At 40.6% G+C, this 72,089-nt stretch overlaps 1 long non-coding RNA gene across 1 annotated transcript; it reads left to right on the top strand.

Annotated features, from left to right (window-relative positions):
• Positions 1 to 32,308: 32,308 nt before the first annotated feature.
• On the top strand, positions 32,309 to 60,728 carry LOC128756241 (uncharacterized). The gene is made up of 3 exons (XR_008414209.1): positions 32,309 to 32,433; positions 33,145 to 33,299; positions 60,605 to 60,728. It is a non-coding gene; the product is annotated as an uncharacterized LOC128756241 (long non-coding RNA).
• The last annotated feature ends 11,361 nt before the right edge of the window (positions 60,729 to 72,089 follow it).

The raw sequence follows: 72,089 nt of genomic DNA, 5'->3' as shown, positions 1-72,089 counted from the left end.
CCTGTGACGTGAACAGCGTCAGCCACTAGTGTCCTGCAGCGCCGTGGATTTGCATAGGGCCTGATTCAGCAGAGATACAGGCCCATCGGCTCCTGAGCAGGTTTATTGAGGCTCTGGCTCTCAGTCAATGGGATGTGTCGTAAATCCAGCTCAGACTGAGGCAGGAAATGATGTGACTCTGGCAATTTATGTCAAATAACTTTTGAGTGGGTGTGAGAGCGGCGATCGGCGGCGGCGGCGGCAGTAACTCTGCAGCAGGCGCAGATTTAATTGAGACATTTCTCTTTATCTGTGGAGAAGCGGCGGAGCTGTGTTGTGTTGTAACAGGAGCTAATGTCTCTTTTTATAGGGGGTCAACATCCAGCATGATCCAAGGTCACGCACCGCTCTGTAGGGGTCCAGTTTGGGGCTGTGGGCTGGTGGTGCTGTGCAGTGGGTCCCTGCATTCGAAGTAAGATGGCTGTCGTTCACAGTCTGTCGCGAAAATGCAGTCGATTAAAGCATTTTATAGCTCTTTTATCCGTGTGTGTGTGTGTGTTTTCTGCTGCAGCAGCTGCATCTCACTTCCTGATGAAATGAACTCACACGCGGCTCATAATTGTGGCTGTAGCTCATTATTCTCCCGCTGGCTGGATGATGTGGATTTTGTTGGGGGAGACCGGTCCTCTGACATCGCTGCCGATTGGTGGGATGAAATATTGCTGGTGAAAATTAAAAGGTCCCAGTGTCAAAATAATTCATGATCTGCGTATCCGCCTGGATGAAGCGGCGGATATCTGCATTAGTTGGATAATAAAAGCCATCAAGCTTCAGTTCAACAGTGGCGGGGGGCGGCGGCGGGGGGGGGGGCTTCTACTTGATGTCACACGATGGAGATTGCAGGTCAGCGTACAACAAGTGTGTGTGTGTGTGTGTGTGTGAGGCCCGGTCCGCTCCCTGTCCCTGTGTAATTGTCCCAAAACGGCTCATCAGTGACCTGCCTGCTGCCATTAGGAGCCGACAATATGCTGTGACATTCAAATTCCCCTCAATGACAGGTTATTAGGAGCCGCCAGGAGCCCCAGTGTAATTAAGCACCAGGACTGACCTGAGAGATGAAGGGATGGATTTGTGAGGTGCTGGAGCACACGGGCAGGAAGAGAAGGCTCCATTCATCTGGGGACCCTGCGCTACGTAAACGCTCTGATTCTCTAGTTTCATGGCCCACTTGCTCAACGCACTGCAGCGTTTCATAAGGTACTGCAACAGTTAAAGCCCTCATGTCAGACCTGGGCAAAGTGTGGCCCGGGGGCCACATGCAGCCCTTTGCCTGTGTTTTTGTGGCCCTCATGAGGTCAGACTAAAACTATACAACTGATAAATCGTCATTTTCTTAAAATCCTGTTTCAGTTTTTGCCAGTACTGGCTCAACAGTACAACACATTCATGACTAAAATTTAGTTTCTTCTTATTCTTTCTCATTTCAGTACCGTCATTTCTGGACTATTTTTTCTCTTGCGGTCTGAACCCTGCAACTTATACAATGGCGCGGCCAATACATGGATTTTTACAGGCTCAAATCAGATGAAATCGGAGGTGATGAAACCGATGAGGGTTTTTAGTTACCATTAAAGCACACAAAATACTCTGTTTTCGCCTGTGTTTCTGCAGCTCAGGCAACAGAGCTGATCTCCTGGAGGTGTCCTGGAGTCAAGAAGAAGCAGCTGAGACCGGCTGTGGTGTCAGAACTTCGGGCACACGGGTGAAAACAGAGCATTTCGAGCGGTTTACTGTGAATAAAAGATGTGAGACGTTCATGATTCAGGTTCAGAACATTAGTTTCATGAGTCAGTCTACATTCTGGACCCTGTTTTCAAAACTAGTTTTGAAAAGCTCTTTTAAGCCGGGTGCTCCACTGACCTTTCTACGGGGCAGACTGCACCACTGCACCCGCTTATAGACCGCTTATGGAGCTCGACATTGCCGACAAAACTGGCGTGACTTTCTTTCAGCAGCTTCAAAACATGACAGGGCTTTCTCCTTTATGAACAAGTGGACGTTGTGATGAGCAAATGGACCCATCTGCTGCGGCGTCTGCTCCTGCTGCTGTTGTGTGAGCTTGTGAGCGGCAGCTGGATCCAAACCCAAATTTCACCTGCAATATCCCCTAATGGTGAGTGAGCAACTGAGTCTTGCCCTAAAACAGAGCTGGACACTCACCGGCCCTGGGATCACATGCCGTTCCACTAAACTAGAAATCACACGCTTGAGGGAGAAACACTCTGGTAATACTTATTAACTAATTGCTTTCATATTCTCATGTCATTTTCTTCCCTCGTCTGCATCTTCACTGTGTAATTACAAAGCTCCCAAGCTGATATTTGGACCCTTATCTGGAGCATTAGATAAGACAATCCACCATTAGACCCACAAGCATCACAGCAAAGGTCACAAATCTGAAGTTTTTTGCATACCAATATATTTAGTTACATAAAATAGTGTAGAGTTGTGCTAGCCATGAAAGATATTAAAGTATTATCCTACAACAGATACATGCTGACAGTCACATTACCCTGGTCACATTATTGTATTATATTATATTATATTATATTATATTATATTTGATATTTAAAAAGTGTATATATATATTTTTTTTTTCTATTTAACTTTAGGACAACAACAACTCCATCAATTTATTTGGCATTATTTGAAGTAGGTTACTATCATGAAAAAACAAGGGAGGAGAGACAAACACGTTTGCCAGGACTCTTAACCAAACTTAAACCCAATCATGACGATTGAAGTCTTCTGAAGTCTTCATCCGCAAGTTGAGGCTTAACTTCGTGTAGAGCGGCAGAAGGACCCCACACAAGGAGGTGGGTTTCCAAGAATTGATCCCCACGAGTACAGTTCGCACCGAGCCACACATTCAGCCACACGCACTAGTGAGCTCGGGCAGCATGGCCTCAGAATCCTGCAGTGTGCGGTCTGACACCACCACCGGTCTGAGCGCGCTCAGAGCCTCTGTCCATGGTGCCAGACAGGGTGGGTGAAATTCAGAAAATCAAGATTAGAACCTCACCAGGTGTGAGAGGTGATGTGTCCACCTCTCCCAGAAAAGCTCTTTGTTGGTGTTGGATTTGAAGCTGTTTGAAGTGTCTTCCAGGCCACTTCATTCTTCTGCTTCTCCATGAATTGATGGTGAAGCCACTGATTCTGGGGCAAAGTGAGTCTTTATGCTAAATGGTTGGCCACAGTTGTGTGTAACGGTGGGTTTGTGGCAGAGTTGTTGAACAGAAGGTCCGCACCCCCCCCTCCCTCCCTCTCTCTCTCTCTCTCCTCTCTGTGAGTCCTCCCTCACCCACCTCCCTTTCATAACTGTGGCAGATGGCTGCAGATGAATCCCTCATAATCATGTCAGGATGGCTCCTCCGATCCCAATTCATCTCTTTAAACACATTTCATCAGACGGAGAATTACACAAAGATAAAGGCGGCCGGCAGACGACAAAAGCACACAAAGATTGTCCTTGCAAACAAGTGTTCCTGGTCTCTAACACCACTTAATCATCGCCGCTCCTGTTACTGCTCCTCGCTGCACGTGCAGTTAAGTTCACAGCCCATTTTCCTCCGGGTCCGGGCTCGTACCCGACTTCATCCTCAGCTACAGCGCTGCCCACCTCTGCCGCATAAATCTGTTTAACAGCCTCCGCTTGTGTTTTAAGAAGAGCTCACAGTTGTGCATGAGGCTCCTCTTTCTTCAAGTCCATTTGGGGTAACAGGGAACACTACAGGTCAACTGTGCACGGAGGTGAATAGACGCTGTTTTAAACCTCTGGTTATTTTGGCTTAAAGGAACACGACAGACACTAGCAGGACAGACTCAATGGATCCATCAGGACGTAAATACAGCAGACGAAAATTATTTTTAATGAACGAATTTGGTTTTCTTCAGCTTGTGCAACATATCGTGACGCAAGTCAGACCAGGATATGCGTCCACATGGACCCGATCCCGGATGTAGAGAATCACGACGCATTTTCTGGTGGTGACCCAAAATAAAGACGGGGTGTGGGACTGGGACTCTGCAAAGTTGAGTGTGAATTGTTTCACACGCCGGCGTAGGTGTTTTTTTTCCCAATATTTTTATCAATTTATGTCAGCCACAATAATGATCATATAAATAAACATACACAATCAAGATCTCAGCTGTGTGAAAAAAAACTATTATTTATATAAACTAGAAAAAAAACAGAGTGGATAAAATGTAGAAAAATAATAGAAAATACAGAATTAAAATAAACTAAAAAACAAAAACAGTAAATAACATGCATTTGTTCACTTAAAGTCCAATGTCGGTGTTGTATATATAGCTGCATATAACAAGCATCAGCTAACATCAGTCCAGATTTCTATGTTATGATATTCAAGAAATGAACCCCAGATCCTTATGAAAACACTTCCCTTCCCTTTGACAATAAAGACATCTTTTCCATGGTGACACAGGAGCTCAGTTCAGTTAACCAGTTTTGAATACTTAGAGCATTTACACATTTCCACTTCAGTGCTATCGTGCGCTTTGCTCCGAAAAACAAAGATCCATACAAATCCGTTGGCATTTGTCATAGTTATTTCCTGCAGGACAAATACCCAATAAACGCAAGCACCTTTTAAAGCAACTTTTGCCCAAATCACACACGTCGAACTCGTGATCCGCCGGCCATATTTGGAAGTGTTTGTATGTGGCCCAGGAGTCCTGCCAACCTTTAGTCTCTCACTTCTATTGCTAAGCAAAACAAAATTTAAATCACCAAAAAGTTGTGTTGGGAAACTCAAGATGCTGATGGATCAAGAAAAAGTGAGTTAAGATGCAAAGTTAGAGGTGAAACCATACTTGTTACAGTAACCACAGGGAAGCGTCACACTAGCACTAGTTTCCACTATTTAAGCTGACATTCGGTTTAACTCCTCTCTTCTGTTCAAGACTGATTTAAGGGGAATCGTCCCCTTACGTTCAACACCCTTGGTCTAAAGGGTTTCTTTAAACAACTTCACACCCTTGTGAACTAGCAACAACAAACACAATAAATAATTCTATTGCACCTCACTATTCATTAGGCTATCACATCAAACACCCTGGCAAATGCATGGCACACAACTGTGTTAAACTGACAACACTTAGACGTCGTCTGCATCTCCGGAAGATCATTTTTCCCTCAAAGTGAACGTCTCCCGCTTCCCATTTGTGGCCCTCCCCTCGCTGTGACCCGGTGTCACCCATCCGCAGGATGCCGTTAATTGTGGATCAGGTGAAGTTTGTCTCACCTCATTTCAGGGCCACGCTCTGCTGGGGCCATTCTCCCCACTCAAAGGCCACATCATTTCACAGACTCCCACTTTTCATTAATCCCTCCTGGGTGGCTGCTCCCCCTTTTTCCACATCGCACATTTGTTTTGCTCTTGTTTTCTGATTCACTGCCCTTCCTTCCTCACCCCGTCCTCCCATTAACATCCCCCACCACCCTCCCCACCCCCCAAGCAAACAACTCCTGGAGGAGCGTCTTCCTCTCCACTCCCCAAATTTCCATGCTCACGTTATCTCTGCAGTCTGTACCTACGAGACAGAAGAGTCTTTGTGAATCGCCGGCCGTCGTGATGCCAGTATCACCTCTCTTTTCCAAAACGCACCAGTGCTGCTTGGAAAAATAAAAAACTGGTCAAAAGCTGATATTTTCAAAATGATGAATATTAAGTGACGAGAACAAGGGAGAGATCTGTCTGCTGTGTGAGTGTGTGTGTGTGTGTCCGTTCCCTGACAAAAACTTTTTTTTGTCAAGTCATAAATTATTCATGAGAGAAAAGCTGAAGCTCTCTCATTAACATAAAATAACAATTTGCTAATTTATGAGAAATCCTAATTGCTCGTCTTATTCACCACGACAAAATGAAATATTCATAAACGTGTGATGATTTCTTTGATTCGGCTGTCAATCGATTTAATCGACTGGCTCGACGCGTGGCGTAAAATCCAACAAAAGTGATCAGGCATTAAGAGCTCAGCTCTGTGTGTGTGAATTTTACTGAAGTTCGGTGAGGATGTCGTGTGCTCGCGATACAGAATAGGATGCTGTGTTAAGAGACAACAGCTCTTCACTTCAGTTGGCTTTTGCTTGACAGTGTTAGCAGTCTGCTCCATCATGATGGTATCTGTTGAAATATATTGTGTCTTTTTTTCATTTGAAGGGTTAGAGTTAGACACTAAGAACCAAAAATCTGCTTCCAAATGAGTACATTGCATTGGGAATGTATTTTAACATGAATTTTACATTTCTGTTTGCATTTATGCAAATATGGTTGACAACACCAGAGGAACAAAGTTAAGTTTGCTACTTTCTCATGAAGAATTTACACATTTAATTTAATTTGACTTCTTTTCAATTTATTTATTTATTTATTTTTGTTTGTTCAAACTCATGAACTGTCAAAAGATTTCCCCATTCATTTCAATCACTTACGGCAGGCCCTAGTTTAAAAAAAGGTATTCTAAATAACCAAAACAAATCAACTTTCAGGTGACTATGGTGGCAAAATTCAGATTAACCAGCAAAGGTTTCTTGATTTATCCTGAGCTACTGCTGCTGGAAGGGTACATTGAAGGAGACTGTTTATGCTACTTCCACATGCTGTTCTACTGAGTACAGCTCAACATCACTTTAAAGTTTCTATTTGCCTTTATACGAATATGAATGACAACACCAAAGAAAAGTCCTCTTCACTTTCTCATGAAGAATTTACACATTTAATAGATTTGGATTTATTTCCAATTTTATGATTTTACTATTTATGGAGTTCCCTCCATAAACTAGGAATTTCATTATTTCAATGCAAACACTTCCTGTCAATGACAAAGTCAGTCATGATCAGCTCAGCTCTGTGTGTAAATTTTTACAAAAAAGTTGATGTGAGTCCAGTGGGGATGTTGTGTGCGTGCGATGCAGAATATGATGCACTTCTCTTGAGTGATATGATATGGAAAAAAATTGGGTTTTGCTTGACAGTGTTACTATCCTGCTCCATCACGATGGTATCTGTTGAAAGATATTGTGTCTTTTTTCCATTTGAAGGGTTAGAGTGAGACACAAAGAACTGAAAATCTGCTTCCAAACCAGAGTCGGGTTTGCACAAAAAAAGTGAATGTTTTCAGTCGTGTGTGGCTTCATTTTCAGCCAAAAAAAATAAAAAGAACACTTTAATGTATTCATTCATTTGGCTGCCTTCCAGAACTAATCACTTCATATCCTGTTCCGCAGACGGGAAATCAACTTTTGCTCTGATTCGGTTTGATTAAGCGAAGAATTGCGAGCGAGAATACAGGCGTCCATGGTCAAATGTTTTCCGCCCGTGTTTGGAGCAAACATTTGTTGGCGCCATCTCGGCCAAGTTTCTGGAAGACGGCGGAGTCTTGGAATCCATCTGGGCGACGGAGAAGCGCTCCCTTGTTGCCGGCACGTCTGCTGCGAGGCTGTGTTTAACCTCAGATATATGACTGTGTTATATCAGAATTAATTACTCAGATTTTGCCCCGAAGTGAGTGACGTTGAGCAAAATGCTAAACGCAGGCAATTTAGCTCTATTTGCGCATTAATTTGGGCCCACCTGTGATGCTTGGTGTGCTAAGTAGGGACATCAGTTCTAATTACGGGCCTCGCAGAGTGGGCTTAGTTAAATTACAGTATTAATTATCACATTTACCGAGTATCACAGTGACAAACGGTTGAGGAGACGCTCGTCCCCGAAACCTCCTGTTCCTCCAGACACTCCTCTCCTTCACGCGACCGTCAAACTGCTCAGACTCGCCTGATTTTTTGCTAAAATCACTCCAGTAAATTTATAGTTAATGGAAGAAACAGCTCCCAGAAGATGTGGGCAGTTCCTCACATCATCAGAAGAATAAGTCACAATTGTACACATCATTACCTCCTTCATTCACTCAGCCACATTCATCTCTTCAAGGATAATAAGATTCATGCTTGGCTGACACGCCGGGGATCCACACGTGAAACTGAAAATGGCAACCTTTGACCCCCGGGGTGATACTGAAGCGTCGCTTAAACATACACTGCTGTTAAATGGAGAGATATGATGGCATAAAAACAAACCTGGGGAGGTTTGAAACCTTTATGGAGGGGAAGCGGTCGGCCACAAAGAGAACAAAAGACTTAGCACTGACAGAGGCTAACGTAGTTCCTCGTTCGCTTTGGCTATGCACCGCTAAGCATTTCAGTGAGTAGTTTCTTCAGTTGTTTCTCAGGCCAAAATATGTTTCAAATTCTCTTCTTTTTCAATATTTCAATGTGTTTATACAAATCAACCTAAAAGAAATGAAATATTCCAAATAGGTTTTTCAGTTGGCACAGTGTTTTAGCTAGATCAGAAATGTTTTGTCTCATATGTTTTTTGCAGCAGAATAGGATAAAAAGAATGAAAAAAAAATCTAAATAATGAAATATAAAAAAATTAATATAGCAAAACATTTGTAATGTAATAATTATACGGAAAAAAAAAAAACTTTGTCTGTTTACAAGCAACATAACCGGAAAATTTATGGACTGATTGTGATGAAATGTTTGACATGTTTAACATGTCATTAATGGCACAAGGACCAAGAGAGCAGGTTTTGGAGCTGATCTGTAGGTTCGTACGGATTCATGAACTGTCAAAAGATTTCCCCATTCATTTCAATCACTTACGGCAGGCCAGAGTAAAAAAAAAACTATTCTAAATAACCAAAACAAACCAACTTTCAGGTGACTTCAGATTTACCAGCAAAGGTTTCTTGATTTATCCATAGCTTCTGCTGCTGGAAGGGTACATTGAAGGAGACTGTTTATGCTACTTTCACATGCTGTTCTACTGAGTACAGCTCAACATCACTTTAAAGTTTGTTTAAATTTTCATTTATACAAATATGAATGACACCACCAAAGAAAAAAGTTTCTCATGAAGAATTTATGCGTTTAATTTATTGTGATTTATTTTCAATTTTATGATTTTACTACTTTATGTATGAAATCATATACATCGCCTGTCTCTCCTGCTGGTGGTGTCTTTTCATTCCATGAGTTCCCTCCATAAACTAGGAATTTCATGACTTCTATTAAAACACTTCCTGTCAATGACAAAGTCAGTCACGATCAAACAGAGAGCGCTCGTCGTCCCTGAAGTCTCGGAGTGAACTCAAACAGGTCCAACATCAGTCGAGACTCTGGTCCAGCTCTTGGCTGCAGCTCACTCCCACCTCACCACCACATTAATCATCATCACCCAACACCATTAGACAATGTCACTCCATTAAAGAAATCACATTATCATACATTTCATTAATTAAAATCAAAGTGAATGACGTTGAGGAGCGTCATCTCCAGACAAAGAGGAGAGAGTGAGGGGGGTCAGCTGGGGTCGCATGTCAGGACACTCAAACCATCCTCAAGTGAAGTTACACCCAGAGATTAGCATTAGCATGTGCTTCAGGAGCGAGGGTCGGAATATGGAGTGAAGAGGAGCTGAGATCCTCACTGGAAGTGGGGGGATAAGTGAGAGATGCAGTGAAAGAGGTTTCCAAGAGCCGGCCAGCTTCTGCCTCTGGGTCATGGGGTGATGGGCTCCAGTCAAACATGTCAAGTAGCTGCGTGGCTGAGACGTGCTTCACCTGCAATTTGCAAAACTCATCCTTGATCTTGATGAGAATTAACTGTCTGCATTTGGATGTTGACTCCACTTTACAGCCAGAATTCGTCTTGACTCTAAGCAGAGCTCTTCATAACTTTCTGACTGGGCTTCTTGGATTGGTTAGGACCCTCAAATGCTCAAAGTACAAAAGTGTGGCCCGAGGGCCACCTGCATCCCTGTGATTTATATGGTCTAAAATTGAGCATTAAAGTGACCCTTTAGAAATATTACTGACAGCCAACGCGCTTCATTATTGTTATAATAATAATAATAATTATTACTATTTAGCAGAATAGTCAATAAACGTGTTTCAGGAAAACAATTGTCCTCCTTATTTTTATAAAAACAAATAAGGAGGAAATCTTATCTTATTTACATCCAAAGTTCTTTCATGATTTAAATCTTCACAATCACTCTTATTTTTTATTACATCACGGCATTATCGTATTTGTTTATTTGGCTTTTATGATTATTATTATTATTTTTTAGAACCATTGTTTCCTCTCTAAAAAATGTCTTCAAACTTTCCCCGTTATATTACAGCTCTTTGTCTTTGTCCCTTATTTATTTCAATTGTCTTGGCTTGACAACTACCTCCAATCACAGTACAATGAGAAAGGATTCGTTCAGACTTGTGCTTGTGCGTTTTGGCTACAGAGGTACGGTGAAGAATAGTTGCTTGTCAAGCTACCAACAGAGGACCACACATTTCATCTGCAAAAAACTCACAGATGGACTGCAGGCCCGAACAAACTCCGGTGAATGGACGGGGGATATTGTCAGGATTCTGTTGAGATACAGTAGAACTTAGAATACTGATAACAACCAGAAATATGTAGCACTAAAAACCTTTGTCTTTCGGAACTATCGTTTACTTACTTATGCATGTTTATGGAGACACTTCCATTACCAAAATGCATGAATATATTTTTTGATGACATCGACTGTAAATGTATGCATAAGCTGCCCCCTTAGTAAATTTAACTATCCATCTAATAGATGCTCCCAGACAATTCTAAATTCTAAATAAACTGCGTCGCTACAGTGCAAGCGTTGGCGACATCCTACGTTGTATTTTTCCCACACAAATAAAGAAATATCTCATTTCCGTTTCTGTCCTCCAGAATCGTGTAACGGCGCTAGCGTCCGTCTCCCGTGGTGTTTACACCGTCATGCGTGGTGACACTCATCGCAGCCAGAGAACTTTCTCATTAAAAAGTGGTCCGTAGATCTCAGTGTCTTGTTGACTTGCGGAGAAACGCAACATAACCCGGCGATGAATTATTCAGCTTAACAAAACAAAGAAAATGATTTCAGAAACAAACTCTGATTTCCTCCGCCTCAGAAGTAAATGAGGTGTCAGCGCTCCAAATTCTTTCTCTTTCACATCCGAGTGCGTGATATTTCTTCCGCGTCTCTCCCTCTGTGATTAGCATGTGTGGCGTGGCGCCGTCGCGCTGTCGTGTTGACCTGCGCTGTCATCTCCCTGATTACCTTCCTGATTCACATTCCTTGTTTAGTAATGTGCAATCAATCATAATCAATTAGCCAAAATGTTGAATCATTAAAACCATTATCATTCATTAAAATAATTATCGCTTTCTGCCGATGCTTCATGAGCAGTGTTGTGCAACGTGTCTGTCGCACACCAGACTTCCTCTGCTTGGGCTTCCTTCAGAAGTCTGCTTGGTCAAAGACGGCTGTGTGGAGAGCATGGCGGCCGCCTGGATGGAGCAAACAGCGCGGTGCTGTATCCAAACTGGTTGCAGGACCGGCCCTCCCACTGGGTAGACTAAGCAGCTGTTTGGGGTCCAGCAGCATTTGTGGCCTCCCTGAACTAATCATCTACCATCTGCTAAATTGACGTGAATGAATACGCGTCAGTAGCCCACGATTTCATAATAAATCCCAGTCACCTTGAATTTGACAGGAAATGTGCACCTTAAGCATTCTTTTCCCTAAAGCCCTAAATTTGACAATAAATAAACAATAAAAGCAGAGCTCTTCATAACTTTCTGACTCGACTTCTTGGGTTGGTTGGGATCCTCAAATACACAAAAAAGTATAGGCGGAGGGCCACATGCATCCCTAAGATCTATGTGGTCTAAAATTGAGAATTAAATTGACCCTGCAGAAATATTACAGACAGCCAACTAATGATTAACTTCTGTACTTCATTATTATTATTATTTAGCTGAACAGTCAATAAATGTGTTTTAGGAAAACAATTTTCCTCCTTATTTTTATAAAAACAAATAATCTTATTATTTGACAAATAATCTTATATCTTATTTAGATTTATGATTTAAATCTGAAAAATAAAACTTTTTTTTCTGAAATACACACTCTTATTTTTTATTACATTACAGAATTATTGCATTTTTTTATTTGGATATTATTTTTTTTTTTTTTAAGCCATTGTTTCATCTTTAATAAAAGTCTTCAAACTGTTCAAAATGTTTGAGTACATCTCATTGTGTGAGGTCAGATTATCTACCGCGTTAATGGCCAAAGAGAGCTGGCATTCATTAAATTGTGTTGAAAATAAATACAGCTTTTATTAAACTTGCATCCCACACGGTCAAATGTGCGTCACTTGAGGCAAACCTCACTCTCTAAATGGTCAGAAAACAGACTTGAAGTGGAGGCTGCTTATCACGCGCGATCAAAGCCTCAGTGTCGAGGTCCGACCCAGTCTGGTTGTGTAACACCAGTCCAAGTTCCTCTGAAAACTCAAACTTTTCCCTGTGACGCGTTTTCTCACTGCCTGTTAGATTTGGCTCCCTGCTCTGCTTTCAGTGTTTCACACTTGAGTAGGAACTGTCTCTTCCTCCACCTCAGACCCACAAGAAGCCTGTTCACTTCGAGGACAGAGCCGAGATGAGACAAGAGAACCTTAATGATGTGTAAACATCCAGGGACAGGCTGAGCGCTCGTCTAAAAACCCCTGAGGGGGAAACAGAGAGAGGCAGGCAGACATGCAGCTCACTTAGTCCTCGGCCCCGGTGGTGATCCAGACGATTGTCAGGCCGTCTCTTCTGCCTGCGCCTGTTGCAACCTGGAATAGACCTGTCATTCTCTAACCCTCAATAATTGCTCGTGTCAAAAAATTTCCTTGAAAGTGGGCCAGGGCTCTCCGGGGTGAAACCGAGTGTGTGCTTGTGTGTTGGAGGAGAGCAAGTGTGCGTGTGGGCGTCTGTTTTTGCTGGACAAAGAGGGGTCTCCTCGCCTCCCTGCACCCACACTGTAGAGGAGCATCGCTCACTGCCACCTGGGGAAAGCAGCCGTCTCATTGGGGTCAAGAAACCTTGTTGGAATGTGAGTCAAAGGGAAATGGGCCTGAACATTGCACAGTATCCAGACTGAGCTCCATTAAACAGGACCCTCTCACTCTGGGGTGGCTCTCCATTCTTACACACTACCCATTAAGTCCATACTCACATGCTTCATGCGTCTTCACTACACAATAACGTGTCTGTTTTTAATGGTGCAATACAGCACAACATAGTTAATGCTGTCCACTCATGTGTAATTCTGATGCTTTACAGTCTGTTTTTGGAAACCTATTGTGACCCGTATACCACTATATGGGAGGTACAGTTACACCCGCCCACTTCTCATTCATGCAGATCTGAAGAGAAGCTTCAAGTTTGTCCAGACAATGTCCACCATCTAGGCTTGAATCTATGAGACAAGGCTTGTAGTACAGACTCGCAGGCCACATCATCCACAGTCCTATTACCAGTACCATTGTGTGCAACATTTTGGCTGCAGTTTTTTTTTTTGTTGATTGGTAGCGTTATAATCAAACCACCTAACCTGAGACCAAGTCAAGATTGAGACCATAGCATACAGAGACCAGTAGTCCATGACCCAGACTTTGAGGGGCCAACACTGAGTTGAAACCAATGAGGGTCGAGACCAAGACCAAATTCAACACAGAACAGACCAGCATTTGTTCTAATGAAAACCTTTCAGTGCTATATTTATTTTGACCACCATTTCTGCAGTGAGAAGTACATGTCTGTGACTATATGACTCAAAGACTTTTCAGTCTTGGTCTCAACTAGGTCTCGGGTTAAGTGATCAACACTATCGATCGGAAAAAAAAATTCTGTTGAATGAATTGGCTTCGCTGCTTCTCAAAAGCTGTCTGCTGCTGTTAGCAATAGCATTCAAGAACTCAAAGGTTCACTCTAATCTCATTTTATTTCAAAAACAATTCTGAAACAAATTATTGTATCAGTGATCAAGTTATACACAAACCTTTTGTGGGGAATATTTGGTTTCTTCTTCTTAACCTTTACTCTTTACTCTACTTTAACCTTTCTCTTACTCTTGTCTCCTGGACCTGCTAAGCTAAATGTAGCAGCATGAATTCCCTCCAAAAAAAAAAAGCAGTGCAACAACCCGATAAATAGTGCACAACATCAGGAGGATATGACTTGCTCTTGCCCAGATGGGCCACACAGTTTCTGGTTCAGACTCTTGTCATCTCACGCCTCGACAGCTACATGTCCCTTCTTGCACCTAAATTGGGGAATGAGTCCCCTAATACTTAACGGCAGTAGTCTTTTACCACAGCCTGCAAACATAAGCTCTTACACCACACATTAGCCAGTAAATGATTCAACTTTTCTGTTTCCTTGTTGTTTTGGATTAAAACATTGTAACATTGTCACACTGTTGAATTCGTGAACAGCCTTTGTTGTTTATTTTATTTTATTTTATTCCAAAACACTTTCCTAGTTGGTGGGATCCCCACTGACCATGGCAATAAATGTGATTCAGATTCTGATTCAGAAAAACAAAGGTGGGCATCATCTATCAATCACTGTTGCACTTGTATAATTCTGGAATGTTTTATTAATTTTTTCTTTATTCTTATGAAAACAAATAATAAAAATCTTATATCTTGTTTACATCCAAAGTTCTTTTATGATTTAAATCTGAAAAATAATTCTGAAATACACACTCTTATTTCTTTATTACGCATTATTGCATTTGTTTTGGTTATTATGTTTTTTTTTTTTTTTTTTTAAACCAATATCTTTAAACTGTTCATGTGAAACTTATGATCCAACTGTGAGGTCAGATTATCTCAAGACTACAGAGCTAATGTTGCTTTGGATTAAAACATTGAAAAAACAAAGGTTGGCATCATCTATCAATCGCTGTTGCATTTGTAGAATTCGATAATGCTTTATTAATTTTGTGGTGTTGCCATAGAAGAATACTGGCTACACCTGAAACACAGATATCACAGCAAGAAAACCTGCTCCACATTGTGTTCCATGATTTAATTCTCGACACAATGAAGCCCGGTGTCTACAGTAGCTCTGTCTGTTTGTGATGAAGGCCTCGGTTGGTGTGAGAATGAAAGAGACGGGCCGGACTGGCTGTCATGTCATAAAGGATGCACTCAGTGAGAGCAGACATGATTTCATGGCTAATGATTCCCGCGCTAATATCAATGTGGGCTGCAGAGGGGATAACCAAGTTGAGCTGTCTTAGCTCAAATGATTCAATTAGGGCAGCTGTCCCTATTTGTCATGGCTCAACTGGCTTCTAGATTACCTTTCCAGAGTGTCTACGTGCCTCAGCACTGAACTTACCAGCTCAACAGTTTCAAAAAAAAAAAGCAGAAGAAAGAGAGAGAGAGAGATGGAGAATGAAGGGTAAGAACGAATCAAGCAAGAGTGATGGCGGGGAACAAATGAAACAAAGAATGCCACAATAACCACATTATCCACTTAAATGTGGCGACCAATTACAGAGATAGATGTGACTCGTGTTTTGAAGCAGATCCTTGACAATGGAAAGGAGCGGAGAGTGACGGAAGACGGGAGGATTTGACCGTAAATACGGAGCGTGCAGAGTGAGATGAACAATGACAGAAGAAAGAAGACAAAGAAGTGAAACAGAAGGGGAGTCATGGTGATTATTCATCTGCTGGCATGGCAAGAATTAAAGTTGAGAAGTTGAACTTGAAGTGACGTCTGGTTGGATAAAATGTAAGAGATTCACTTCTTGATACTCAGTAGTCTTTAGAGTAGCATGCACAAACAAGAGTTTTCCTCCTTTAACGCCAACAAGTTGGACATCACATCCACATACAGGGATCCCACAGTCAGCTAGTGTTGTCGTCAATATTGTGTTAAGACTGCGCCAAGACCAGAGCATTACAAGACCCAACGGGGGAGCCGAGACCAAAACTGAATACTGAATACAGAACCACAAGTGAATAAGCCATATACACACACACTTCTCTTTATTACTGCAAAAGAAACTTTTTTCATACAAATCAATAACTGAAATGCTACCATTTGGTTTGGTCTCTGTCTTGGCCTCGAACGGCTCATTGGGCTTGGATTTGGGCTTTGTATGCTCCCGTCTCAACAGTTTTTAAAAAACTACAACACTACAATCCCACAAAATGAACTATGTAATAAAGCCTAATGCCATCGGAAGAGATCGGAAGCCAGTTGAGGACATTACTCAATAGCCAGCCACAGAAAGTCGCCCATATAACAGTCAGTAAGGTAGAAAGAACCCCACACACTGGTTCTGCAATAAGCGAAACAGAGAGAGTCCAACAGATCGCCCAAACATCCCTGCAGCTGTGGGATGCACCGCAGTAAAACCTGCGGTGTAGTTACGTATTCAGTCGACCAAAAAGGAATCCTAAAGTCCACTATAGGAGTGTGTGCATTGGTGTGTAGGTGTGTCCTGATGTAGTTGTTGTACTGTGTGTTTGTGTAAGAAACAAAATGGTGTATGTCACCTTTAGTCAAGAGGGTTGCAACCTTAAGGATCTAGGTAAACGTCATATTATGGCAACAGTATTTGATTCATTGGACAGATGGACATGCAGTGGTTCTTTCACGAGGAAATTGTACTTATGAAATGAGTGCCACAAATCTTGGTTTGCCAAGCCAATCCCAGCTCGGACCGCTGCCAGGGTTTAGCCAACTCAACAGCAAACTTTAGACAATAATGATCTATTGTTTGTGTCAAAGGGAGAAGACTCAACTACAGTTTCCCAGAGTCCCGTCCTGAAAACTAAAATAAACCACGTTCACTCATGATACCGACTCCATCAATTTAAAATGCCGACACAGCGAAACTCAATCACCACCTGGGTAACCGCATGATTCCTGTGCTCACCCTTTGAACACAGCAGGGCGAGGAACAACGATACGTTTAAAAACTTCTTCTGACCGTCCTCGGGATCCTCCATTAGCCGTGTGATGGATACGAAATCCAAAGGGCTCATTAGCGATGATTGAGCTGATGACTCTGAGCGTGGTGGCGTCTTCCTCACTCTAATATGGTTAAGCATAAATTTGCGTCAACTAACCTCGTCTCATATAATTAACGCTTTTGTCGCTGCGCGCTCCAGATAAAGGTGGACGCGTGAAATATATGAGTTCATAAGAGCAATTAGCCTTGCGAGGTTCGTGACGTCTGTCTTTGTGGTGAACATTTAAGATGAAAGGAGTGGCGTCCTTCCTTGTTCGGGGATAAGAAAGATCCCATTAAACACCAAGACATGAAAAGCTCAATGCTTATGTAAGCATGAAAACCAATTGTTCTTTATTTTCCACTCCTTTATGGCTAAATGGCATGAACACATCATTTCGCTCCACAGACCTCATGAACCCTGAAAATCTGAGCTTTTTTTTTTTTTTATTCTTCTGGGAGACGCGCGTTAATGGACACTTTTCTTGAGAGATGCTACTTGCACTTTCACAATACACTGTGTGCGGCTCATCATCTGATGTGAGTGAACATAACAAGGTGGAGATGAGCCCAGATCCTCTGTGCTTCAGTCACACATCTGCTTTTTCAAGTAGAACTTCATCTTAAGGCCATGCATGCGAAGAAACAGAGCAAGAAGATAAAGACTATTGTCTTGTGTGACTCTTATATTATAATCAGTGCAGATAAAAACAGAAATATTACTAAATTAAAAGTGATAATATACATTTTCATTTCAGTGTAATTCCATTTATATCTCTACATTTTTTCTTTGGGCGCAAAAGGGACAAGCGTGACCACAAAAATATGACTTTAAGGTGACCAGTCACTCAAGTCACACATGTAGATCTCAAAAACAGATTCTAAAGACATGCAAGGCCTTCACGTTATACAGTCATGTCATGATGGTTTGGGAGAAATTTGTGAAATATTAGAGTTAGCAGGAGACCAGGTTGATGCTAGCAGCAGCATCATAATATATTCAACTTTCTCCGGTGGTGTTTTCTGAACGCTTTGGTTTTGCATCTGTATTTATTTGTGTCTCTGCTGAATCGCGAGCAGTAAAGGAGGACGGCGTCGTGGTGTCTGAGCTGTCAGCGTTCTCACTCTACTCCAAGTTATCGCAGTGATTGAGGCTCTGCTGCAAAAAATATCATCCGGAAATATCATATTTGTTCAACCGACTTCACACGTTTGTCTCCATTAAATCAATCCTGGTCTATTTGGTGAATTTGCACCCGAATGTTTACGCGTCCGCTGAAGGGGTAAAAGGGACCAGATATAGCCAGAGGTCATTTATGCTCTTTCTTGGAGCTTTGCCTTCCCCCAGCTTTAAATTGTGTGGTACACACGAGAAGCCATAGGAAGACGGCATGTAAAGGCTGCTTGGCGATGAATTTTGCATATGCTGCCAATGCTCTATTTCAGCTCTTTACCACCTGAACAGTGAGTCACGAATGCTCAACTGGTCATCGATTACATATCCTGGTTGGAGCTTTATTTTTACAGAAGGAGCGAAGCGTCACTGACACCTCTGCAAACAGGCAGCAGCTGAGCTGTGAGAAGTCCTGGCGCTCCCTTATGTGCTCCAAGACAACAGCATATTTGTAAAAGGTCCCAAAAATAAATCTTTACCCAATGATGGAAACATTTTCCCAGATTTCCCAAACACTTTCATTACTGTAAATGTGTCAAAAATGATGTGTGTTGATAAATGATTTTATTTTTTGGGGGGTTCATTTTGTTTAAAAACAATGCATTTCAGCATGAACAAAATGTAATTCAGTGAATAAGGAAAGAAAAATCAACTGATTTATATTTTACAGCTGATATTCTACCTTCTATTTAGGAGTTTAGATTTAGAAAAGAGAATAGACATTTTTGTTTTTACTAGATTTACTAGATCATGTGACCTTTAATAATGATCTCAGTTAAGATAAGATTAGATTTCTGTTTCACTTTTTGTTGAATTAATTTTGAACTATGTGTAATTCAAATATACATAGTATATTTGAACTATATATATATATATATGTATATATATATATATATTTAAGTTTTATGTTTGGATTTAAAGGTTAGATTTGCATTTAGATTCCTTATTTATCCTTTTATATTACGTTGTATTTAGATTTAAAAGGAAATATATGTTTTGATTAAGATATGTTCAAAATCTGACAGCTACACATACAAGCTAAGATTCCGGTTTAATATTGGAGATACCAATATTAAAGTAGAATGCAGGTACAGTGGTACCTCGGTTCTCAACCACAATCCGTTCCAGATGACCGTTTCGAGAAGTGATTTGTTCGAAATCTGAATCTATTTTTCCCATTACAATTGATGGAAAAAGAAATAATGCGTTCCAAGCCTTAAAATAGGCTTTTGTAGGAGTGAATGTAGTGTCTGCTGCAGGTGCGCTGTTCCTCTATGTGTGTGGCCGCTGCATGTGGGAGGGGTTGCCGAGTGAGTGACGTCTCTCCAGAAGTGAATAGGTGCCCGGTGCGTGTCCAGCTCTGAATGTGCGCTTCTGTGCAGTTTGGCTGTGACAAAGTCATGAACCAAGTCGAGGAGCATCTCCCCTGTGACACTCTACCACGGCACACGTCTGCATACAGAGGCTGCGTTATACACAATAACAGAGCGCGTTGTGGGACAGCTGATCGGTCCGCGCATGTTTTTTGTTTTTTCCGGCTTTTTTCGGGGCCGTTCGACATCTGGATTTTCATTCAAAATCTGAAGCAAAAAAATCTCTACATTTTTGTTCGAACTCCGATTTGTTCGAATTCCGGGACGTTCGAAAACCTACCACTGTATTACAAATTAATAGTCGGACAAAGTAAACAATCACACAATAGAAAAAAAAAAAATTATTGATGTTAAAAAAGTCGAATAAAGTGAGAAACAAAAAGCTTCTTCCGCTTACTGAATGTTTTCCTCTCAACTCCAAACCTGCAGCATGGCCACCAGAGCGGCTGCAGACCAACAACAACACTCTTCACCTGCTCCCTCACCCGCCACTTCTCCTCCATGTGTACCTGCAACAGTGGCTCAGCATCCCGGGTGCAGCTGAGGCCATGCCAAAACCCAATTTGGAACATGTCCAGCGCTTCATTGGAAAGTAATGGTTTTCACTGAACTGAGTTATGACCAGCTGTTTGCAGACAGTCTGTGACATACTGATGGAGCAGAACGCCGTATGTTGCTTTCCAAATCAAATGATACAAGGAGTGTGACAGTGTGGAGAAACATCTGTCATTAGCAATTTTCAGCACGCTCCACTAATTCTGGACAAAATACGCCTAATGAAGTTACCGCAGGAAACTTCAAATATTGTGGATGCAACAAGGCCACGAGAAGCCGGTGCTCACCAAGGCCTGTAATCGTATTCGCTTGTTGAGAGCGAGCTGCAGCCGGAGGAGGGTAATTGTTTTTGATCATGTTGCTTTAAATGCAAATGGATTATGGTTTCTTTAATCCGAGAACAAAAAGATATCAGGGACGAGTGCGGTGGGCGACGCTTTGTTGATGTGCCCTCTCTTGGTGAAGCACTTCAAACAGAGTGTTGTGGTTTGGGGTAAAAGCAAACATTTGATTCATTGATCGGCCCTCGTCCATGAACAGAAGCCCATGTTGTTCAGTATCCTGTCGTCTTTACTGCAAATCCGATTCGAATCGGAAGAAATCTCCGTCAAAATCCCAGAACAATACCCCCAAGTACTTTGCAGAGTTTCAGATGGAGAAAAATATTGAACTACAGCTTATAAAAGAAAAACAGTTGAGTTTTGTTGGACTTTTCTCAAAGTTACTCGACATACTGGGGACAAGGCGTGTGTACATCCATCATTGGGTGTCATTTTATATGACAGGTACAGGTGGTCATCCGTTGGAAAAATGATGCTAATTGTCGGTTGGTTTGGATTTATAAACTTACAAACTTTTGTCTTCAGAATTTAATGAACACAAGGCTCCAGCATAATGGGCACTTTTACCATGCATGGAAAATGAGCTGGTGCACACATGCTCCACTAGGGGTCCATGTGTTTGAGACGTACTCAATTTTATTTCCCCCCTTCTGGTTTATATCATGAGAGCCAGCAAATATCCTGGAGGCTATCTGCTGGGTAAGTCTTCCAACGTAGCTAAACTGTGGGTGATAAAACTGAAAATATTGACTTTAAAATATACCTTTTTCACATGTAGTCAGACACAGTTGGAGTGGGGAAGTCTGTCTGTTCAGGCTGAGACGTCACTCAGTCAGAATTGAGGTGGAAGGGAAGGATGAAGGGTAAGGGCTAGGTGGGTCGATGTATCAGCCTCTGTCATGTCCCATTGTAGAAACAGCCAAAAATGTGTCACCCATGACCAGGAGTTCTGGGTAGTGACTCCTAACTCTCCAGAGGGTGAGGAGCTTGGACATCTGGGAGATACTGCTCTTGAGCCACTTTTTCCTCACGAACAGGACATGAAATGTAAGTCTTAACTCTTCTGCATAATCACTCTAATCTTGCTCGAATTGATGGACAGCGATAATATATTCATTGTCTTTGTTACAAAGCTCCCCTCAACTGTCCACTCTCAGGCTAACAATATTGTCTTGGCCGCTCCGCACTTTTCATTTTCCTGTTTCTTAGTACTGTCCTGAATTCATTCCTACCAAGCTGTGAGCTTGAGCGAGTTTGTGACAGGCATCTCTCGCTCTCTCTCTCTCTCGCTCCTCCAGAACAGTTGTTGTAGCGAGAAGAGACGGGTGGGCGTCTGGACCCAAGTGTGCTGCTCAAACATGAGGCCTGTGTCTTTCTGGCAGCGTTCTCTTGGCGGCAGAAGGACCATAAAGCCGCCTGTGTTAATTCTGTGGTAATTATCATGGATGCCACACCACCACCACTGCAGATCCACTCCAAAGTTTGCAGTAAAATCCGTCCGAGCTCTGGTCAAAGCTACAGCTCAAGTGGACAAGTGGACCTTTTGAGGAGCCTGTACTGCTCCAGCACTGACAAAATGAAGTTTTGTGAACGATCGGTATGTTATTTAGAAAGGTGTTTGGACGGAACAGTTTGATCTGAATCCAGCTATATATTTTATGTTGACTTCACAACAATTTGCTGCAGTTTGAATAACTCCACTATTTACATTAAATATGCTCAACTGGTTTAATTCATATTACTTTCAGCAAAGACTCTTGCTTGGTCATTGTGCTGATGCAGTGCATGGCAGGAAATAACTACTATCAAAGCGTCATCTAAAGACTTGACTTCCCAAACTCGGCAAAGGAAAGGATTCATCACACATCATACTCTGGACCAACTGCAGGAACAATAAAGTGAGGTACGAAAACACGAACACAAACAAGGTAAATGCATCAAAGTTTGCAAGAGATTAACAAAACTGCATTTAACTAAAGTATCTTTTGCATGAAATATTTTCATATAAATTTAAATGAATGCTTTAGCTATATATTTCTCATAAATTTTAAATACATACTCATTTTTGCCTACATTAATTCAAGTACTTCAAGAAAACATATTCATTGCAGATATTTCACCATTTACTGAACAGTGTGATGGTGAGATGGTTGGGACTATAAGCTCATTTTTTGTATTTGTTTCTAATTTGAAGTAATATTCAAATATATAATTTTGTCACCACATACATGACACAGTAAAATATCTAGCTTGCACAATGTGTCAATGAGCTTGCTTCATATTACAGTAAAGAATGTTATAGAAAACAAATGTGTTTCTCTTGTAACTGTACTATCCGGGTAGTGGTTTACAGTGTTCACAATGAATCAAATATACATTTTTTGTACTTTCTTCTTCTTATTATCATTATTATGTTTTAAAAAGAGCATCAATGAGGTCATGCCAACTCGACCACCGATGTTTTAACCATTTTAATCTAAGTAATTTATCATTTCAGAATCATTTCTACCCTCTTCTTCACGATCTTGCTAAAGTGGCCTCCTCCTCTTGAGCCTCACTGTCTCCTGAGAAGAAGTGTGTCTCATCACTGCGACGATCAAGCATCTGCTCCCAACCTGTCTCTTCGTGCTTTGGCAGGACTTCCCCCTTTAGCTCCCTGAGAGATCACACTCTCTTTCAGTCAGCAGGGGAAGGTCTCTCCTCCAGCTTGACCTGCTCTCACTCCTGTGGTCTTGTCATCCATCCGCCTGCTGTCTGACTTATCAGACATGATCAAACATGATTTGTTTTGTTTGGCTACACCGCGTTTACATCATGGTGATTTTATTTTTTGTTTTTAAATAAAATAAAATTCACATGGACCAAATTGCACGTACTGTGCATGTATATATTTTTATATTCTCTCACTCTCAAAACTCATTCTCACCTCTTTTGCAGGTTATTTTCTACTGTGTTTCTTTCAGCAGCTTTAACTTTTTACCAATTTCCCCTTGCGGGACTAATAATGCTATCTAATCTTGCAGTTCAGAGTGCAACAAATGTTCTGTGAGGAAAACATGTCCTTTTTGCTGCGTCGTGTGACGAACCACACAGCTGCTGCTTCGAGATTAAAGTTAGTTAAACATTTCTGTAATATGAATGAAATGTTTTCATCACACTTGAGTTTAAGCAAGACCTCACTATGTCTGAGTGAATCCCACTCAAAATATATTATATATCAGATTCATCGATCCTTGCATGGACAACTTGTCCTTCACAGGTTCCAATAGAGCCCGAGGTAACACCCCGTACCAAATGGGTAACTCTAAATTGTCCATAGATGTGACTAGTAGATCATGTACATGTGTCCTGAGATGGATTTGCCTGTCTGGATGTCAGAGTAGTGAGGATAGGCTCCTTCCTGCAAAGCAATTAGCGTTGCTGCTCAGTTGTTTATGATATGTATAGAGATGTTTGAATATGGCATAGCGCCCACTAGAATTAGGGGAGTAGGAAATATAATATAATATAATATTATATATATATATATATATATATATATATATATATATATATATATATATATATATATATATATACAAATCGGAGTTCGAACAAAAATGTTGAGATTTTTATGTATATATTCTATACTTTATATTTTATATATTTTTATGTATTTATATCCGAACGAAAACATAACGTGCACGGACCGATCAGCTGACCCACAACGCGCTTTGTTATTGTGTATAACTATTACGTTTTTTTTTTTTTTTTTTTAATAAATCCATTTATTTATTTATTTTTCTTCTTTCTTTCTTTGCGGACATTGTCGCTGCTGAACACAGAACAAGTGGCAATCTGTCTGTCGGGTTAGCGAACGTCTCCCTGTGTGAGTCCACTGACGTTGATTTGTGAGCATAATGCCTGATTATAGGATGGGTGACAGATAAATTTTATCAAAATTAAGGCACAATTAAACATTTCATCTCCTCTAATTACGGGCTGTAGATTTGGCAGGATGACCATGTACTGCAGGAAATCAGCAACCATAACACATTTTAATGGGGCACAGCTGTCTTACAGCTCCGTAATATTTGCATGCTGCACCACAACGTTAATTTATGACTCAGAAAGAGGGAGACAAGCTGCACTGAAATTAAGAAGCTGAGTGGATTTTGAATTTATATTGTTTAATGAGTTTTGGATTTGTTGCTCAGGGTTTCATTAGATATTGATTTAATCTCTGATGTATGGAGCATATTCATATAAAATGTTTGCGAGTGCGTGAGTGGTGGTTATCAAAGTAGCTCCTCCACAAATTTATGGCTATTTCTATAACATTTTGGAGGCAGTGGAAACCTTGATGGGTTGACACCGAATGAATCAGCCCCAGTGTTGTGGTGTGCCAAGAAATAAGCCTGGGAAATTCACCAAAATGTGGGAACAGCTTGGGAACAGATTGATGCAGAGGGGTGAAAAAGGCTGAGAGTGAGTGTATATGTGCACTGAGGTGTGTGTGTGTGTGTGTGCTCAGAGATGATTCCAAAGCCAAGAGAAGATTCCTCTAAGTAAGGCAGATCTGGTGGGCTCCGATGGAGATTTAACTCCTCCACTTATAAGCAGAATTGGATGGTTTAATCTCCCACCGTGGCCTTTTCAAACATTGCCACATTATGGAAACCTTATTCATCTGTTTGTTTTTCACTTTAAACCTTCTCCTCACAGTTCTACCTGGGTAGAGCCATTGGAAACGATGGAGAAAAACATCCTACTCTAAAAAGAAAGCGAAAAAATAGCCATAAAAATACCAACGGGATCCAACAAAATTTAAAGCCGCTGCTCCCTCACCACAGTGGTGACCTCACCTCACCCTAAATTTAACCATCGGAAAGAAATGGTTAACCTTAACCAGAACTGTTAAACAGACTTTAACCTAATGACCGTCTTCATCCTCAAATTGAGGCTTGGATTTGTTGGGTCTGGCTTAAGGCTCTCACAAGGAGGTTTTTTGTCAAGAATTGGTCTCCCAAAGTAAGGATAAACCAGGTACACACACACACACCGACATAGTGTTTTATGATCATAAAAACACTATCGGTGTGTTTGCGACATTTCATTGACTTTCACCCTCAGCCAAACTGTCCAAAAAAAATGCTAACCTTAACCAGGATCTAGGTCAAACTTCGGTTTTAATGACGCTGAGGCTTAATCTCATGGGGACTGACAAAAGGTCTCCTCAAGGAGGTGCGTTTCCAAGGTACAGCTTAACAAACACACACAGGTTTGTTGCACCATCTTTGTGGGGACCTCTCATTGACGTAATGCTTTGCTCAGGCTCTCACCCTGAATTTAACCTTCCAAAACAAATGGCCTCTTAAACAAACACAATTATAATAATCTACTTTTAGTGAGGTTTTAACCATCTAAACCTTGTGAGGACCGGCCAAAATGTCCTCACTAGGCTTGTCAAGGCTTACACACACGTGGACACTCGTGTTGTCAGTCCCTCTGTCATCCTCATACATCATAGTCTTGTATGCAAATGAAACCCAGAGCAGTTCTGAACAGACAATTCTACAACACTAGTTCCAATCAATATTTCCTTGCCTTATACCTATGCCACCCCCTTTAAAAGAGTCATTTCACTTGCTTTTCTCTGCCATTTAAAAGTCTGATCATCTGCAAAGTCGAGGATGTTACTCAAGCTGAATCAGTCGGATCATTTTGTTCATCGCAGGCTATAGCTGGCTTGGGCCCACTGAGGTTAAATTCACTGCTGTTCCTGGGTGACATATTCAGTCTGGTGCAGGCAGGTGCTTGTGGCAGTTTCCGTGATACCCCACCGACCAGCAGTTGGGTCCAGTTCAGGTGCACAGCACTCCCTGAAGGCCCGGCTGACCTTGTTTTGAAAAATAGGTTGTCACAAATGGCAAACTTTGCTCAGATAATAATAATATTATCACACGATGATAATGGTTTTCAAAGCCATCAATCTGATCTTTACCCAAAAGTGAATGAAGACTAAGTCATCAAAACTTTTCTTCGATGAAAGATCTTAGCACTGCTGTTGCCAGTGATTCAATCTGGAGTGCTGATCATTGTTGTGGATAGTTTTAACTTCTAAGATAAAGTTCCTGCTAACTGTGTAATGAAATTGAGTCGTGGGGTCACGACCAGAAAGCCGGTGCTGTGGTTTGGCCTAATATGAAAGATGATTCAAACTGGAATACAATCTGATAGCATTTAAAAAAGACTTGGTTCAATGAGATTTAATACAGTTGAACTGAGACGAAATGCTGCAGAAGTTGTAAAAGTCAAAGCCAAGTCCAATCCGTGATGTTATTATGTGTGGCCCAGATTTCATAGCATAAAGAAGAACTCAGAATTCAGTATTTCAACCAAAATATATGCAAATGTAATTTCATCTGACATTTGAGATCAACAAAGTAAATAAATTGATCTTGCAATTGATTCTGAATTCAATTTTGGTAGCTGATTCTTTGTACCACAGAGATCCATCTCTGTGCTGGACGACGAATATATACCAAATGTGTTTTGCATTTCACAACTTGCCCACAACAAAACACACTAAATGCTAAAGATCTCACCACAGAAACATGTGAATATTAAATTACGAAAAAAAATTGTAAAGTGGCGGTCAGCAAGAACAATCAGTGTAGTTGGAAAGATAAACATGGATTTCTGGTTTTATAGATCCTGGATGTGCTGCATCATTTTTGAAGCCAAACATTCTCTGTTCTTCCAAATTATTTTATTAGTTTTGTATCATTGAGAAGAGGGGAGTATTGTGTTGGAACAGCACACTGCCTGAGACGACTGAATATTTTCCTGTTATTGAGATGAATCCTCATTGAATACACAGGCATTGGAATGGTCAACCAGCAGACACCCAACCTGGATAACACGTCTCTCCTTTGTACGTTGATGGTGCTTGTATAGTTTTCCTTGTATAGTCCGAAAAAAGTCTGATATGTTAAAGGTATAAAGAGCTGCCAGCAGGACAAAACTATCACTATATTTAATGATACTTTCATTGCGTTATTTCATGATTAGTGCTTGGTCCACCTAACCTATCAATTCTAATTGATAGGTTAGGTGGATGAGCTCCAGTTTCTATTAACCAGCCTGGCCTTGGTGTCAGCAGCAGAATCTTCCTTTACGCCTAGTCAGACTCATTTGCGCATCTTGTACAGGTGTCTCCGCAAATGTTGTATGAACATCAGGAGACAACGTGTTGCGTACAGATGAGAGTGAGAATGGTCACCTGGCATGTAAGCAAAACTCATTTCAGGCTGAGAAGTAACACACTCCAGAGTGTCCGCCTTCATCGTCATGACCTCGAAACAGTCTTGCAAGCTCTCGACCATTGACCATCATCTGATAGCACAATATAATGAAAAAAAAAAACAGATGAATATCTTCATTAATGTGACACTCATCCAAAAAACGCCAAATTTTCTCATCAGTATTTCAACACACAAGGCCATGCGTCTATGCGCCGTTTACTGAGGAAATTAATTAAGCCTTGTTTGGTGTCGAAAAAATGGCCATTTAAAAAAGAGGTTAAAGGAAAAATACTCACAGTGCAAAATGTCCATTTGACCATAATATCACGCTTTGGTGAAGTTGACCATTCAACATTCCTATGAGAAGTTTGATTTCTAAAAAGTTCTTATAAAGGCAATGAATAAATTTCCCATTTTTCATCATTCAAATATGTTGTTTTTAATTAATATTTATATTAAATCTTAATCATAATTTTAGGGTGAACATGTCAATAATTTTCATATTTTGACATGTTCACCTTAAAGCTGTTCCATGGCTGATATTTGCAGTGATGGAGAGATTGCATATCCCTCTCTGGGTGTTTTGTGTTAGCAGCCAGTCATCCTCCACCTCGACCTGTGCATCCTCCCAAGTGACCCTTTTTTTTTTTCTTAATTTTAACATCCGTGGACCTCAGTGGTCATTTTCCTCTTCTTCTTTATCCTAGGATACCTAATGATCTTTTGATATGTTTCCCTTCCATTCAGATGAATTCCAGTAAGGATTAGTCCTAGTTTTGGAGTACAGTAATAATCAGTATTGAATATTCAGTGCAAAAAGTTCAAAATCAGTTTCGAACCATAAAAGTTTGGGATCTCCCATCACTTGTTTCCAACAGTTCATGACATGAATTTCTTCTAACCACTGCTCTCATTACTGGTTTTTATCCATTCATCATTTGATCACTCTGGCTTTGACTTTTATATTGTCTGCCCTTCTATGTTTAGCTTTGTTGTTGCAATCTGTGCACGTGCGTAGCGCCCGTCTCGCCCAGAGCTCAAATGTGACCACAGGCTGCCGTACAGTATGTCACTGTGTGCACCGTGCGAGAGACTGACCAGGGGGCTCACCCTTGTTGATAGCCGTCTGTTGCCCTAAAAGTCCACTTTACAGCCCCCGGACGAACAAACAGGGACAGCACAGGACAAGAGTGGTTGCACTCTTTCTAGTATTGAGAAATAATGCTTCAGCTTCAGGTCTCATTCCTGCTCAAATAAACGAGTGTAAGGACTTTGTTGCCTTAGTCATTAAGCTTCATGCACAACGAGCGCATCCTCAGAGCAGAATCCAAACATTAGATGACAAGTAATTGAGAGAAATGGAGCCGTGCTGCAAGCCGTTTGGTCTTGCGCATTAACGTGTGCTCGGAAATGTTCTGGGCTAATCTCCGATCAAGTGGGATATTACCTCTCATGAAGTGCTTAGTAAACGCTCATTAAAGCATCACGCCATAAAAGCCTTTGTAATTATGAATATCATTTCCATGGCCTATAAAATCAAACAGTTTACCAAACAGTGAATGGCAATAAAAGGAATGAACTTAGCAAGTCTAAAGGGGCATGACAAATGTGGAGCGACGTTGCACATGTCAGAATCAAAGCCGGAACATATTCTTCACCCTCCTGGTCATGCAGGGCATATGTCAAGTAGAGGGACCACAGTCTCCTGCCAATGTCTCATACCATTCTCGATCTGTTTGAATCGGGCTCTCGCATGGACGGGCATTTGTGACACACACACACACACTGTACTGTGCAAGAAATACTGCTCTGATGGCTTTATCATGACCCGCACGCACACACACACGGCGACTGGCAGAACCTGCACTGTGATCTTACAGACAATACATGAAGTGAAAACACGACATGACTGGTGATCCTACATGTCACATAGCTCATCAAAATGCCTCTCACTTGTCAGTGTTACCAAGGAAACAGATGCTATCAACACCCATCCCCACCTAAGATTTTGGCACACGCACCGTAGTCCGATTATTCATGATAATAAACAGGTGTTAATGTGTGTGTTTTTAAGTGCCGATGTATTAACATAGGCATCACATGCCCTGACTAGAGCTGTGTTTGTTTTTTTGACAAGTGGCCCTGTGTGCCATGAGTGTGCGCGCATGTGCGTGTGTGTGTGTGTATCATCCCGAGCCAGTGACAGCTGAAGAAGAGGACTGTATTTGTGGAAGAACAGCATGGCTGCAGAGAAGAGTGGAGATCCTGAGGGAGGCCTAATGGTTCCACTCCTTCCTGCACAGAGATAAAGACTCATAATAAGCGTGTATGCTCACCATCTGGCCCTGTGCATGTGGCCCTTATGGAGGCGAAAGCAGCGCAATCTGTAAACGATCAGGAGCCATGGCGCTCCCCCTAGAGAGGCCGCCATGCAATCAAGGTGACAGATGGCAGCACCACTGCTGTGGCCTCATGGAGGAGATCAAAATCACCTTCAATAAACTCTGACTGGAATGGGCACAGGCCCTTCAAAAAGTCAGTTTGTCAGTCAAACTGTGGCAGCTTGCTGAAACAGGGGGAACACACAGCGGTCCGTCCGTCCGCTGCCTGATTTCCATATTTTCCGTCTGACTGGATCTGAACTGTGATCTTTCTCCAGTTGTCCTCTCGACTTGTGCCGGCGTGGGCGAGCTGGCTGCCAGCGCCCGCATTGCTGCTAGGGGAAAATTGATAACATGACGTTGCTAATGTGGTGTAGAGAGACCTTAAACAAATGACTGGTGCTCTATTTTTGGTACGGCAGGACCCCGACCATTTTGTCAGTCATCCAACTGATGATTTTCACGCTGCATTACTAACTAAGCTTATACATTTGTAGTACATTTACTGGACATCATGGTCTGAATCTCTCGTCTTTAATGAATTTTTGTCTAACATCTGATGGAGCAGCATGGTCCGGCCTCCGCACCGTGTCTCTATCTAGTGTTTATGTCCTGAGAATGGAGACAGAAGTGCTTGGGAACGCAATTTCACACATCCCCTTCATCTGATGTGCAGCTTCTGTCAGTGATGTGAGAAAAACAGGATGACTCTCCAAGCTTTTTTTTGCACCAGTGCAAAAGTTCAAAATTGAAACGCCATCTGTTCAATAAAACTAATCCAGGCACTGAGAGTCGCTTCCAAGGCTGTCCTGATTGGATGCCTTTATTTTCTGCTAACTTCCTGCCATGACGCTCAGCACTGACCAAAAATGTTGTCATTTGGAAAATAAAAGAAGCATTCATGTTGAAAAGTTGCTCCCACCAGATTTGAATTTCCAGTTCAGTTTTACAAATACATCTTTGTAAATGTAAAGGTGAATTGTGCATATATAAATACATACAAATTAATAACAGATATAAATACTTTTATATCTCTTAGATAAGACATATATATATATATATAAAATTCAATCCATAGGCTTTTATTATTGTATTATTATTGTATTGTTTTGGTTTCCCCTCAGCAAGTTAATATTCATATTTAATAGTTGCATAAGGAAGTTTATGTTATTTGAAATATGTATTTAGTTGTCTGTGCGCAAATATTCACTTAGAATCAGTGTTAAAGACAATTCCTGATGTAGAAAGTTTTCCTTTTTCACACAGAAGGTGAATTAATCCAACTTTTTGAAGTGAATTTAGCTTAATTGTTCAATCAATTACCAGCACTTTTATTTTAAGTTATATATCTCAAGGAAACCTCTTGACAACATCCACTCTTAAGTTCTAATTAAATGAGACGCCTGAAGTATTTGATCCAGAATAAATCCAGTGTTCTCTCTCACCCTCAACTCACTTAGTTAATTGCCACCGTTATTTTGTTAATTGAACAAGTTACATTGTGGTCCTTTTTTCTCCTCTCTTTTATGGAGGTGTGTAAGAGGGTCCTCAATCATCCACTTTTAAACATTTTTTCCAATGTTAAATATGTGCACTTCTGTCAATAATTACCCCCAATTACTCTAATTCGTGCCATAAGTTGAATTGGAAACATTAAAGTAGCTTCTAGAATTCATCTCCAAAGTGTAGCATCCTTGTGACTCCCGTCTTAAATCTATGACCGCTGGCGGCTGAAATGTGCAGCAAGGACAAAGACGCTGCTGCTCAGTGTACTTGAGGTTAACCTAACAGTGAGTGAAGTTCTTCCACATTAAATGGGTTTTATTTCGCCATTTCATTAACTGTTTGTCAGGGTAGTTGAGAGAAGCTTGTTGGAGAACATCTATGTTTTCACTTTAAAATTATATCTCAGTTGAATGTTGCACTTTAGGACAATTAGGACCGCTGTGAGTGATTTATAAAGAATTTATTTTGTCAGTTATTTACCAATGAACGCAATACAAGAAAAATTGTCTTGCCCTGTGCAAATTCAACATTATACAAAACTGAGAAAGCTCCTAAGATACAGTTGTAATAATAAATTACGTAAATACAATGCTATTAATAATACTAAATAAGTTGTTTTTTATGGCATGATGACTGCAGACCTGCAATGTCGCTGGCTAATTTTGTGATGGCTGGCCATCTCTCTGTTTGGCATTGTTGGCATAGTGGGCGTGGCTTATCGTCTAAGGGGCGTGGTTTCAACGTCGTCCAGTGAGTTAGGAAGGTCCTACAGGTGAGTTGTAAAGGTGATTCGTTCCGGGAATAGGTGACTGGAGTAACTCTGCGAAACTTCCTTGTACTAAGTCATGATGAAACCGGCCATTGGAACGTAAGTTTGATGTCTTTTATGCACCATTAGCTACTGCAGCCCCGAAGCTAATGTTGCTAGCTAAGCTAAACAGACACATTAAATTGCCATATTATACCTTTTGGTATTTCCGGTGACTCGAAAACCCCCTAAATATGTCCATAATATAGGAAAGGAAAGTCATTTGGAATTACTGTTATCGCTGTGTTTCGCTGGTAGGCTACTGTCATGACGACAGGCTCCGCCCACCGTTCACCTCCCGCGTTTCTGCAACTAAATACGTAATGTTGTCATTTGTAATTGGTAATAGTCAATGGTCATTTTTTTAAAGACTATCAGTGTTTTCTTTGGTCTTTCTTTGTTGCGACGTTGCCAAAACAAGCATCTTTTATCGTCAAATATGTTATTTCAATATATTTTACGTTTTTTTATACCGACACTCATAATAATAAGCTACATCAACATGAAAGAAACGTTTAACTATTTCGTAATACAAAGTGATGCCCAGGCGTTATAGGGAGCATACGTTCATATGCGTTCATCATACACTTCCAACATAGAATGCTTGAATTTGCTCCAGATTCATTACTTTTTTAGCTATTGCTTTGCTTTTATTCAATTTCATCTTCAAAGTGACAGACTGAATTGTAGATTTTAAAAGTGCTGATCAGGTGGAGCAGTGTGTGCTGCAGAACTTGCTTGATTGACATCAAGCTTGTCATGTCTTCGCAGGCATCATGCATGAAGATGGAGGCATCAAAAGCAAGGACGCCCGGACAGTGTCTGTCATTTCACTCAGATCCTCTTCCTGCTGACGTGCATCTTCACCCACGTATTGTCCGTCAGCATCAACAGATGATGGAAGATAAACCCAGGCTCCACATAAGGTGATCTTTACACATTTGGTTTTTGCACAGTGGTGGTCAAAATAACAAACTCATACGGCAGAATTTCTGCACAAGCTCCTCATAGAATGGGGGGAAAAATACAGCTGCTATAGGAGCATTTACTGGTCTACTGCCTGCTGACCTTTGCTCATCCCTCATGATCCCTCGCCGACTTGACTCTGGTCATCTAAATGCTGTCTGCTTTCCAAAACCTTGATTTCACAAATGGAAAAACAGCATCTGCTTTCCCACAGCTTCACATATGGCAGCAGTAGTTGATTATATGAACCGAAGCAGGTATATAGTGTAGGGGGTTGGCCCATCGGGACTCTGAACAGAGGGCTTGCCCCTTGGGATTCTGTTGGGACTCTCTGTGGTGAGAGACAGAGAAGCCAGATGAACTTGCATATGAATTAAGGCAGATGAGCACTGGACATGGAACATAAGGGAATAGAGAATTAAACCATGTGATCTTATTATTTGCAAGTTAAGTGAATGCATGTTGATTCATATTGTTCTATTGTGTTTTAGATGTATCACCATTTGAAAATTGTGGTGAAACAATAGTGGCATCAATTCAATTTTGAATATTTTGATGGTTATGGGTCAATATAAAATTATAAGTTGTTGAGGTCTCTGGTGTTTCCATTGCTCTCATAATACATGAGAGCAGAATTACATAGTCTGCAGTTTAAAGGTTTTCACCATTTTTAGAGAGCATCAGTTTATTACAAGGTGGGTCCAAGTTATGTTGTCAAAGTACTTGAATGTTAGAATTTATTTATCTTTTACAGCTGACGTGTGTTTTTGCCATTTAAATGTGATCAGAAGGATTAAATGACGAATGTACTTTATGGTAGTCAGTGAGCTAGTCGTCACAATTCTCAAGTGCCACCAGTGTGTAGTCAGTTTGAATTAAAGGTAGAAATTGTCAGAACATGAGTGTGCTAAAGACATTAAGTGGAATATAATCTTAACATGTGTCAGGCTGTAGTAAAGACACACAGTGTTCTCGCTCACACAGACACACTTCAGCAATTAGATATCAGTTAAGTCATTACCACTAAGCAGTGATAGGATACCCAGAGTAGAAATGCGTAATTATTGCTAATTGCCTTGTTAGTATGAAAACAAAGCCGTGTTTTTCCTACGCTGAAGGGCTAAATTACCAGCAAACAAACAAGTGGAGGGGAACATGTGAATAAGGATGTTTTTACATGAGCATCTGTGGATACAGCTGCTGCTTGCTCTGACCATCCTGCCTTTCTTTTTTTTCTCTCAGGCTAAAACAAACAAAGAAAAAAGATCAAACAATATTGCTTTGCTGATCGTTAGATTTTAGTATTTTGACTCTTATTGTTAAAGTAACTGGCAAAGCGGGGATATCTCTGTTTTGAAGTGGTGAATGAACATAACTGTAAGCATTTTTGCGAGCATGATCAACCCCTTGAGCATGTACCCATCACACTTTTACCCCTCGTCCCTCATGGTCACCCTGACCGTCGGCTGTAGATGCAGGAGACTGAATAATAAGAGTGTTTTGTACAAATCAGCTTCACCTAGCGGGCTAAATGGCCTCTGGAGACAGCACTTATTGCACAACGTGATCCTCAAGAGTGGATAAATGGAGGTTCATGTCATGTGACGGACCCCACTTGAGGGAGGATTGGGAGGGCGACAAGACGGACAGCTTGGGGCCCGAGAGATGAAAGCAGCCCACAGCCTTATTGACATTTTAATCAAAAACAGTTAGCCGTGAATCAGTCTGTTTGCCGGCTGGATCGCAGGACCATTTTTTTTTCATTGTCTGTTGGAAATATGCAAGGATTGAAATGCAGCTTTGTTGACATATAATTATACCTCCTGTCACTCTGTCTGGGCCTTCTCAGTCATGAGTGCTTGGTGAAATACCCCGCCCATACGCTGTATTATCCGTGCTCCTAATATCTGTTTTTAGTAGATGTAATCAATCGGTTATTGAAAAATACCTATAACGGTGAATTTCTCCTTTGTGAGATCAATAAAGTCTATCTTATCTTATCTTAAAATAGTGCGCTTTGTCCATTTATGGCTGAGGCTCCATGCTTTCATTGGCATCATGGATGTCACAAGAGATAAGAAAGCTTTTTGGGGGTGTTTAAACAGACATGTTAATACAGTACATGAAACATTACAATCATTTATATGGGAGGCTGAAATTCTTAAAGAGAAGGCATACAGATGCTTGATATCACAACCACTATTCTGTGCATCCCTGACCACACATTGATGTCATCAGTAAGAGACATTCATGGTTTGAACTTGTCTCATGTCCGTTTCTTGTTTTCTTTATATGCTACTACTTTGTTTATTATTAATGTTCTACTCATGTATTTCACTTTTGTAGTGCATTATAAAGCAGCAATGTTTACCCATCCAACATTGCCTCATTTTACCCCAGGAATAGAATAATCAGCAAATGAAAAATCTCAGAATGTTAAGCACCGTTTCAGTAAATTATTCATCGTGCAATTCATTTTGTATGCTTTTAGACGCAGAGAACAATTTTCCACACTCAAATCCACACAACTAATTGTTAAACACACTTCAGTGCATCTAAGGATGTTATCACAGAGCTCTCATCAAACATTCATGCGAGCCACCAGTCACTTCACACGCTCGCTCTCAGCAGCTCAGCGATGAGACTAAAACTAATTGTGAATAACAAAATGATAATTGGTAATAAAGAGGTCCGGAGTTGTGAATCTTTTCTCCTCCACTGGGATTGAGTTGATCATCTTAATCTTGTAGTGGCAGGTTGGCCGTGACAGCTGCTTAATTTAGGCCTGTCACCAGGGTGACTTTATCCTGAGTCTGGCCTCAGTAATGGTCACACATGCCTGAGAGACCCAATAGCCCCCCGGTCGACTGTTTACATGTGCTGCAGTATAAACCAAGGTCACTCCAATTATCTGGCAAATTACAATTTGATTGAGTTCTACTAATCACTCACCTTTGCTTTCACAAGAAGCTCCTAATTCATGATGATTTATCTGCCATATCTACGACCATAGCTTTGCAGATTTGCTTCAGCGTCATGTTGTTTGCCGTTCAGGTTCGCAGTCCATGGCAGCCCAAACTGCAGAGTGGGTGGTCAAACGTGTTACTAAGTCTTACTAACATCTGCACTGTGGAATAAAAGTTGCAAAGATTTATACAGTATTCATAAATGTATTACCACTTTAGATTGGGGAACACACATGCATTGCTTATTTATGTGAATACACATATGAATATGTAGTTTATTTTGGGTAGTAGCTGTTCCCTAATCTGATGTGTGACCATAAATACATTAGAAAAACCTATTCATTTTCATCATCTGTATTGTCCTTGCTCATGATGCATGCTCACCGTCAATGGAGTTAATTTTGAAATAAGTTTTACTTTAACTTTTTTCTAGTACAATGGTAAATGAGTTAAAATACTGCAAATAAGCAGTGTTAACTTTTGGAATTTGGCTGTATGTCATTATCTGTTTAATCGTTCTCTGTCATGAAGCCTATTTGGATTTAAGTTTCAGATTATGTGATATTTGTTGAAGCCAACTTTCATCCCATTACAGTTACTGCCCATCTGCCGCGGCTGCCACTCTGAGACCTCCTAAAGGTTGCCTATTTACATGTGTGCGGCTAGAATCAGCTGCTAGCTGAGCATCCATCAATTGATTCTTTATCAATCGCTCTTTTTAATAGCAGCCGTTGAAAATTGTGCCCCTAAGGTTCTAGACTTTATTCTTTTTACAGTGGAATATTTTGATAAGTAAATGGAATCACCTGAATGAAGAGGACCATCATTTCTCCAATAAATCATGATGGGGTGGCTGAAATTGATTTATTATTGTGATCATTAGCCATATGGCACAGACGGCCTCCCCCTCCAACGTTCAAAAATATGTGATTACTGGCCGAGGTCATCGCAACCTTTACGATTGTACGGTGTATGCCTTATCGAAGGGAAACACTGAAACACAATTATGGGTGAGTTAGACATTTTAAATTGATAATTTCAATAATTATCTCTACTTCTGATCAAAGCCTTGCTTGTAATGTGATCATTCTGTGCCCACATTACAGTACATCTCAGTTTGATTCATTCATCCATTTCCCAAGCTCTGAAAAATGTGTTAAAATGTATTGAAACCGAAAGCTTTATTATAAATGTGAATGGTATAATAATGCCATTGTAAATATAAATATATTTTTACGAAACAATAATGCTTTAAGCCAATGTACCCTTATCCAAAGACTCTCAAGCACTGCAGAATAAGCACCAAACATATGCACTCAATATTCAATTTTTAAAATAGTGTAATTTCACACCTGTACTGCAATTTTAACATTACATACGCCCCATTATGATTATACATAATAGCTACTACAAAGACAGTATGACTGAACGTTTATTTCAATCCCCTCTAATACATTGTAAATGTCTTACATGACAGTTAACTATTAAATAACATGCCTTCATTATTGTTACATTGCATGCAACTCAATCAATATTTCTTCTTACATTATACAGGGATTATGTGAAGAACGCGATGAACAGTTCTTATGATTTCTGCCACAGTGGTTGTGTGTAACTGTGTGTAAGCTTGTGTCTGTCTGACAGGGTTCTCCGCAGAGCTTTAGTCCCCTACTCTGTGATTTCATCCTCTATCGGGGATTTTTCATTTTTTTTGGTCAAAATTTAGTGAAATATGACTCCAGAGTGCTCTATCACCGTTACTCGAGTAGGGCCCTGCCTTTTGAAGTAGGAGAAGGAGGACCATAAAGGATGTACAAGGCTTTTGTGTTCGCCATCATCAAAATCAGATACCTTGCTGCCCCTACTTCCCGATCGGAGACGTCCCGATGGGTATAAAAATGACTCCTGTGTCCCCAAATAATATTTTGTTTTCACAAATATACCCCCAATTCATTAGGGATTTATGCCTGAGGTGGGAAAATGTTTTACGGGCAAATCATATTTGTCTTACATAATGTGAAGGTCTCAAAAAAACCTTGTCCTGTAAACAATAAACAAAATAAACAAAAAGAAATGACACTGGCTATCTAGAATGACCGATTATGAAGACACATGCAACTGCCAAAAGACGCTCAGTTCTACCCCCGAGGTTCTCCTCAGTAGGCTTTCATGGTCCTTCGGTTCTCGACAATAAAGCACTACAGTCTGGCGATCTAAATGATCATCTTTTCATTGGCACATCTTGCATGCATTGGTGTTGACATGGTGGACACCGAATACATTGGTATAGTTTGTTCCAGACCCACCATATAGTCTTTTAACTAACAGCACTGGAAAACCACAAAGCCCAAGGCAAAATACAATAGGTGTCTGCACATGTAATGTAAATTGGAAAAGAAGACAGACAACCATCTTCATGTTTAATTTGTCATTATATGCATCTGTGCCAGCCTACATGATAGATTTTGAATTGAATCAGTCTTTCTTAGATTGAACTGAGTGCTTCCGGATACATCAAAGGGTGTAGGCAATTACGTTAGTGGCTTTAGGATGAAGTCATTATAGTGTGCTAGTTTTGTGCACATTGTAGAGCTTATACATCATTTGTATCTCATAATAATTGCTTGCTTCATCGTCATCTTCCCCAGGGCAAGCGGATGCACTATACTCTTCTCCGACACTGTTTCCTGACACAAACTTGATGTGTCACTGTGATTGGCATGGAGGAGATGACATGACAGAGCTGGTTTTGGGGGACTGACAGATACTTGGCAGGTTAAGGCTTCTCTGTTGGGTGCTGCGTTGCCTTAGGACAATCACCTGTCAACTCAGGTGACGGCACGTCATAGCTGACAACTGGGAGCAGTAGAGTGGATAAAATGGAATGAGCAGACGGACGTAAACATAGTGCGGGACTCCCTTTTGTCTGTGAGAAAAGTGTTCTATCTTGGAGATGTTAGGCTGAATGTGTTGTGGGCATTACCAGTTGTTGTAGGGGGAAACTGATTTATATATTGCTTAAGTAAATATAAGTAGCATTTGAGTAACTCCAGTGGGGGACTGTGCGCTCTGAGGCAAGTTAGCTTCAGTCTCTGTTGCTGTTTTTGGTCTGTTCTGCAAGCAGAAGTTTCAGCAACCGCAGTGGCAGCATGTGTCCATCAAAGTCAGACTGATATGAAGCATGAGGGCTGAGGCCTGCTCGAGAGATGGGATGGTGGGACTGAGTCATACAAAAAGCTCAGGAATCAGCATGTCAAACGCTGCACATCATGCTGTCAAGGCAAATCAACATGTGGCAGCATTAATGGAACTTCAAGCGGCTGAAAAAATCAATATCCATGTATATGTGTCAATACTCACAGACATGATCATTAATTATTATACAGATATCGTCTTGTTATTTTGTGAAAATCCAACAATCGTTTTAGCTAGTGTTAACCATCTTCATCCATCCGTCAATCCTGACTCAACAGGTTTCTCTCAAACATATCAGTTCTCCATGGCCCTAGATCAGCAAAGAAAAATAATAACGGCTGCCTGTTTCTTGCTGTTGATCTTCTGAGTCAGTACCCAAAGCTTTTGACCATAGTTGACAGAAGGAACATGGATCAAGTGGCAAATAGAATAAAGTAGAATAAACTATATCCAGACATCTTACCCTCTCCGCTCTTTCTTCTCCAGGGTGGACTAGATTAGGCGACTGCATCATTGGTTTGCTTCACTGACCCATATGCCAATCTCTCCTGTGAGCACGACCCCAAGGTATTGAAACTCCTGATGATGAAGGACTTGTAGTCCCAAGTTTTCCTGACAAAAGCATGACCTCGGACGTATTGGGGCTCATCAATTTGCACTCTGCTCTGAATAATAGTAATATTGGAAGACATTACTTGATAAAACCAACTATTAAATCTTTTGTTGCAACTTTGTGTTCTAATAAGATTGGATTGCCGTTTTATTAAATTTTGATCTGCATCCTAATGTTGCTATAAATCTCTTTTAATGATAGATGTTGAAACTGCTTTTTGATATGAATATATTACGATGGAATGTGGCGATGCTCAGTGGTACGAGGCACCCAAAGGCCAAACACCGGCTGTTGCTTACCTGCCGGTTGTCCACAGACGCCTGTCCTGCAGTTGAAAGTCTCAGTATCTCACTGTCACGTCATCTGCTCAGCTATCAACCCCCAAGCGTCCATCAGAAAGGCCTGTCAGTGATTCAGTTGGATCTGTTCATTTCTTCTGTCATAGCTCTGCCACTCAGTGTTCCCCGGAGAGCAGTCATCAGCAGATCTTTGATTGTAATCTGTTCCACAATCTCTGCTGATCTAAACACGCTTTAGGCTGACACTGCTCAGCAGGTTCAATGGTTGGCTTGCAATTAGAAGGTAGTACTTAAGTTTACTCATACTTTACCCTTCGGTGTCGTGTTTTCTGTTGGCATTTAAGATGTTGATACCATTCTCTTTCCAATAATTGACTTGAAAGCTGAGATAAAACTAGTGAATAAAATCATTGGATAAATAACAAAAAAAAAAAAAAAAACAAAACTATATATATATATATATATATATATATATATATATATATATATATATATATATATATATATATAGACGAGGAATTTAAGTGATGAATTGATGGTCGTATGGTTCACTTTTTTATGATTCCAAAAGCTTCTCCATATCTATTCAAGTGTGATTTAAACTGAGTCGACTGGTCACATTTTATCCAATGATACAGCATTATTTTTAAGTATTGCTAATCCACATCTTTCCATCCTCATGAGTGGCCACCTGAAGGTTGGGCTTGGTTCTGAATTACATTTTTAAATGGCATGTTATGTTGTGTTTGTGTGGCGTATCCTACCGGAGGCATCTTAATTCTCTAAATGACTTTTTAAGTAGTCGTCTGCCCCGCACAACCCCGCTGAGTGACAGGCCATTCTAATCCTTTTTCACACAGGGACACAGCCTTTATTGCACACTCTGGTCAGTGTGTTCTGCCCAAGCACACAACATACGGCATTTAACACTCTCATAATTAAGTAGCTATCGCCAAAGCGCTCTGCCCAATCTCAGGCCACCAGCTGGCGTTGATTGATGAATCATAACCGCACAATTAATGGTATTAAAGCAAATATGACTGACAAGGAATTTGGGTGAGAGTAAACCTACAGGAAATCACATTAATAAATGACGTATGGTTAAATATTTCATGAATAAATTAGAATTGTTTCTGCTTAGTTGAAGAAGATGCTCACGGACATTCTGCATGTGAGACACTCGATGATGTCCTTTCTTGCCGTTTATTCCGGAATTTTTTACCAACTGGGTGAAGGATACGCTGCCTGTTTCCCCACCCAAACTCCAGGTCCCATCTGCTCGCAGAACGGCACAACATTTGTCAAAGTAGGCTGGATAATGGCTTTGGCATCCTTATTATAATCTCAGCATAATCTTCATTTGTCCACTTTTGGCATCGGGACACTTCTGGGTTTGGGAAATCAGTCAAGACTCATAAGTGTCCTCGTTTCATTTCCATTAACTCAGATCTAGGCGTGAACGCTGGTTAAATTATGATTTAAAACTGAGTTGGTCAGTGATTTTTCTTAAGATATTAGCATTCATGAGGCTGGCATATTTTATATATTAGGGCCTAACAGAATTGGTATCGTGATTGCTGCATTACGCCAATGGCAAAGCATAATTTGTGATATCAAATCAGGATATCTTTCTAATATCGAGACACAACTCAGATCTGAATGTTTTTGTTTCTCCTTTTCTTCTAAATTTGGTTTTTAATCCAAAATATGTGTGTGTTTTTAATCAACAGAGTGAGGACATTTTTACAAAGTGAGCACGTTTTGGCTGGTCCTCACTTTGTCATGCGTCATTCTGAGGGTTAAAACTACAAAATACCTAGGTTATTATAATTGGGTTTTAGTTTGGTTAAGAGTAAAGGTTAAGTTTACCCATTTGTTTTAGATTGTTAGGTTTAAGGGGAGAGGCTGGGGAAATCATTATATCAATGAATGTCAGTGACGGTCCTTACTAAGATAGGAAGACAAACATGTGCGTCTGTGTGTATAGATAAATAATAATATAATAATGGAAACACCTTAAGGCTAAAAAAGCTTTAAGGTGTTTCCATTATTTTGTCCAACCCCTGTATATGTATATTTATATATATCTACATATATATACCGTTTTTTAAATATATTGATGGGCACTCATCTACTGCAGCTAGCTGAGCACTTGTAATAGAATTAGCCATAAACAGGATGTGAGAAACTAAATTCTCAATTGAGCAATCTTGCTGTCCTGGAATTTCATGGAGACCTTTTGAACTAGTTTCAAACATGAGTGGGCCATTGATGCCCCGGTGTTGGCTCGGGTGTTCGGACTACTTCACTATATTGCAGTAAAAGTGTGAAAGTGTAAATGTCAAGACGATTAAAAAACAACTTTATGTCATGTCGTTCGATTAACATTGTTGCCCATGGTTGAGTACTGCTCCCCCTGTATGTGGGTCACACGCACTGTTCCCAGCTGTGCAGCCCAGTCAGCTGTGGCTTTTACCATGCCCGCCAACATCTGCTGCACAAAAACAATATCCAGCTTTTAGCACTCAAATGGAGGTTACACCATATGCCAGCAAGCCACTTAGTTTCTGCCAGGGGAGCTGGGGCCTGGCGGCTCTCACTGAGGTGAAGCTCATCTCTGTCCTCTTTTCTCTTTGCTTCATCCTTTATTTCTTCTACCTGCAGTTCTTCTGTTCCTTCATTTAATGCACCTCTTTGACTTAATTGTCTCTTTTTTTGCGTGACCTCTCTCCCATACTGTTTCTCCCCACTGCTGTCTCATTCTGGTCATCAATGTGTGCCAGGGTGCATCTGCTCAAGGTGCTTTGGCAGCCTCACGTTGGAATATTAATGTTCCGCCTAAACAACAGTTTCCCTGCTAAGTCTGCCACAAGGTCTGGTGAAGTGCGCATGTATGAGAGAAAACTCTGTCATCTCCGGAAATGATGCTTTAGGGCTGTGTATTGGCAGGTACCTTGGGATACAATACGGTGAGACATTGCGACATAACCATCATTTTAATGATAATCATGTGCATGAAAACAAGTTTATTTTATGACGTCATTCCAGTTAGACTTTCAATTAAATTGCTCCCATTATCAACAAATGAACTTCATTTACAAAAAGAAAAGGTGAGTATAAAACACGTCACAAATGTGGCAGCATGTCCAAGTATATATGTATTCAATATTACTTAAAATACAATCACACAATCAAGTATTGTGATGTATCAGCAAAACTGCTGATAAAACATGACCGAATCAAGTACTGGGATACTTGAGCATATCCATATTTTCTTACACCCCTGCTGAATATTATCTCCATTTCAACCAAAGCCAATCCCAGATGGATCCACGCTAGCCTTGCACTGAGAAAACTCAATAAAAGCAGACAGTTAACTTGAAAAGAAAATGATGTACTACGGAAACCTAATACGTCACATTACACAAACAAGGTTGAATGAAAGGTTCTATTAAATGGAAAAGTTAAGCTTTACAAAACTGCTGTCACTGGTGAATTTAAGTGTTTATCCTGTCTTCATTATACATGCTTACTTCAGCTACAGTCTGTTTTAAAGACACATAATTCATTTGGCCCACATCAACATGTGGGCCAAATGAATGTATTGTTCATTACATCTTTGCATTTGTGTATGTATGTGCTAGTGTTCCAGGAGGTGCTATACAACAGCTACTGGACACTTTATCAACTTCCTAAACTCTAAATGAAAAGTCTTATAATGTTCATTTGAGCCATTTAAAACTAATCAAGAGTGCAGATCTTGAGGGAAAAGGCTGAAGGGCTGCTCACTATGCTGAGAGCTGATAATGGATTTTTAATTAAATATGGGAACCAAAGGTCCCAAAATGAAGCTTACAGCTAACCAAGCAGTAGCCATTTGGTGACTGAGTGAGCAGGGGCCCTAATTGTCCCCCTGGCTTTGACTATATTACTCACTGACTCCTGCACAGTGTGTGTCCAGTCAGTAACTCTGAAATGTTGGACATATGTTACAAGTGTACTCAACTGGATTTCTTTTGTTTGGAGATGTTTTGATTCGCTTGTACTGACCCAACACTTTGAACTCAACAAAGTGGACAAGTACATTAAAGGGCATGGCAAAAACACATTGTTAAAAACTGTCTTTCAACAAAGTAACTCTTGAAATGAGTCACTAAAAGGATAAATCCAACAAAGATAAATTAACACAAAGAAAAGATGGTCTGTGGAGGCTCCAAAACATAATGGGCCTAATCATGTTACATTTCATACAGATTTTGGATGATTATTACTGAATTTTACTGTACAATTATTGCAAAAATTAAACAATTTGTTCAGTCTAAAAGTCTCTACATGATGCAGCTTGCCCCCTTTTTGAGCTACAATTTCTGTGAGATACTGGTGCCTCAATTTACACCCACACAAAAATAAAATTCTGACTTTCCTGATCATGTCCTAGCTGCGATCCAGTTCTGATACTGCCTGACCTGTTGCAGGGGCTGGAATTGCCCAGCGCACCCGTCTCAGCAGTGCACCTTTAATATAAAACCAAGCTTACATATATAATACTTGCAGTTTGTAATATGTGATATGTGTCAACCTAAAGAAATGATTTTTTTTAAAGCTTATACACTCTCAGTACATTTTCTTTAGGTCATACCATTAAACATTTAGGTTCCATCTGTCATGTCTTTAAAAGAAAGCCAGGAACTGATGGGAATGAACTACTATTAAAATGTAGAAAGTGTCCTAGTTTTGAGGTTTGTCTGATGTCAGGTTTTCTCCCAGTATTACCTTTAAAACATATGTCTTTATTTGTCAAATCTACTTCTTTGTATTGTCTACCCCCAGTGGACCAGAGCAGATTTCTATATTGGTGTTTTATCTGTCAGACTAATCGTATTCTGTTGCTGCTCTTGTCCTTGTTCAGTCTAGAGTGAAGACACTTGCAGTCGTGCGCCCCAGAGGGGGTGGGTCCGCTGTGGAGCTCTGGGACGACAGGTCGGGGCTGCTTTCTGCAGGTCACGGTTTCACTTGTGGATATTAATTTGGGACCAGCTCCCAGCAGCTGTGTGTGAGTTTCTGTGGGAATGGTGGCCCGAGTGAGCTGCTTCCTGCAGTGAGAAATCACTTCGACAAGGCTGTGATTTTAAATCATATTCAGTTGATGCCACTCATGACTGTGGCAGTTTGTAAGAAGTTTAATTACTTTTGGTGAATTATTGTTTTGAACTAGCCTCGTAAATGAATACTAATACCAGCTATAGGTGAGACAAAACATCTCAACAGTATAGACTGCGATGCTTATAAAATCAATTGCCTATGGAGGAAGTTACATGAAGTGTTATTATGAAAATAAAATGTTTCTTATCTGCTGGGTTGCGGTGTAATGTGGTTTCCGTTGGCACGTTTCTGCAGCTGATAGATGATTGTATTTGTCAACGGAAAAAATGTTTGTCTTTTCTTATTGATTGTCATGGCATTTGCAATATGGAGTGGGAGTATGAACAGACTTATTCTAATCTCTCATTCATCTGATGGAGTCAGCTGTATTTTTGCAGTGATCCTCTGCTCCCAGCAATTGCAGCATATTTTGGTCATTCTATCTTTGAACACCTCCCACACGATGCACTGTGGAAGCGATTCCTGCCCGCTGCCAGCAAATCTCTGTGTACGGAATCATGACAAGCACCATCTTAATTAACGGGTGTCTTGACAAGTGTTAAAGTACTAAGTTACGGTCCGATCCGTCTTATAAAATCTTGGAAAAGAGCTGCTCGCTGTCTTGTCCTACTCGGTGCACATCCTCAGACGGTCAGTGGAGGGCAGTGTTTTAGTGGAAACAAGGCTGTCTTGTCCATCTTGCATGGGTGGCAGTTAATGCTCCAAGATGCAAATGTTTATCTTTGTTTACATAAAGTGAGTGTGGTGGCCTTTCAAAGGTCAATAGAAGTGTTTGGTCGGCTATTATATGCTACATGTTACAAGCTGCTGGGTGTTTCGTGAGCTGTATACCAACATGGACAACTAGCACAGAAATTATGCAAATGATGTCAATGATTATGGTAATTTGACTTTACTAGTGCAATGATGCTGGGCCTACATGATTATTAATAAGATCACAACATGTTAGGTCACACAGTCATTATGATAAGGCTGTACTCTGTGTAGGAGCAAACTGGGAACATGATACAAAAACAAAGAACAAACCTGAATGTGAATGTCTGTAGACATGACAGCAACTATGTTATGTTTGACATGGGTGGAAAAAGGTACGCTTCATTATCCTTGAAAGAAACGTAATCTCATTGATACACTGTTCTCCTAATAAATAAGAACTATATGTACACAATTAACCATCAAGATGTCAAAGCATTGATCGCAATCTGGTGCTGTCCCTTCAATTTATACCTTGAATCTTATTGAAAAGATTAGTTATTATAAATTATAAATGAGTGTGAACTGTCCCAGGTTTTTAACACAACCCAACATGGACTTGCACAGATAAACCCTTAGTGTTGCTTGTGCACTAGCCCTTTTTCCATGAATGTGAGAAGGTGCCCTTCTGGAGTCCATATTTTTTTATCTGTAAATTCTCAAGAAAAAAAGTGACTGTCTAATCAATTCACACCCAAAAGTATTTTGGCCTTGCAGTGGCCCTGTGGCTCCTTTAATTTGCAGCGTCAGACAGATAAACCCAGAGTTTGTAAAACCTTCCCCTGCCAGACTTTTAATGTTTCATAAGGATCTTTTTGCATTGCCCCATTTATTTGTTGTTAAGAAGCGTGCATTGTGGCCCTGTTATTTAGTTTGATATTTTGAATTAGCTCATGGTGAATGCATTTCATTTAAAAGACTATGGCTGGTGGAGAACCTGCGACTTTAAGCTCCTCAAGGATGTGCGCTGACCACCACGCCACTCGGCAACTGCATGTGAACTGCTCTAAACTTCTGATGAAGTGATGTTGATTGGACATGGACATCATTTCTGTCACGTCGTGACATTTCTGTCACAATAGACACATTAATGTTGATTATTTCTGTGATTTTGTGTTCTAACTTTCTTTATCATCAACACTTCAGTAGACGCTGAGAATATTTATCAGAACCTAGACACCGATGTGCACAGCAAAGTTCCAGCTTAATGCATAGAAGTAACCTCAGTGCTGAACCGAATGTTTTAATGCATACAATGTAATAAGAATGAACTTATGAGAATAATAGTGTTTTATATGAATAAATAAAAAAATGGCATATTTGAGCTTTTTTTCGACCCTTGATACTAGGGCTGAACGATTTTGGAAAATAATCTAATAGCGATTATTTTCTCTCAATATTGCGATTGCGATTAAATGTGCGATTATTTTTCAACGTCCTCTTCTCATGTATTTTACAGCAAACACAACTAATAAATCAATCTGTATTATAATAAACCATATGTGATTCAGTATGTATAATTGTTCTTCCTTATAGGCTATTCTTATGTTAAGATAAAGGCAAATGAAGCATGAATTAAAGTGAAAAATGGTTTATTTGTCTACTTCAGTTTCAACTGTAACTTACTAAACTGATAAATCACACAAACTAAAGTGCATATTACAACAATAATGCAAACCAATATGTGGCTTTACCACATACACGTCCAACTCTTCATGTAAATGTAGATTGCACTTTTTAAGCACCGCCTGAACATAAACAGCCCATAATTAGTAATAAAAAAAGCCGATTGGACAATAGACGTCACGTGACTACCGGGAACGCGCATGGAGTAACAGGCACGTATTGCCGCCACTTCTACGAGTGCACATCAGTTTTATTTCCAGGTGCGAGAAGAGGTGCAAAAGGGTGCACGCGCATACGGATCGTGTTCTACGAGTATGTGGAACTTTTGCACCTGTTTTGCCAGTGGTTTTGAGGTGCAAATCTTTGCAATGTGTCACAATTGCAGCTTCAAGAGCTCGTGTTTAGCCACTTGTATCTGTGCACTTAGAAAATGAAGGCGAAATTACTTTTCGTGTTTGTATGAATGTAAATCTTCTTTTTACACGCACGTGCCACGGGGTTTACGGACGCAAATGTGCAGTTACGCGCATGTGCCTCTGACGCATGGATACGAGTCTTGTTTTACTGGTATGTGCCACTTTTGCACCCATTTTACCTTCATAGGCTAAAGCTGTAATTTACAGCTCAATGGCTAAAGCTCACCGTTGCGCTGCGCCACCAACGTGAAAGTCACGTGACCAGTCAAATCGCAGCCTTATGGTTAGAAAATCACGTTTTATCATATTGCGGTATAATCACAAATGCAATGAATCGTTCAGCCCTACTCGATACATCGGAATGGCGTTACCTTTGTTTCTATGCAGTAAAGTCATCGGTTACAATGTAAATGTTTTAAACAATTCATTTAGTATGACATGCAGATTATTCAGTTTGCAAATATACTCCTATATGTTAAGACATTTCGTGAGATTTGCACTTCTATCCTGGTGAAAAACCTGTATATCTGGAACAAAATGCTAATTCTACTTTCACAACCCGATAGCATATGCACAATGTTATAGCAGTTTTCAGTAAAGCAAGATAAGTCCCGTCTTAAAGTGCCAGTTAGCGTAATGAAGAAATACTTTGGCCAAGTGTAACGTGATTTGTATCCTTATTCTGGTTAAAAGCCTGGCTGGCTGTCCTCCCAAAATGAAACATCTCTCATGACAACTTTCAGGGCAGTTGCATGACTACTTTGAGGGGGAGTGAGACCTCAACAAATGCGTTCAGTCAGTCAGCACATCTGGGTGTGATGCATTTTGAAGACCTGTCACAAAACTCTGATCCTGATAAGTGTAAAAGTGTACGCAGGGATGTAATATTGAACGTCCAGATGGTTTCCGAGCAAAGACAGACGTGTGATGGCTGCTTTTATTTTTAATTTATATCTCCTCGGCCGTCTGTCTGCATTGTTGACGCATGTTTCTGGGAAGTCGTTACAAATTTTAATGTGAAGGAACAAACAAACTTCGTTAAGTCAGGATCACTTAGCTGGCGCTGTTGCTAATTTGTGTAAACAGCTTTGTGTGTGATACAGTTCAACGTCCTGAATGCTTTCTCTTGAAATTGGAAATGACTTTTTGGGGTGTGTTGCCAAGAGCTTGATGATGATGCTCAGATGCTCACTGTGGTTCACGCTTCATTGCCTCAAAGCTACAGCTAACCCTTAAAAATGATGTGACATATAACATTAATGCGGTTAAATTAGTCTTGGATACCTGCCTCTGCTTTTTTCTATTATCTAGTGTTATTCAGGCAACAAATACAAAATCAATGCTGACAAACGACAAATAATGGGTTTACAAAAACCATGATAACATGTCTAACATGAAGTAATGCTCTCCGTAGAACACTGAAGACCATTTCAACTACTTCTGATACTGAAGTGATTGATTCACATTTATCAGCAATTACTATCAGGATTGAAAAGTTGTGTAAAGTCAATATTTTTATGTATGGAATGGTTGCATGAGGTGTTTCCTTTGATTTTATGATCTTTTCTTAGATTGCATGTCTTCAACTTCAACTTTACCGGTACTTGCTTGAAATGAACTTTTTCTGAGACTTACCATACGAAGAACTATACTGCACATTAGAAGTAGAATGGAAACATCTTGGCCAGGCCTAATGCACCATGATGCCCATTTTTATTTATTTATTTTTACAGAAACATTTTTATTGACAGTAATTCATTGAATATGTTATCAACGTCAATGCAAAGCAACATCAGTGTTGCTTTTATGGACTTAAACAGGAGTCATAAATGTTCGTGGTCCATTGAGGAGCTAAGACTGGTGTGTCCTTTCTCTGCTGCTTGTATGTATGCTTTTGACTGGCAGGACAAATGGATTCAACTGTATGATGAAAGCTTCGCCTGATGTCCTCATGACTAATATACTGATTCTCACTTTTTTTTGTCCCACTTCTATTCAGAGATCTATTCACATACTTTTGACTAGAACTCCTGAATGAATTGCATCTGCTTTCCATCCACGACTGTCAAATGTATATTAATGTGTTGGCAGGATTTAAAAAGGCAAATGAGGCAGCCGTTTTCTGATCAGTCATGTGTCACAATACAGAGCTCCAGCACCTTCCTGTCGCCTCCATGGGGCTGGAATGACCTCAATAATTAAGGGACAATTTTAAAATGCATTTCTAATTTTCTACTAGAGTGAAAAGCTTTATTATGGAGTAGTTGACAAAATCCCTCCCACTGAATGGGGGTGACTCCTGGGCTTCCACTAAACTGCTCATGAATGCACAAACCATCTGTTTTTCTGGCCGTTTGTCAGCGCGAGCGTGGCGGAGGCAGCTGTCGGAGTGGCCCTGGTTTGAATGATGGAGCACACAACCTTTGTTAGGCTCGGCAGTCGCTTTGTTAGCCCTGGCTCATCCTACTAGAGCTGTTGTGCACGTGAAAAAGGTGGGAGATGGTTTCCGTCTAGCAACCACTAGTCCCCCCCTCGCGTTGCCAGAAACCAGCGAGAGATAGACTTGGAAAGAGTGTCAGGAAATTAAATAAACTACACCAATGAATGGGAATGAAGTGAAAGAATGAGGAAATGGACAGAAGGGATAGGGTGAGACAAGGGGAACCGTACTGCTGGTGATTGCATTGTGCTGGTGAATGAGGATCTGGGGCATTGTGTGCTGGCCAATCTGTAGCTCAGTGGGTGAGGTTGTCGTGAGCCAGAGCCAGGGATGAGGGCCAGTAGGCCAGAAGAGACAGGTGAGAGCAGCCAGCAGAGCCCAGCCACAGCAGGAGAGTGAAAGTATGGAATGAAAACCTGTTAGGAATATTGTGTAGTTTTTAATAAAGATGCAGTTATTTTCGACTAATTCAGGTTGTCAAAATCCCTCGGTTCTTTGCAAGGAATTTGGTGTCTTAAAAAACATCTAGCACACAACAGCTCCTTTTACGGGTAGTGGTATATTGCTTGACAATTATATATTGGTTTCACTATTTTGTACCACTTTGCATCACTGTGATGTACATCGCGTTGATGTCCTTACATGTTTCCCACATATACTTCATGAAGGTTTCACACCCTGCTCTGTTTGCTCCTGTTTGGTTCACACTGGCCAGCGTGACCTAATTGCATATATTTGCCTGCCTGATGCACTTGACCGTAACAGAAAGGCTCTGATTTTTAGGGGACGGGGTCAAGCCATGTGGAGGTGGGGGTGCACTCTGTGCAATGTGTGTGTTTTATGTCACCTGACACTGCGCAAACATATGTCTGTAGTTAAAAACCATTGCCTTTAAGATTATGTGGACAAATTAATTCATATCATGTACTAAAAGTATGAATGAGGTCTTAAGAAACAGACATCTGGTGTCTGTTTGAGCTGAACGGCTGAGATGTTTTTTGTCACAATTGACATGTTTGCTAACATTTGCAGTTGTGTCTCAGGATTATTGATAATTGTCTTCTTTGGATGGATTTGCAGTGCCCAGTAATATTGTATGGTGATTGCAAGTTGAGTAGAAGAAGCTCAAGATGGTCAATATCAGATCTTGACAGGTTTGTGGAGACTAGCAAGCTATAGCTAATGGACTGGAGATGTATTTTTTCTTTTTTGACACCATTCTCCAAATTTATTTTTTATCAGCTTTATGCACTGAATCCATTGTGTCAGCTGTGCACGGTTAATACTTTATCCTTTATGAAATTATTTCAAAGCTTTAATATGCTTTTTATGCCTCGATTGCTGGTATGCCATTGTGTGTGGTGGGTCAGTTAAACGTAAACAAAATAAAAGGTATCCAATAATTTAACGTATTTGTATGCTTATTTAATGGTGCTCATCATTGTGGTTGTCAGTGTCCACATGAACCCTGCCATTGTCTCCTTTCCCCTCTAATGATGAAGGGGTGTGGGTTGAGGGCTGGTGGAGCTTATGGTGGTAAAGCAGAGCTTAGCAGAAAGCAGTTGTGTTCTCTCACACGGCAGTCTGAGCTTGGCGTTTTTCTGTAGCCGCGGGGCAGACAGGCACCCAGTGCTAGCACTGCCTGCGCCCAACCCCTCCCAATCTGTGTGTCACAAGTCAGCTCTCGTTAGGACTGACGGCTCTCTGATGTGGACAAATTGTCACTAAGGGGAGACCTGGAGACTGAGAGACACAGATTTGGCGACTTCAAGGGGAAAAATTTGCAGGGGAAAGCATGTTCAGCAGAGGCCCCTGGAATTTTTGGAGGGATAATACTGCTTAGTGCTGTGAGACACGAACCGGGCAGGGATTCGTGCCAGTGCCTCCATGGCCTGATGTGTATCTTGCTGTGAGCAAGTTGCCCACAATTCTGTTGGTGGCAGGCATTTTTGTGTGAGCTAGTTGTGTATCATTTACACTGTAAGAATTATATAGTTTCAAGGGTGCTTTATGAGTTGTCTGTGATAAGGTTACGATTGCTGTCTTCTTCCTTTTTGTGTTGTCACTCAGGCCTTTGACTGCCATGAAGTCTTTCATTATCTCACGTCTTTCACTCCAAGCCCACAATGGCTCCTTCATGATAGAACGACCCCTTATTTAATAGTTAACGGGTTAGGAGAGGCCGGGCCATCAACACCGGGCTGTAAGAGGGGGCTGGAGAAGCATATGGAGCTCTAAATAAAACCCAGATCAAGGACAATGATAGCCCAGGTCTGCTTTTGTGTGAGCACAGTCTGACGGAAGAAAGGGGGCGGAGAGGAGAATTTGATGCCGATAATAAGATCGTCAAGCATGAGCAAATGAATCCATGGTTCTATAACGTGGCGTGCTGTCGAGACTTGGCTTTGTCAGGGACATACTCTTCAAACGTTTGCTCTTTCTTACTCCAACGCCCGCCTTCAATGGAGCCCCATCATCTGCCCCAAGTTGCGCTCCTCATCAATGCCCCTGACAGTTGACAGATTCTCTGTGCTGCTGTCTTTGTTGGAGGTTGATGACCTGAAAGGACTCTTGAGACTGCATAATAATGAATGACATGTTTGAAGCCAATGGCTTTCAAATAAATACTCAAATAGATTCTATATTGGTTCTTGTTTAACTTCTATGATGACACTGACATAATTATTCAGATTGATAACTGGCACTCAGAACTTAATAATATAAATTATTTCCCCCTTTCTTAGGATTTTCTAATTTGTATTACCTCAACAGCAAGTCGAATAAGGACGTCCATTTTCAACAAATAGACAACAGCCAATGTTATCATCATGCAGTTAAGTCAAAAAGTGCTGTTGATACTGTACGAAACAAGAAGAATAAATAGTAATTTAAATGTAAATTTAATTTTTCTCAGAGTCGAGGTAGGTCATTATGGTACCTGAGCTGTCACAGGGTTTCTGCCACATATGAATGAGTGTGGCACATCGCCATGGCTTAAATGAGAGGCGCGATGGTTCCACAAAAATGGTCTCTTCTTAAAGATGAAATTTCATGTGATCATATGTATATATATATAAAGTGGAAATATCAAAACAATCAGGTTACACAATACATCCTGGAGGTGGACATGCACGTGACAGTTTACCCTCAGAAATCTCTTAAGTCCGTTGCTAGTGGGTCTCACGTTGCGCACCCAGTCGGACATGAAGAGACGGACTGCGTGAGGACGGCTGCGGACTGGAGAGAAGTCTACATCAGAATTTTTATTGTCACCAATTCAGTAAACGTCAAAACTTGCGTCAATGTCTCTCTATCGAATAAAATGTGTTTTTTAATTTTTTTTTCTCTCCGGATTGGGATGGTTAAAAAAAATCCTGGCGGGAAGTCATGCCTTGTTTACTTTAACAAGGTTTATTCTATTCTTCACTATTCCACAAAAGATAACTATTAATAATTTGTTCTTGTCGCTGTTGTTGTTAACAATTAATAAACAAGTGATGGGTTTAAGCGAATTTAAAAACGAACAAAAGTGATCCCTTTCCAAAAGCAGTTTTAATTCTCATGATCGTTGTCACCATCATCATCGTCGTGGTCATCATCATCACCCAACACATTCTTGTCATAAAACTTAGGTTAATGTGGCGGTTGAATAGCATCATGTTGGTACTATTTTCCCTCTGGTTGCTATCTGAATATTTGAAACCATGTTGTCCAAGATCAATACTGTGGTAGCTTCTGTACGCTGGTGTTCGTCCAGTTGGTTTAAGTGCGATGGAAATTTCAATGTTGCTGCCCAGTTCAAGATCCACCCTGGATGGTTTCTCTCACATTCTATTTGTGTGGCATGCCTGTGTGTGTTGTGACTATTCACAGAGGTTGCAGTGTGGGGGGATTTTTTTTGCTTTTCCCTCCCTCTTTTTTTCACACTTGCAGAATCTGCGGCCTTTGAAGGACTTGTGAGGCCGAAGGCATCGCGTTGCTCAATCAAACAGATTAAGTCAGTCAGACAAGCAGCGATCTGTCCCATTCAATAAAGTAACTTTTGTCATGCTGGATCTCAAAGGCCTTCAAACATGCATAACACCAGGACATGTCACTCTTATCACATTGCTACTTCACTCTTAATTCTGGTTTCTGCTGACTTTTAAAACGTGGTCAAAGCCATGTAACTGCCAGCTTATTTCCTGTTTGAGTTCATTTGCTACTGCATGCTGTTAACAGATTGTTTTAAAAGCACAGCCAAGCCCATAATGAAGACATCTGTTTTCATACGGTCCTTGACACATAGCACCAGAAATTTGATGTCATCCTGTCCAAACTGGTACATGGCTGGCAGACAGCATGGCATTCTGTGATTGGTTCTGACAAGCCAGTGACAGCTCTTGAGGTGAGGAGGGAGCGTGACAAAGGGCAAGCAGAGGATGAAGGCAAAAGTGTCAGTCTTGTAGGTCTGTTGGTCAAGAGGGCGTTCCTGTTTTGCATCCTGTTTTATATCCCCCGCTGAACCCACTTGTGACCCCGGTCACCCCTGTATTACTCCCTGTGTAAAGACATAGGTATGACTATAACACATGCTTGTAGCCTTGTCACCTTGTCCATATAATCTATATCTTTCTTTTCTGTAGTGTTTCTCTGCCATTTCCTCCCAGAACTGCCTGCGTGTATTGTTTTCGAAATGCCATTGCATGTCTTATCATCTGGGTTATTTCAACTCGTGCATTATACAAGCACAATGAAGTTTTCTTTGATTCATTTTTTAAGTTGCTTTGCATTGCATTACACTGCATGACATATTTTCATGGGAAATATTTTGTCTCCCTTTCACATGGCATTATTCTCTGTGTACTTTATTTAGCACCATGAGGTTGCAAATGTCTCTGACACAAATTAACAAAAAAATACTGTCTTTCTTTAGAATCTCACACCAGCATCACACTGTATGTGATTTATTATTCACAGCACTGTCCCCACACTGTAAGAGTAAATATCCACATGCTTTTGATGATCTTTAGTAAAAGTACTCATTGGATAAGTGGAACCTTAAAATGATTTCATGGCCAACATCAGATGTGTTTTCCTGGTTACTTTTAAAACCATATTGTAGTTTCAAGTAGTAAATAGTTATCCTTTACGTTTAAGTTGGACGACCATCATCAGCAAGTCTGAATGTGTCGAGTCAAAAGTTTACGATAGAGCACAAGCTATGTGTATACCATAAAAGGAAATTTTTGTTGCACATCTAAAGTGATGATAATATGGAACTATAAGGGTTGGGATTACTGAATAATAGTGTTCAAAAGAATTTTGTTTTTATTTGTTTTCCCCCAGCAAAACAAAAGGTCACAAAAGCAGATATTTTGAGTTGTTTAAATTAATATTGCCATAATTTAAATATTTTTGAAATTGCTGCTCCAGCTTGTTGGAGTAATTCGTCATGGAGAGAACACAATAAAAATAATATGAAAAAGACTGGGTTAAAATGGACCATCTGCTGTGGTTCGTAAACACTATTGCATCAAGATTGCTGGTTTAAAAATGGCCCCTGATTTTACACACAGCTGAGCACGGTAGGAGCCAGAGAAGCCTCGTTGACATTGAGCTTACAACAGATTTTTGGCAGCATTGTCATTTTATCATCTACTCTCCTGGGCTGAAGATGGAGCCGCTCTTTTTTTTATAGAGGCACTATTTACTAGATCTATGAATGGAAATGGGGATGCTGTTTAACACACTGACATCTTATCGTCAGGCATTATGACTACGTTAGTGGTCTGTGTTGAGCTCACGAGGCAAATTTGTTGTTTTCTCCTCATGTGGCCAGTGTGACCTTGCGTTAGTGCATATGCTCACAGCAGGGTCACTGGTTGAGGGCATGATATGCCAGCCTTTGTTTGTAAACGGCAGACAGCTCAGGCCTGTAAGAGAACATATTTCATGCAATTAGTGGACTGATGTGCCGCACTACAGCGTCTGAGGGACACCATCGACTGTGTTTTACCGAACGAAAGGTAGTTTTTTCTTAATTCCAATCCAGTATGACCCATTAATGTGTTATAATGTTATAACATATATTTGTCATTTAATAAATCAATAGTCCCTTGACTGGTAAATCCCCTCGCTACACTGTAGGTGAGCTAGATGTTCACATGACAGAGATATTCAGCATGTGACTGAGATAGGTTGACAAAGACTGTCAATGTGAGGTCGACAGCAGTTCTGATGACGGGCGCCCTCTGACAGCCGCTCTATGAAGCTTGGTAACCAGCCTTTTTTCCTGGGAGGTGTTTACTGTCACTGTGTGTTGTGGGTGCCCGGCAGCCGTATTTCTCCAGGCTGTCAATCTCCACAGACACTAACGTGCCATGTTAGATTTGACCTCCACAAGGGAGATTACTGTCTCCCAGCTTTGGAGGCATCCTTTATGTTTTTATCGCTCCGTGGGGATAATAGTGGAGCGACACACGTACACACACACACACAATTGAAACTCTGTTGTATCAGTAAACCATTTCTATTCCATTAAGATGCTTGAGTTTGTTCAATTTCACAAAATAGATGAATAGTTATGCTAAGTTTGTTTTTGTTTGGAGTGTCTGAACATTCATTTTTGGATGAGGACCCTGGCTGTGAGTTCCAATGCAGTTTGTGTGTGGGTGGACTCATAAGTGCCTGTTAATTAAGGGTGTTACACGATCACTCTCAACATAGCCAATATCAGTTCCTGACTGATTTGTGCTATTTCAGACCTTACTATTTTTTTTATGGTACCATCTTGTAATATATTTGGGGGACTCGCTACTTGTGGTGATCTCTGAAATAGGAAGAAAAAAACGGCACTATCTAGCTGTTAATTAATTATATAAATTTAGCTACTACAAGAGTCCAAAAACCAAAATCCAACATATTAACGCATATTACCTGTGAAAGTCAGAAATTACAAGAGTCTGTTGGTGAAACAACTTAACGTATGAGCCGTTCGTTTTTGTCAGAACAAATTAAACAAGAAGAGTCTTGCTCCTCTGCTGCTTTGTTTATGTTTAGTCAGTAAGTTGTTGGTAGTTAATCTTGATTTTTTCTTTCAAAATATTTTTTGGCAGTTGCACATTTTTGCAAGACCATTGCATCATTGGGCTCCATGTTTCACACCACCTTTCAGGCTATAGCAAAATAAGGGATGTATGTTTTTGTTAGACTTGTTTGGATCCTTAAAATATTGATGTATTCATCCCTTAATTATTGTTAGTTCTATATCAATATTTGAAGTGCATTATGAATATAAACTTTTTTTTATTGCGTTTCATTTTCTATTTCTGACTGTTTTCAAGGTTGACATTCACTTAATAGTATTCATTTCAGGAAGACGTCATTTTTATATTTCATTTCGGCCTGGTCTGTATTGCAGATACGGAGATGCTCCTCTCCGAATCTGTCTCAGCCTGTAATGATATTATTTGAAAAGGGCCATCACCTGTAAATTTACAGCTCTCTCCATTCTTATCATAAATTGACCAGCACACTAAGAACGAGCGGTTATACTGTCACATAAAACCTCCAGTTATGAGCCGTGTTCTGTTTAGCTCCTGATAGAAATGTGACGTTGCTTCCTGGTGTATTTCTGACCATGAAAATTATAATGTGGAACAAAGATTAGAATGGAATTATCATGGCTGGGAGGCATTTACCCACCGCACGGCACAGGGTTAGTGAGAAAAAAACTCCTGGACCCAAGAATAATGATACATTAGGATCTGGGAGCGCTGGTATTATTGCTGTACATTATGTATGTTCCATTTATACTACCTCTCACAGGCCAAGCACTGCTGACAGATAGGTCATTACACTCCGCACCGGTGAACACTTATCAGGGCCGGCTGCTGTTTATGGCCAGAATGAAGAGCACTTGTCAGTCAAGGTCAGTGCTTTGTGTGTCCTCTTTAATAGTTCCTTCTTCACAGTTGTTGAACTTTGTGTGCCGACCAGGGCCTTGCTCTAAGTGCTGAGAGAGGTTTTAACAGTCTTTTACATCGTGTGGGGACACCGCTGTTAACTGCCAAGCTGGGAGTGACAGGTTTAGCTTCTGGAAAGGTTTCAGTGTCTGAACACTGTTACGGGGTTATTGGATGGAAACACATTGTGGTGCAACACATTCTCACACAGGACTGGTGACACGTATGTGGGATATATTGAGGCCGTTTTCATGAATACAGTTTAATGAATTGAAAATTGCAATATTTTTTTCAAGTCAGAAAACTAAAAAACAACCAGATGGCGTAACAACACATTGTCACCTGCAGATAACCCATGTGGTATTAATTAAACAGACATTCAGCTGCATTCTAAGCAATGTCCAAAATACATATGTATCATCCCCATTTCAGATCCATCTCCATATTTGCATGAATCTGCGTTTGTGTGTGTGTGAGAGTGTATGATAAGTTTAGGTGACAGGATTCTAAGAGCCTACTCTCACTGCAGGGCCAATGCTAATGCATGGCTGGTTTGTGTTACACCAGCTTGTGCTGGAATCAGAAGTGGCCCACATGCAGTGGAGGGTCCGCCCGGGGACAAAAACAGATTTTAGTTGCTTTGGATATCCTTTGCCTTGAGTCACATTTTTTTTGTCATCAGCTGCGCAAGTTATATCCACAGATCTTGTGCTGGTGAGAGCCACATTGCTTTAGAAAGGTTTATACAAAAATACACTGCAGCGATTTCAATATGTTACTTTGACTTTATTGAATAAGACGTGAAATAGGCAGACTCGGCACTCTTTGTTTATCATTATCAAAAAACAAAAAAACAAAATCAAGTAACGGGTAAAAAAAAGGTTCTGAACCTGAAAAGCTCAAACCTACAAAAGTTGACACTGTCATCATTGGGTGAAATGTGTTCTCAGTTAAATATATACTTTGTTCATGTTGGCATGAGACAGCTACATGAACTCAGACACGACAGTCACGTGCACAATATATTGCCTTTACGCACACACGCTTGTTACACACCAAAAGTGTCTGATGTAAATGTCTTCTATGTCTCTTCATCATCAATAGTCGTTGCATGCTTAATTGCTACATGAAAACAAATCTCACTAAAGTGACAAATGATTGTAGACTGTTGGTGCATCTTGTCATTTTGCTAGTGTGTTGTTTACTTCCACCTGAGTAACACTTTTCAGCAGCACCCTGGTTTGATATAGAGCACAGTGGTTCTGAGAAACTAGAGCAGCACCGGAACCATGTCAGTGTGAAAGGGCTCCGAGAGACACTCGAACACTTCACCATCAACATAATGTCAGAAATGACATTCAACATTTTTAGACTTGTGGAGAGATTTTCAGTGTAAACACCTCCAGGAGAACAAGGAAGCCCCTGGTGCTGATGAAGTGTGCAAATCTTTGGCCTATCTTATCATAAAAATTGGTAACTATCGATGTTGAAAACTATGATGAAGAATAACCATGATGAAACATATTTCTAGTAATGCTTTGAAAGCACACAGATTTCAATCGCTTAAGATCACAGGCTCACTTCCTCTTCCTCCACTCATGTTTTGACCCTGCTGTCACATATCTAAATGGTTGACAAGAAGCTTCTTATCATCATCATTTTCCCTGAATGTCACTGCCAATAATTTACGGTGCCCACCTACCCAGCGCGTTTGGCCAGACCCTTCCAGTGTGGTGTAGAAATGAACAGTTCATGGGCTTCAGCTTTGATACCACACTGACGGGAAGTCACTTTGATATACTTGGAAGTATGGAATTTAGATATGTTTTTCTCCCCCATCCTCCTCAGGCTTCAACTTTGCAGACGTGGGGAGCTGTCATTTTACAACACCATGTGACGAGGATGACACTCAACCTTTATGACAGCTGCTGGACAGCAGACACACTCTCTGTGGAGATGTGATATTTCTTCAGGTAATGCGCTGAGATGTCTAAACAAAACATATTTGAAAATTATATTCATATTTGAATATGTTGTTTGTTTAATGAATGAACAGTTTACGTTTAGGAAATAAAATCTGTCTAGATTGTAATTGCATGTTAATATAATGTCATTAAGCCTTTATCTTATTGTTATTACCATCACTATAAAAAGCACTTCTAAGAAAAAGAAAATTATATTGCAATTGTCATCTATTGAGGGAGGAGACTTGCAGCAGCGTGACAACAGCTAAACAGTGTGCGGCGGTCGCCCACAGGGTGTGTGTTCACAGTATTTCCTGGATTAGACACCTTGCTATGGCCTGTGGAGAGATTATCAAAGTCTGCTCTTCACACAGTCTGTTTGGTACAGCTGAGCTGCCCTTTGCTAATAGGCCCGGAGACAAGATGGACACATTTAGACCCACATGTCACCTCTCTTGTTTAGTGCATGTCACCGTTAGTTTTTCGATATGTAGGATCCTCTCAGAGAAGTGTTATTTAACAGGAACAATCATAACAAGTTTGTGATCATGTATTGTTTTGTGTTATATAAATAACTGCTGTGTGTTTTAATGCTTTGACTTGACAAATATTCTTGAAGTGATGATAAATGACCTTTTATTGTTTAGTATTTTGGCTGCCCGTAAAACACAAAGAAACACAAAGTCAGCAGTTGCCTCAATGTTTCATCTTACTCATACCAAAAATCACTAGACAGGATTTAAGAATTTGCTATATTCAATTCCTATTGATGATTTATGCCTTGTGAAATGATTCAACTGCCTTCAAATGCTTTGCTAAATCTGGTTACAAAGTCAATTTCAGGTATGACTTCATTTTGTGTGAGGGGTTGCCGGAATTCTATGTAATGTATAATGAGCCCATATGTATATAATGATTTTGTTACTTAATGTAGGATGGACGCTTTGGTCACTGGCGCCACAGTTCACAGCTAACAAAGCCTATTGTTTCATCATACACATGGAAACATGTTGACATCTGTCACTTGGAGAAGTGCCACAGGCGGTGGCCTTGGTGCGAAGACTTCTGAACTGAAAGGTGATGCCGCAAACCAAGACACTGTGGAAAAATGTTGCATCTCATGTGGTGAAATTGTTGTAGTAAGCAATTTCATGACAGGTTTTTTGCAGTTTAAAAATGTACTAATGTTTTATTATTATTATTATTATTATTATGATCATTATTTTTATTGTATTTATTCCATTCTTCCCTTTATCTGTGAGCTTTCCAAAATCTGGATGGATATGCCAGAACCTACAGTAAATGAGACAGTCTATTTAGGTTGTGGTCACCATGGTTTGTTTACTTCCACACAAGAGCTGTAAGTAGTCATTATTATCATTATTTTGCATCTGCATTCGTTCAAGAAACAGCTGTTGAGTTCTGAGCAAGATTAAAAGTGGCAGGGCCTGAAGTTGTTCTTGTTCATTCGGCTAACTTCACTTTGACATGATGGCTTCTGGCAGAGTTTTGTGCTGAACTCAACATCTGTGACAACTGTCGGCACCACTGACCACTCCTCCCTCCCGCTCTGTCTCTTTAGTGTTCTCTTTTTCCGCCCTCATCCCTCCGCCATCTTTCTCTGCCTTCCAGGATTGCCCAGACTGGGGGCTAAAGACCAACACGGAAAAAGTGGGAAAAAAACATAAACCCTTGATGTCACTAGATCACTTTCCTCTGCCAGCAACAATCTCCATCATAGCCACATCAGCTGGTCCCAAGGTTGGGAGGTCATCCAAACATCTGGCTCGTCCACCATGCTCTCTGAGGTCAGTGGGTAGCATCTGTTTGTAGATCCCGCCACCTCCACTCTCTGACAACTCAGATCCTGCTGAGAAAGATGACCAAATTCTTTTAGTCATATGTGTTGGCAGGTAGTCCGGGCAGTCCCACCACACCACCTCCAAATTGTGTCACTCAGAAGGCCATCGTGCCTGCTTTATTTGTTGATCATAAAAAAGATCATTAAATACAGTATACAGGTAATTATCCGTCAGCACTGACTCTCACAAGGCTGCTATGCAGTTTACACCGATGGAGCATAACCTATTATGTCAATGAAAATGTGTCAATATAATAGGGGTCAACCTGCTGGCAGGTTTCCACTGTACCTAACACCTAAGGCCCGGTGGAGAGAGCTGGTCTTTACTCAGGAAGAAGAATGAAAGAGACATTTTCTTCACTGAATCCATTACTTTTATTTGTGAAATACTGGTCACTTCCAATGGAAACTTGAGCGTCTTCATCACTGTCACTTCTCACTCTCTCTGTATCCTGTGTATGTTATTGAGTGTCTCAATGCTACATACACTTAGACTATAATGCTTCCCTTTCACTCTCACCACTACCGTTGCAGATCAACCCAAGGTCGACTTGACCAAATGTGCATTTGTGTTGTTGTATTCAACCTTCCATTGGGGTTGTGGGGGTTGCCAGTCAGTTGCACCACTATTTTGGAGTCACTGAAAAACATGGGACCCCTAGGTCTAGTTAATGACCTACCCGCAAATAGCTTCCTTACGCTTGTTATCATTGAACCACTATTTCCGAAGTGTACTGCAACATTTGTAAATATTCATCCTCAGTGCCTGCCACAGTTCACTTTTGTGTTGGCCATTTTGCAATAGCCAGTATTTATTGGGTGAAATTAACTTGTTGTCAGTAGTTGACATACTTTTGTACTAAGACGCTACTAGCTAAACGTTGCTGTAGGATGAACAGGTCAGTGCACTCTCTAAATTGTGGACTTGTATTTGTTGAAAAGATCTGAACATCCTGTCGTAGCGGTCACCTGTCTCTTTGTGTCCTGGTGAAGTTTCAGCAGCAGCCGGTGTTGTGATGTTTCAGGCTCTGAGGGGTCAGAGTAGGAATTATTGAACAGAGGGTGGCTGACAGAGAGCACTGGCGCTGGGAGCAAACAGATGTTACAATCATGAAGAAGTACACAACCTCTAAATTAAATATGGAGAATTGATGTAGGAAAGATGGAGGATGTTGTTGTCCCCCCCCTTGCTCTGCCAATCACAGTGGTTAATTAAGGCGTTGTTATTGACTAGCTTGGTGTTCGTGTGATCATGACCTGCAGAATCATCTCAAATCATGCCAGCTTATTAAAAATGACTTAACGTGACTCAAAGGCTCGGAAAATAACTTCATGCAAGAAGACATCTGTTTGGAACATACTGTAAATCCATTATTCAGCAGCGACGGGTCTCAGGACACGGCATGTTATGTCAAAGTGTTTTAAAGCATTTACGCCACAGCGGCTCAGAGATGAGATCTGTAGAAACGAGAGGAATCTGACAGAATGTCTCCAGAACCTTGTTTTTCGAGCACAAGTGTTTTGTTTCGCAGTGATTCTTACAGGACATCTCACTCACAAGGAATTATAAGTCTGTCTGAATATTTGATGGAAGGAGAACGCTGCTCAGACTGAAAGAGAAGGCCTCTGTATTTATGCCGCGGATGTGCTGCCGACTGTTGGCGTGTAGCACATTTGTATTAGGTCTTTCTTAAATTATCAGAAGCATGATAAGGTGACTTTAATAATATATTGATCTGACTGTCATTGGTGGATATATTGATTAGTTTATGATATATTTTGACGAAACATACAAACATTTTTTTTTAACTTCTTTGTCGTAATTTTATTATAGTTTTAAGAAGTTTCCTGTAAATCTTTGGCAGTTATTCACTCATATTGCTTCATGACAGTAATAACTCTTGGAAGTGTTTTCCTTTGGGGGCGTATTGATTACTACCAACTATTAAACAAACAAAAGGTTTCAAGTGCAACAACACGTTTGCTGTTAGCTTGTTTAGCTCTGCTGTGCTGATAGTCTTTGGCTTTGCAGGTCAGACAAGACAACTCAACGCACTGATCAAGTTAAAGGTGCATAAAGTTATATAAAAAAAGAAAATATTTAAGATTTTTTTTCTTCTTGTTCCTTCTTGTTCGTGAGTGTGAAACAGGACTGCTTGCATCGCACATAACCAGAATCCAAGTTTCTTTCAGGATTTTTCTGTTAAAAACATGATGCGTTATGTGTTTTCCCATTCATTTAGATGTTTTGATCATCTTCAAAAAGAGATCATTATACTGAAGGCATGGCAGCAGCTATACATATGTATATATATATATATATATATATATATATATATATATATATATATATATATATATATATATATATATATATTCAGTGTTTTGGGGACGCCCAATGTCCATCTCTAATCCTTCATCCTCTGACTATTGTGAGTCATCACTTCCAATTCCAATGATGTGTTTCACATAAGAAGTCCCTTGTTTGCATTAGCATGGTCTTTGTCCTCCAAAACCATTGACAAATTGCTCAAATATTCCCTGATATTGCTGCAGACTCCTCCGCTTCAGTGCACTCAGCCGAGCTTGTTTACAGACTTGGTTCCTCTTGCAACGTCATCAGCTGGTGGGATTGACCCCATTACAACTAAGCATTGCACTTGTCTGCTTTGGGATGTAATTTACAGAAAATAAAGTTTGTGTACTCAGAAAACAAAAAAAACAGTATTTAAGCTAATTATGTCATGGTTGAATTTATGTCTCAAAACTCTTTGAGACACCGTCTCAAGATCGTGAAACACAACAAATTATTTTTTTGCTATTAAACCTGGTCAAAATAAAAAAATTAATTGAAATTGCCAAATATTTATTACGTTGTGTTTGCTAGTTTGATCAAATCACCATTAATTACTTTTAGATGATTACAGTTTTGAATAGGCGTGATGACATAAAATATAAAAAGTTAGTATACCACCAAGATGGTTTCAGCAAAAATGTGGCCTTTAAATCAGGGTAGCGTGTTTCTCTGCGGTAATGTATGTAGTGTGACGGGCCTTTTGCCAGCTGGTCCCGGCTGCCAGTAAATGCTGCGGTGTCAGATGTGGGGAGCGAGGACCAGGGGGCTGATGCAAGTATTGATACACTCCTTCAGATCTCCTTGTCACCCGATGCATGCTTGGCCACTAAGATTCCGAGCTGAAGATTGTACGTTCCTGGCAGAGATTTGAGGGACGCCATTAAAACTGCAGATGTGATTAATTTTTTGTAAGAATGCCCTCGTCTTGGCGATTGTCAGTGGGGTCGAGCTAAAGGGATGTGACACCGAAATTACTCTTCCTCCTGGCGTCTAATGTGACTCGTCACTCTGTGCAAATATCTAGGGGATGGGTAGACTGACAAAAACGTTCTCATCTAATAGAGTATTTGTACAAGGCTCACGCGGCAGTAATGTGGCCCACGAGTGCTAAGTGATCTATTGCCTGAACACCAGCGATCACTTCCAGTCCAACACAGTTGGTTCCATCGCAGTTTGCTATCATGTACATGTACGTCGCCATTTCTGTAAAGCTTGTTGCTACGTTTGTCTTTTAGTAAAAGCACATTCAAAGTGTTTTGTGTTTCCCTCTCTTTTTAAATCCATTTGGACAGAAACAAGCTCCCCTGCAGAGTGGCATTTCACAGACACAATAGCGCAGGACACTTTTTATCCTGAGCCGTTCACGCCTGCAGCAGTTTTCCTCTCTGTGAAGACACTTTCGACACACTAAAGGTTAGATCGTCGTCAGTGTCACAATAATCTCTTGCTTTTATCTTCACTGAAGATCACTTATTCACTTCAATCCACTGCTTTCTTTTTTGAGCCGTTCTAATTTAATAACATAAAACTCGTTAATTTTTTTTCTTTTACATTATCATTACATTACATATCTTTTTTTTTTACTTTTACTTATGGGTGAAAGCTGAGAGCAAATAATGAGGCTTCATTATTCATCTGAAATAAACTTTAAGTTGGTAGCCACTACAAATAGTGAGTGAGTGGGATTTTAGTGAATTTGATAGAGAATATAAATACTGTGAACTTAAAGCCGCATACTCACGCAGACTTTCTACTATTCTGTGTTCAGCAGCACACTCTTTGGAGTTGTGCAATGGTACGCTATGGCTGCAGAGCTCAGCTGAACAAGCTGGTAAATGGGGGATAAATTGGCACCATGACCAACCCCAACCAGACAAACAGCCAGTGGATCAGGACTTTCAATGGCTCCTGAACTGGAAAATCTTCTCACAACTTAAATCAACTAATCTGAACAGCTGAACAAGGAGGTCTCATAATTTCGGACAAAAGAGAGTCAATTTTGGTCTGTACGACACCCAAAGGTGAAGTTGTTCCATACGGTTATGAGTCAAGCTGAGAACAAAAGAGGTGATGTTGTATACTTGAGTTCTCTTTTTAGGGAGACTTATAGAACTGAATACATTTTTGTTGGTTGTTAACTTCATTAAAATAGTTTAAATTATTAACAAGAGAACACTTGTTTCAATCCTCTAATAGAGGCTTACATTTCTCCATTTCTCCGTCCTCATTATCTTTATCTGACTCACACGTTCCTTGGTTTGTCTTCTAACCTGCATCAGTCTAAGGTTACTTTTCAAATAAATGCTAGGAGTGTCTCCTTACCTGTATCACAGCTACAGAATGCAGCCTTGCACTTCCGTGACAGAACCGCTCATCTTCTTGTACCCCATTACCACGACCACCTTGAGATAAATGACTTTTCCTCCCCTCTGCCATAAGGTTTTATATCAAACGACATGTGTTGAGTAACTGTCTGCTGGTAATGTTGTTTCAGTGGAAATAAAACAATCACTTCAGCGTCCCTTTAGGCCGACAGTCGGCCGTCGGCACTTGCCCGTCGACCTGAGCGCTGTGTGGGAGAGGACAGTGGCAGGTGACAGGTTAACTCTGCTGTGTAAATTCCTGAGCCGTGTATGATGTAGCCTGTGATCCTGCAGCCCATGATTAGATCTGAGCCAGTAAATATCCTGTGATTAATCAGAAGGGCTTGTTCTGAGTGTAGCGTCCTGGTGTCACCTTCACAGCTGAGGAGCAGGGCTGCCTTATTTACTGTGCTTCTGGTCTCTACCAAGACATAGATACTTCCACATACTCTGTTTTGGAAATGGTAGAAATAGTACGTTGTTATAAGATGTGGCCAAGTGGTGGAAAAATATTGTGCTTTTCTCAAAGCAGTAGGAAGCCTTAGCATTGTGCTACTAAAATTAAAATGAAATAATCATCAGCTGGCATTCCTTGACATTTATCTAATAATCCAGTTGTTGAAAGATGTCAGAAAAACATAAACTGAAAAGTCAGATTAATGCAAGTCTAACAGCAAAGACCTACAGTAGGAGTTTCCATTTGCAATGTTTATACCCATGATGTTTTCCTCTCTCCTTATATGCTTACACCTTTCTCATCTTGTTAAGACTTAATTTAGTATAAGTGTTATTACGGTATTAATACTGTAATAACTGCTGTTGAATTTCCCCAATGTGGGACAAGTAAAGGACATCTAATTTAATCTAAATTATTTAAGTTATGTATTTAAATAAGCATTTTATTACTATTAAAAAGGTTAATGGTAGAAAAAAATAGACATCAATGAGTCTCTGTTTATGACTATAGTCAGTTTAATCATTTAAAATTTTTAAAACAATATATCCAAGCACCTTCCACTACTGCAACTTGAATTTCAAAGTTTCCTTTTGATTTATACATTTTTTTACATTTATGTATATATATATATATATATATATATATATATATATATATATATATATATATATATATATATATATATATATATATATATATTTACCTATGTTTTTATACTTAAATCACAGCGTACAGTTGGGCCCCAGCTAAACATAGCTGTTCTAGGCCTGGCCAAATGTTTGTACTGAGCAGTTAGGATCTAGAAAAAGACACACGTGTATTAACATTATATAAAAAAAACATTGATACGCGCTGTTTCTGTTGTGCTATTTTGAACTTCAGCCATGTTTTAGGAGGATGACTGTCATTACAAATTGCAGAATGGCTGCAATGTGTGTCATTCAAAACAAGTAATAGAAAGACTAACTTCATTACCAGCCACTTTTGGTATCACAACAAGGCGTGTTAACAATGAGACACACTGGATGGGAGCCGGCGTATTGTTGAATGACACAATAATCAGCCCTGAGACGCAGAATCCCTGGAAGCTGATTTGTTACGGGCTCATTACACTCATGTACCATGTTAAAATGAAGGCCTACATGGCGGCGGCTGATTGTAGTAATTAATAGACTGAACTAATTACTTTAGCCAGTCAGGATTGGTTTGAAGCAAATGAAGGAGTGCTGTGAGAATCTTATCCATTTCTAATTAACCATCTCGCTCTGCTGCCTCACACACAGTCGTGCTAACGTCTTGTGATAGCTGCTTTCTGTTTCTTTTGTCTCATGCTCCTCTTACCGTTTTTTAAAAAGCTCTCATACAGATCACGTGCAAGATACACTGTCAGGCTGGTGAATAGGATTTCACCGATCCTCCTCCTCTTTAAATGATGTCCGTTTGATTGTCACTTGAAGATGGTGTCTGGGACATTCTTGTCATGTTAATAAAGGCATTCTATTCTGTGTTTCCCTCCACAATAGTAGTAAGTCCAGACCTGTCTGAGAATGTAGATCTCTAATTGCTTCTGCGTGGTGGTGCAAGAGAATCGTGCTGCCTGGATGTCACCTCCGTCCAACCGCGCTGCACATCACTGTCAATCGGCCAGCAAAATCTTCCTAACAAGCTCGCTATTACATAAATCTACAGCTCAACCGGCCCTGGGACCGAGCAACTTTCAAGGAGAATTCCTTGGTAAATAGTCTGCGGCCTGATTGCTTTTTGGAGGGATAAAAAAAAGAAAAAAAAAAAAGACTGCATGGGAAATGTGTCTAAACAATCTACGTTTGCTAATTTTGTCACACTCAATTTCATAAGGAGAGCATGAGAATGAGGTCGATGAAATGAAGTTCCAGAGGGCTTTGCTGAGGGGCGTGAGTGGGTTTGACAGGCTCAGTGAAATATGCTTCTCGCTACCTTTTTTCATTACAGGAGCACGAAACGAAAATGCAAATCTGTGGCCGTCTCCCGCGAGGTCATTAAAAATATGACAGATCAAACAACCGCTCTCAAGTGGCAGACAAAGTCTTGCATTACAGCAACATCAGTGTTTTCATATTTTAATTTCCTTTCACTTGGTATGGCTTTTTGAACTTACATCCCTAGATAAAGAGCCGTTTTGGTTTTGACAATGACTGGAGAGCTCAGTGTTTTACAAGGCCAGAATCCTGGATCACTGGAAGAATAAACACCCATTTAAAAAAGTGACTGATGGTCCGGATCATCTTATGGCTGATGAATAGCTTTTACTGTTGAGAGCCCTGGCACGGGTGTGGAGCGGGCGAGGGAAGACATTAAATGGCACGGTTTTATAGCCCATCAGCATTGTCAAACCCACCATGTAATTTCAGCCTGTTATTTTTCTGCACCATAAGGCTGTATGGAGCCAAGGTCCCCGGCTGTGTTCAACACACTCGCATACCTGCTGCTTTATGACGCGTTCTCATGCCCCAACCTCGGTGACATACAGATGGAGGCTCCTTTCACCGTGTGGCGAAGAAATGTGAGAAGATCATCAACAGCCGTGATCCATTATTGATTATTTACCGGGCTGTTTTCAGCACGGCTCATTATTAGTGATTAATTAACACGCTGATGATAGCGATAAACTCTCATTCGTTAATTGGTGGGTTGCACCTGTTGCCAAAGCCTAATTGGCTGAAAACAAGCATGCACTGAATAAGTAACAGCCTTGCTAATCTCACCTGACTGTTTCAGCGCGTGATTAGAAGCTTGTCATTTTTGTTTCAGCTTCCTTTTCATCTAAAGGTTTAACTAGTCTACTTCTGCGTATCACATCATATCAAACATAATTCATTAATCATACGAACGCATTAGACTAACAGAACAGAACAGAAAGACAAAAGAGGGGCAGCCGATATATATATTTTTATTATCTCAGGCACAAAAACATTGATTATGAACAGGAAGTGAGGCTGCTGTTTTATTAGTTGTGTTTTCACTTGCAGCAAGAAGGTTGCGGGTCCTTTCTGCATGGAGTTTGCATGCTCTCCCTGTGTGTGCATGGGTTTTCTCTGGGTTCTCGAGTTTCCTCCCACAGCCCAATTAATTAATCGGACACTCTAAAATTGCCCCTAGTTGTGCAATTATGTGAATGGTGTGTGTTCCCTGCAATGGACTGTCGACCTGTCCAGGGTGTATTCTTGCCTCTTGCGCAATGACTGCTGGGATAGGTACTAGCACTCCCCGCAACCCTGAACCGGACTTGTATTTGTATCACTAAACAGCGGAGAAACAAATAAAAAATAAAACAATCTATGTCTGGCACAAATGTATACAATTACAGATCAAAACAAATACCGTATTTTCCGGACTACAGAGCGCACCGGAATATTAGCCGCACCCACCAAATCTAAGAAGGAAAATGGATTTTGTTCATACATAAGCCGCACCGCTCTATAAGCCGCGGGTGCACCGTTGCTGTCTGCGCCACAGAAAATGCATGAGGATCACTTCTGGCGATCCTCTAGTACTAGTTTTGAAAACGGGGTCCAGTGTCGAGACTGACTCATGAAACAATCTTGCCAATGTTCTGAACTCCAGTCATGAACTCCTCACATCTTATTTACATTTAAAGTGTTCAGAAAGCGCTGTTTTCACCCTCCAGTAGATCGTCTCTGTCAGCAGAGCTGCGGACACGCGGGCGAAAACAGCGCAATTTGAGCGCTTTAAAGGTAAATAAAACGCCCGTGATGTCATCGGTTTGATGTGACGAAGCTCAATATTTTTGCCAGCAAAGAGCATGCTCATTAGACTCTAAAAACTCGGGATGCTCCGAGAGACAGGGAGAGCACTCAACTGAAGCAGCGTGGTGTCTTCAACCTCCTGAAAGTTCTCACTCTGGACGGTTGCAAAAGTTTCAGATTCACCGCGAACGCTGCATCTGACACACACAAGACTGCAGCGGATTCGGTCCCGGTTGATTCCGTCTTAAAACGACACCTGAGAAAGGCTGCTCATCTGGCGCGGTGAAATTAATGATTATTTCTCGGGCAATATGCTTCGCGTTCTGAACGTCACGCTCAGACCGGCGAGTGTCGCGAGTGACCGCTGGTTCCTGCAGTTTCACTTTCATGAGCACCAGAAAACTCTCTGTGCTCCGTCAAGTGCTGGTGTTTTAAATATCGTATTGAATTCGTGGCGTTGACGCCCTTTAACGTGCATGTGCTGCAGGATGCAAACTTGACATTCATCAGAACGGCTGCTGTCACGTGATCGGGTTTTGTGACCGGCAATGACAGGCAGTGGTGGGCATTCACAGATCACAACGAG

Source organism: Synchiropus splendidus, chromosome 3 (assembly GCF_027744825.2).
Source record: "Synchiropus splendidus isolate RoL2022-P1 chromosome 3, RoL_Sspl_1.0, whole genome shotgun sequence".
NCBI classification, from domain to species: domain Eukaryota; kingdom Metazoa; phylum Chordata; class Actinopteri; order Syngnathiformes; family Callionymidae; genus Synchiropus; species Synchiropus splendidus.
Note: the sequence above shows the minus strand (reverse complement) of the source record. Positions and strands in the feature narration are given on the sequence as shown.